Raw genomic sequence first — 54,197 nt, 5'->3', positions numbered from 1 at the left:
AATCCCTAACGTTCTGTGATTCTGTGACTACACTTCAAAGAATACCCATGTAATTTTTGGTGACTACTACCATAATTAGATTTGCAATTCCCACTTACGCTGAGTGGCCTACTCGTGTTGAGCAGTATCTTGCTCAAGTCTGAAGGAGTTAATGGTAGTTTAGGAAGTCTGAAATGCACTGTGGTTTAGTAACACTGTTTGTCCTGCTAGGAGCACTGAAACAATAATTTTGTTTATTTCCAGAAGCATTCAACAGATACCAGAGTGTTTTTCCATAGGATATTAGTCACAGGTCTAGTGGTTGGATATAACACATTGTGGGTTAACTACAGGAGGTAGCTGAGCCTCATGCAGCCACACACTCACTCCCCTTAGAATGAGCAGTGTGAATCCAAACAGAAAAGGGCTTGATGCTGCACAAGCACTGCTCAGCATTAGCCAAAACCAATGTTTAGGTCACAAATCCAAAATGCAGCACCATATGAGTTACTATGAAGAAAATTATCTGTCCTAACCAAAACCAGTACATACTTTCTGTTGTCACAAATTTTAAATATTGTTTTAAATAAATATATATGGTTAAACTGATCCTTCCTGAAAGAACATCTTCTTTTCCTTAGACATAACAGAGAAATCACTAGAAAATTTATTTCATAATATGGGCTAACCAATGGAACATGCTATTAAGGTTAGTTCTTCAAATAAGCTTCAGTAGGAGACTCTGACCATTTGAAGCTTGACTAGCTTCAAATTCCACATATACCATGACTGTTTGGGGAAAAATACAAGAGGAGAAAAAAAAAAATCTATAAAAGATAATATGCAAGAGTCCTTTGGTGCCATTCAAACCTTTCCCATATTTGAAAGCTGCTTTAAAGAAAAAAGTTTCTCATTTTCTGTCCTATGTAACAGCTCTTTCTTGTGATGACAAAGACTTTACTGCTAGCTGTCAACAAAGGCTTCTCCTTTTCCACAACTTCCAAAATCTGTTTCTTTATGAAATATTTGCCCTGCAGCCAGTGTAAACAGGGAGGCTGCTGCTGAGGACTTCACAGAGGACAAGTTGCCTGGGTTCAAAGAGAAATCTGAGAAGGAGGTGATGGAGCAGCCTAACAAGGAGCACTGTGATGCTCTGGTAACAAATACACCACTTGCAGGCAAACTTCTCCTTCCCCTCTCAATTTCACTGCCTATACAGTTCAAGCATGCTCAAGAAACAGAACAGTTTCAAATGGTGTTTAGCAGACTGTTTCAAACCACCACCTTTTCTTGAGCAGCTGGAAATAAATCAACATCTATTATAAGGCTGATTTCAATCTTAATTCTGATGCATTGCTTGTTATCAAGCTACAAAATACTCAAGCACTCCTGGTGTTTAAATTCACTCTGAAGCTCTTATACAAATAAGATTAAAATAGAAATGAGAATCAATAACTAATGATAAAAGCAATAAAAGTGAAAGTACTTACATTAAACTTAATAATGTCATATATCAAGTACCGAGGGACAACCTGTCCATTAACCTTGTCGATGATCATTTCCTTAAAAGAAAAGAGATGACAGTTAGATTTATTTCATGAACACAGAAGAATGTCGACACATTTATACTTAGTGCACGTACCTGTAAGCTTAATACAATCAAACACTGGCCACATCTTTATTATCAAAAAGATTTTACAATAGGTCAACATTATAAAACTACTATTACAGTCTTAAATGTCTCTCGTGAAGCATTCAGTAAGAAGCCGGGAAGCTGTACTAGGGCTCCACATTCTGATCTGCAACGTTTATACATTAGTTTCCCAACAGCTTTCAAAATCACCACCATTCTTGAGTGAATAATGAGTTTTCAGAAACCTCAGTAAGAGTTGCAGTTTTAAGTCAACCAAGCGCTTTTGGAAATCTTGCCTACAATAAGCAGTAGAGGAACAGCGAGGCAGTAAAAACAGGCATTAACATCCATTCTCTATGCTCAGGTTGGATCTTTTCACGTTAACAGTGTCCTGGGCAGCATTGTAAACTGCAATTTGCTTCAATGTCGCACTGTGACTAAGCAGTGGGGGTCCTTCAAATGGAAATATCACAGATATTATCTGCATCACATGAAATTAGGTAACATTCAACATATACTGGTAAACCATCTTGAAAGTATCTTAGCAAGGGGAAACACTTAGTGATCAACGCCCAAACACAAAAGCGTTTCCTGAACTTAACGGTACAAAAAAACTATACACATCCTACATGCTAGAGCTTACATCTGTAACTCAGACATAGTTTATTAGTTTGATAAACTTGGAAATATTGATTTCTCTAAATGCAATCCATCTTCTGCCTGCCCTCCCCCCTCAATTCTTAGCAAATAAGTAGGTTGTATCAGCTAAGGACTTTTGCAGCCAATATCAAGTTAAAATTCCATCTTCACACATAGGATATGAAAACATTTGGAAAATGTGAAGACATTTCACTATTATATGATGAAAACAAAATTGTGAGCTCAAGAATCAATCCAAAAGACAACCTTATATCAACTCTAATTAGGGTTTTTTCAGTTTGCTTCTTGCTACATCAGTGGCATTTTTATGTTTTCCAACATTTTAACTTCTTTTAGAAATTGTAATTTGCAAACCCAAGCAAGATTCTCAATGTAAGACTGATTTTCAGTCTATTCACATACCAAGCTTCTTGAATTGTACCTAGTATTCAACGACATTTGGCTTTGGAAAATAGGCAAGCAGTTATAAACCAGATTTGTTTTAAAGTAAACAAAATATATATATATTATAAAATATATCTATTCATGCATGAATATATATATATATATATTCACACTGCAATGCCTGCTTTGACAATAAATTGTATGAGTAACTGCAAGAAGAGATGGAGTAGGTGCACCTCAGGAGAGAACGAAGGCACGATGTTCCAACGTGGAAGTGTGTAAAGATATAATGAGGGAAGGGGGTGAACCCAGACCTCCCGGCAGGAATCAGGTGGGTGTTTTCCCATTCATAATGAGGAACAAAGTAAAATGGAAACAAAAAAATGCTCCCATATTTCTCTAAAGTTTCAACTGTGTTAGCAGGAGAGAGTAATTTTTAAAATACTTTTAACTGAACATGTATTTAAGGACTCCTTTCCTCAACATGCACACTCATAGCCTCAGCTTTGATGCAAAGCTAGCATTTGTATGCTAAACCCTGAAAACATTTCGGCGCCTGGTATTAGAAGATTTTATGGCTAATTTTCAAAATCTGAATCTCTGGATATTCAGTTTAAGAAGAATTATAGAATAGATTCAATAATGATTTTTAAGCCTTCTCTGGAATGTTCAGTTTTACCATGGAATAAACTTCTTCTCTACTTCAGACACGTATAAACCTTTTAGACTCTATTACTGCTCAAATTAGCTTCTTTCCTCACATCCTCACTTCCTCCTCCTCTACCTCTACTCCTTTATTCACATCCCAGCTAGCAGAACAAATGAACAGTAGTACGATATGCCTTAGAAGTAGGGATGACAAATTCCTGCGCTGCTCAGCTCCATCGTGACAACAACATTCCCTGCTCCATTAGTTACGCCAATACAACTGTCATTAAGGCAAAAGCTGTAAAGTGATCACAGGAACGATTCAGGTTAGAAAGACTCTAACACATCATTATTTAACAGTCTGATTTCAGGATCTTCCTTGAAATTGCGAGAACTGAAAAATACCTCAGGGAAGAGACCTCAAAGGCAAGTTCAGAGACTGGGAGGAAACTGGAGTGTTTGAGAAACTGATCACATTCAGACACACTTGTTCTGATCTGAGTAATAACCTCAAACTGTAAGGCTATATTTAAGTTAATTTTTAGATAACTCAAAATTTAAACCCATACTCACTCCCGTGACATGATAACAGAACACAAGAGCATCCACAAGACGCACCTGCATCCATCCATTTCCATTTGTAGATCCCAGCCCCTATTGTGTGTTTTAAAATCACCACTGCTAGGAAGTATGATCTTTACCACTTGTCCATTAGCTGCTAGTTCAGGTATCAGCTTCACCTGCCGCCTTGCAGAACAAGGTCCAGGGGCCAGCTCCTTCAATCTAATGTGGCAAAACCGTGCTGGTGTCATCTCCTCCCCTCAATCTTCCAGCGCAGCAGAGCAGGGTCTTACAGCGTACCTGGAACAGTCACTGCTCTAAGAGCTTTCAGCTGCACGAGTATCAAAAGAACAAAGCTGGACTGGCAGCTCACAGGCTTTCTCTTTTTTCCTTAAATCTCATATCTAGCAAGCAACTTGGACTTAAAAATAATCCAAAATTTAAACACAAAAGATCTCATTTTACCAGCCACTTGCAGAATGTATTTTTTGCTGAGACAGAGCATGGAATCAGATCTAATCACACATCTCGTTATTGTTCCTTCTCCTCCTGTGCCTCTTCCTTTGTCTGTTCACCTTCAACACAATCCTGCGTTTCTATTTTAGAGTGCCAGCCTTTGCAAACTCAAAACGTTGTACGTTAGGCCATTTCTGAAAGACCTTACAAATAAGTGAGGTCTATACCAATACGAAAACATAAATAAATCTCAATTTCGCTCTTCACTTTTGGAGTCCTTGGGCATCCTGAGTCTTCAGGTGTGAAAAATATGCCATATAAAAGTAAAATATATAGAAAATTGTATTAAAAATGTAAAAAATATTTCAAGCCTAAGAAAGCCTCTGCATTTTCCACTCAGCTGCTCCAAAGCTAAGCAGAATGCCAAGAAAGTTCCTGAAAATAACTAATTAGTTTTCTTGCAAGACAGCCAAAACACTTGAACAAAAATCTCTGCATTCTCTCAGATAGCACTTGGCTTCTAAAGAAATACTTCATATTATGCCAGTCACCTGCAGGTAATATTCAAATGAGCTTTAATGAGCTTTGCAGAAAACTTTCCTCCATGGCAGGAGAACAAGGAGAGCTGAGGAGCTGGAGATGAGCAGGGAGCATTGCAGGAGCTCTCCCATCACCCAGGACGTAGCTGATCACAGTGAAGAGCTGTTTGCAAGGCATTTCAGCCTGAAGTGAACCGTAAACGCATCTGAAATTCTCAGAGACAGCCACATGAAAGGCTTGCATCAGGAGCCTCAAAGCAAGTTAATAGATCACTGAATCCATAGAAACCGCCTTTATGAAAGTTTTATATACACTGCCATTCTAAATAAAGTTAAGGGCAGTTTCCTAATCTTTTGTAGTCCTAACACAAGTAGTTGTTTTGCTGCATGGCACTGATACCACTTTTGCCTTTTCTCTTTGCTCTTCCTTGTTAAGATTACCACAAGGCAATGCAAATTGGGCCACCTCATTCTAAACTTTCATTCTCTGAAAGAGAGAAGCTACTTCAAGGGCAGTGAGTATGAACTCCTTCAACCTATAATTAAAAGATTAACTTCAACAGCCCTTCAGCACTAATTAGCAAAATATGTTAACACAAAAAAGCCAATTTTTAATTCCCATGGATTAAAAGAAAGAAAGAAAGAAATCATGCATATGTACAGAGCAAAGGAACAGTTACGGAAATTATCATTTGGCACCAGTATTAAACAACCATACAATTACAAAGCTAAGCTGCTCTGATGCTTCAAATAATGGGCAAATTTTACTCTCAAACCTGTTGAAAAGAATTTCAATTGAAAAGAAAAATACTTTATCAACAGCTTTTTTTTTTTTTTTTAAACTGATCATACTTAAATAAATTCAGAAATCTGTCCTAGGAAAAGTATCCGTTGAAAGGTTTCAGTTCCATCTCAAGGTACTTCATCCAACCAATACTTGTTCTTCTAATGTCATTTTGCTTTCCACATCATGAAAAAACTGGGGAGGGGAAATCAAAGTAAGACTAATTTTATAAAAGTGAAATAAAGTGAAATACCGAAATGCACCATAATAGTCAAACTTTTACAAAACAACGCATTAATTGAAGTTACAGTTCATGACCTTGGTAACACACAGCTTCACTTAAGAGACTTAAACTATAAAACTGGGAAACTTAACACACCAGATTAGAGCCCCTCTCCCACATATCTCATATATGTACATCCATGTCTTCAAACATTTACACAGTAACCACCCTTACTAAATCATCTGTTCTGAAACACACAAAAGAGCAGCAGTTTCCCTGAAGAACCTGGGATCGCACCACACAGACACTGCAAGCCATCACTTTCTCAAGAGCCTTAGAAAGAACAGGGGAGGAAAAAAAACCAGTACCGAGCTTTTTATTTCAACAGCATGGAGCCTAATGTATGTCATGAAGAATATTGTTATGTATGTCATTAGGAAGCTGCCTGGCTGAAGAGGCTGCTACCAGACATGACAGCCTGTGCAACCACTTCGGAGCTGACAGCACGGCATTTCTTGCACTACGCTCTCAATTTTCCAGTGAAGCAGAGGTGGTGGAAAATATTCCATTATCTGCTCCTCTGTCCCGAGACAGCACATTGTTCTTTGCGATAATTATCCTCACATTTGATCTATCCAGGCCTCACATGTAAATGTATGTTCAGTAAGGCAGATCATTCACAGAGGCGACATTTCAAGAAGGGCACTGACAAGAAAGGCCTGAGAAAGGGAAGTTAACACCACCAGTGTGGTCTCCTGTATCTGAAAGGCGCATTTGGCTGCAGAGAACCAATGTGGAAGATCACCTCAGATATTCAGTACTTCAGCAAGAGTGACAGTAATGTAGGGAGCCTCCAGTGCCACCGCAACATGACAGGAAACTGTGTTCATCTGCATTGACAGGTATTTGGTAAGAACTAACACAGTTATTTTGCTCATCTGAAATAGGAAGGTCAAGAAAGGAGTACTCTGGCTACTGTTCTGAGGAGTTTACCAAAATACTCCAAGCCAGCCTTCAAACAACAAATACAGATGCTTTAGAGCTTGTTTTACAACTAGCTTACAAAGTTCAGTAGCAAGTTTACATCATTTACATTAATATGACAACTCAGAAATGTTTTAGTCTTAAACATATGTAACTAAAGCACTTCTAAATCACAGCCAGTAATTTAGATGAGCTGAAAATAAAGGTGACAGAAGCAGAGACATCAATTCATAAAAATCTATCACGAGATGATGAAAATTTTATCAAATTTTAGAAATATTTACATTAACTACATTAAATTGACTGTGTTAACTGTATCAAAATATGAAGCTGTAACAAGAGGTTCTGCATTTATTTCATTAGCTTCTCTTCAAGTGTTTTCTCATATTCAGAGAATATAATCTCAATACTTCAATTTATTCCAAAGACAAACAGCTCCCCCCAGAGCAGCCATCACTGCTGCCACGTAGATAAGAAATGACCTACGAAGTGCAATTCCCACATTCAGCCAGTGACTGAATCTATATTACTCCTGAAATCTCATGATCCACGGATCCAGGCCTAAAAACTTGCCCTTGCTTCTGAACAAAAGCGAACGGCACTGAAATTATGACAATTATACAGCGTGATCCTTACCCCGTCCAGGAGAGTGTTTGTTAGGTGTGTGCGAAGATCTTTACGGAACGGAAATTCCAGATTAGATACATGAAAAATTGAATTGTCTCTATCAACCATATAGACTTCATTCTTGCCATCGATCAGCATCATGTACCTGCAAAAGCAAGGTTAAGACTTTATATTCAGAGGATATACCCTACTATTTTGATTTGTATTAAATGATAAAAAAGCCATCAAAAAGCATTTTAGAAGGATTGTTTACAGTTAAAAGTTTAAACCTATTGCTTCAGGAAAGCAGGCAATTTTGTTCAATGCAATTATCTCAAAGAAATATTTCAAAAATAAAAGTTCAGAATATATATATATAAAGAATATTGCTGTGTCCAGATAAAACAATGCCTGAAAATCTATTAAAGATAATGGCAGTTTCAGTGCTATAAGAAATACGTGAGGCTAACTCAGTTAGATTCAGCTGAAAGATCTTTAACTGCAGTTTATCTTTTATCAAGTGGGCCAGAACTTTTCCTGGTATAAATCTGCAGAACTCCATTCAAAAGAAACACCTTTCCAGTCTATCTGGTTATCAAACACTGCAGTACTGCAAAGTTCCAGCCAACTGCTGAGCCACTTTCCATTAAAACACTGCCAAATTTAGCCAAGGTACATTTCTCCCATTACACATAAAGAAAAATCACAGAGCTTACTGCACTATCACCAGCAACTTGTCAGCTTGGTTCAGTGGCAGACATTTGCATTTTCTAAAAGTTTCTTTACATTATCACAGTATTTGGGAGCCCAAGTCATTCATTTAGACCTCTCTATGCTAATCCCAACAAGATGTGATTGCACTTAGTAAGACCAGAGAAAAGAACAATGCAGTTATCACAATGTGATCTAATACAGAAAACACCGTGGGTTTAACAGCAGTGCAAAAAATCAGTGCACGAGAGACAAAGAAGACTCAGAAGTCAAAGTGCAGCATCTCAGGCAAACCCGAGTTATGTCAGTTTTACTGATTACCACCTGAGTTGCTGTCCCTGAACTTAGGGCTCACCAGGCCATAACTGCATTGGTGATCTACACCAACGCAGAGCATGACCCTAAGCTGAGTTTGCTTTCCCTGATCCCTCCATCTCACCTTTCACACAGACGTGCTAAACCCACAAGCGTTATTACAGAACTTCTACTGTGAAAAGTCAAAATCACAGAAACCCAAGAAGAGAAGCAAACAGCAGCACCACCAACTGTCAAGGCAGTTCAGTGGTTCCAAACATTCATGACACTGAATGCTCTTGAATAGCCTCTGATGTAAATAGGGAAGGGACACAAATCTTCCCAGAACAACCAACCCATTCGGATTGCAGCAGAGTTTCTTAGACAGCACAGAATAGGGAAACACTTGATTAAAAGATTCTAGGAATTTCACCATCCACAGCAGAGTATTTTGAAAGAAAGCAAGCACGTTTTGTGTGCTCATTCAGCAAAGAACTTTTCACACTTTCGGAAGTCTTTGGATATATGCGGCAGGAAAAAACAGTACTTTTTGTAATTCATCCATTTCTCCTTGGAAAGTCCTAGTTATGAAGAAATAACAAGCCATCAGCAATCTTTTCTGAAATTTGCCCTTGCTCTTACAAGCAATGCCCACCGGATCTCTGCTGTCAAAACGAAGCAGCAGGCACCCCCAGAAAGCCCGCAGGCAAACGGTGCACACAGGCAGCAGTGCCTTTGTCTGCACAGCTCTGACTGCAGGAGCACACCACCGCCCATGCCGCAACAAATACTTCCTTGCAGTATCATGTCCATGATCATAATTCACTATAGATCAGCTCTACTGGCGTTTCTCCGCACACAAGATGAGTACTTCATGATGTTACATATCAGTTAGGGGAAAAAAAAGACACATGAGCAGAAAACGTAGTCGGGGGAGCAGAAAACGTAGTCGGGGGAGTAGATTAAATCAGAGCAACATCAGGAGAGCTGGAAGCTGCACATGAGATGCTTTATGAAAAATAAAATCCAATATACGTTCAGCTAGATAACTTGGCGCCAGTTCCTCAGAAGCAAGAATCATCTACAGACAACATTAATTTTGCAAACCATGTATATTTATTCAAAACTAAAGCTAATTATAAAGAGCATGCTGTGTTTCCCTCAAAAATTAAAGAAGCCATTGGGAGGGGAAGAAGAGGTGTGCAAGCAACAGGAAAAAAATTTTGTGCACTACTTTTAACTTAATAAATAAGCTGAATTGGCCATCTCTGCACTCCCATATTCACTGCTCTTAAGTACGTGCTTTCACTGTAACTCACTTCAATGACAAAACAGCATCCAAAGCTTCAAGAGACCTAACGCTTAAAAAAACCCATACTTGCATCACCATTACAAATGTGGTACAATAAGAGATCTTACAACTGCTTTGGGGAAAAAAAACAAATGAAACCAAACCAAACCAGAACAAAAAACCCTCCACAAAAATCCCACAAAACACAAACAGCTAGAAGCTGTGTTTTCAGCCTAAAAACACCTACAGGTTCAGACAACATACAGAAGATTTCATAAAAATCTATTACCATCAAAACTAAGACTAACACCACCACCACTTTCTCCAGATCTTTCACTCAAAATAAAATCTACGGCAATTCATTGCAGAGGCGGTACCTGGACAGCCCACCGAGCACCAGTGGTGGATTCCTTCTCTTTCAAACCACAGCACTACCATCACATCTCTTCTTCCAGGATCTCCCTTTTTAAAATTCATCACTGTTAGCTGTTCATACCATAAATTCTAAATGACAGGGACAATGCTAAGTCTTACAACTGCATGCAAAAGATCCCCAGGAATCACAATTACAACTTACATCAGGGAGCTACTGAGAGACATCATGTGCTTACTCTGAAGACAAAAATACAGAAATTGGTCTCTGGACAATAAATTACCTTAATGTAAACCCATTTGTCATGAGTCCCATGACAATATATTGCCTAACTTAGAAGCTGAACAAGTTCTCTGCATGAGAAAGACATTACACTGACCCAGATATGTCTGTTTTGAAGAGAGTTTTGTTTGTTCCGTGTTTTTAAGCCAAAAGCCTGAAAACAGCTCCACTACGGGAAAAAAGCCCCAAAGCTCCAAATGTGGTCCAAACAAGAGAATTTGTCAAAATTCTAGTTATTACCAACACAGGAGAAGAAATTTGGTGAAGGACAGACTGACAACCTGAAGTGCTGTGTGAGCAGCTGGTAAATAAAAACGTGCAAGAAGTAAAAGATCGGCAACCGTGTCAAGGTTGTGGTGAAAATGACTTTATTCATTCATGACGGGTTTTGATTGGTTGGTTGGGTTTCTTTGCTTCTTTGCTTATTTAAACCAAAAATTGTAACTTCCTGTGCTTAATGTCAAGCTTTAAGTTTTCTCCAGAAGACACCTGAAGCTTTCTTGGAGAAATCTGGTAGACTGTTGATCAGTGCATTTCTGAGGATTATTTGGATGTGCTCCGATCGTTATATTTTAAGGAGTTAATCAAGGTATTGGCACCATAAGCCTTTACACCAGAATTGAGAAAGCGCCTCTGGGCAACGCCACAGAGGCAAAGAAAGAAGAACGACGATTTCTCAGCCACATTCAATCGGAAAAAAGCAGCATGCAGGAGCTGAACTGCCAGGCGTTGTATTGCGCACTGTGAACACCACTTGCTATTACAGCTGGACATTTATTACTAATTATCTCTATTGTTTGAGCACCCAAAAGCTCCAATTAGTAACCAGGCCCCATTGTATTCCAGTCTGTGCAAGTACACAAGATGACACGGTCCTGGATCAGATGGCTCAATCTGAATTTAAAACAAGACAAGCGAATAAAAGAGCAAGAGAGGAACAGCAATAAGAGCAATAGCAGAACTGCTCAGTCACTTGGTAACTATACACGAAAGCAGAGAACCATGTTTGAAGCTATAAGCATCACTCTCCAAATGGCCAATCCAACCACCACAAACCAGCCAGTTCCCACTGCAACTAAAGCTCTGACAAGCGAGTTAAAAAGGCTCACGGTGTCCACGCAGTCTCAGAAGCAGATCAAATATCTACTCATAGAAACGTTAAAAAACAAAGTTTCATTAGAAGCCACTTTCCGTTCACTTCTGGTCCCGAGGCAAGGCCTGTCATTAATCCTAATTGGACATTAGTATTAACACGGTAATTCAGGGAACAGGGTGAAAATTTCATTAGCAAAGAGTTGCAGCTCTTGGCATGAGACAAGCAGAACTCCAAATCACCTACCAGAGTATTAATAACTTTAAACTTTAAAAAATGTCAACCACTCAATATCATCTTGAAAAGTTTTCTCTTCAGAAATCAATTATTTTTTGCATACCCAAATAAAGGGAATAGTTTCAAAAGCTCATTTGCTTTCAAATACATCCTGTTCATGCAGTCCACATCAGCTGGGTCCATAATATATGCCAGAAGAATGATTTTATTAAACTTCCATTTCCAGTTTAGTTTGTTTTGGTGGTCGTGGTGCGTTTTTGTTTTTTTACACAACTCTGAAGCTGACTCGAGCTGCACTGAAAATGGTAACTTAAAAAGTGAGGTGTCTCAGGTCTTTATGTGGGTGTTTAGTTTTTTTCACCATTAAATTTGAGAGTACATTTCAGGAAAAATGTTATTTAAGGCAGAACAAGGGAAATTATTTGGTCTCCCTCAACCTACAGTCATTCACAAGAACAGAACTGTGTCTCCCAAGCTCCACATCTGACGCCGCACTCACCGGAGCTCCACATCCGATGCCACACTCACCAGAACTCCGCATCCGATGCCGCACTCACCAGAGCTCCACATCCAACGTCGCACTCACCAGAGCTCCACATCCAACGTCGCACTCACCAGAGCTCCACATCCAACGTCGCACTCACCAGAGCTCCACATCCAACGCCGCACTCACCGGAGCACGCAGCCTCTATCCTCTTTCCCATCTTATTAGGGTCCACAAACCAGCTTTGAAGATGCTCCCCTACAGCACACCTCACATCCAGCAGTGCTTGCCAAAACACATTTACAGCGAAACTGAACTCCCAGAAGTTCACAGAAGTTTTGCCACTGACTTCAATTTTCTGATGAGTCTTTGCTATGTTTAATTTATTTCCCTTTAACAAAAACCCAGCAATTATCCTAGCAATAAGGTTACATGTTAATTTTGTACTTCATAAGAGCTCTAAAATCTTAAGTATAATTAAAAAGATATGGCAAGGTTCCTCAAACTTTGAGACCTCATCTTCTAATTTTGAGTTCAACACAAAATTAGTTTTGTGAAAAAAATCTACAAGTAGCAAATGGATTAGAAATATGTTTTTAAAGGAAGCTTAAAAATGCAGCTCCTATAGGAGCTTTCTCTGCCCCGCAGTATTTCTTTAGATAGGCTATATCAAAGAAGATTATTTATTTCAACACAGTATCATCATCGTCACTTTTTTTTCCTCCTTTTTAAATATGCTCGTGTCTGTGTTACCACATTAAAGAATGCAAGACGTAAGAAATTCCATCATCGACTCCAAGCACAAAACACGCAGTGGCTCCACGTTCCCAGGGGAGTTCATTACACAGCCCAGAATTCAGTCCTGTGAAAGCGCTGCCCTCCCACACAAATAAGCATTATCCAACTCAGAATAGCAATTAGCATCACTAATGTGTGCACTGATGCAGAGGCAACAACGAAATCCTGTTGCAGATACCATCTTCAATTTTTCAATTTCCTTTTGAAACTGGCAACACTTCCAAATCATGAGCACATTGTTACTGTGTAGGTCGATCACCTAGGATCAGCCCAAGCCACTGCAGCACTTGGCTTTGGACCCCGCTACTCTCTCCTGGCAAGGCAGCACCAACTGGTGCCCAGATGCATCCAATGCTGCAGAAAGGGCCAGGAGAATGAAAAGTAACGACTGCCCCTATCCTCTGACAGTAGGAGATCATCTGTCTGTGTCACTGAGCCAGTGCAGAGCTATGTAATTGCTTGAAAGAGTCCAGCATAGAGCCATAAAGATGACTGAGGGAGTGGAGCATCTCCCTTATGAGGGATCTGGGTCTCTTTAGCTTGGAGGAGACTGAGGGGTGACGGCATTCACGTTTATAAATTTGTAAAGGGCGAGTGTCAGGAGGAAGGAGCCAGGCTCTTCTCAGTGACAGCCAATGACAGGACAAGGAGCAATGGGTGCAAGCTGGAGCATAGGAGGTTCAACCTGAACATGAGGAAAAAGTTTTTTACTGTGAGGGTGCCAGAGCACTGAACAGGCTGCCCAGAGAGCTTGTGGAGTCTCCTTCTCTGGAGACATTCAAAACCCGTCTGGATGCATTCCTGTGTGACCTGGTCTGGGTGATCCTGCTCTGGCAGGGGGGTTTGGACTGGATGATCTTTTGAGGTCCCTTCCAACTCCTAAGATTCTGTGATTCTGTGATGTCCTGGCCTGAATCCAGACTGTGCTGGATCTGGAGTAACAGTTTCAATGAGACAAGTCTGAAGTTGTCCTGTAGCAGATGGAGCAGTAAATCCTAAAGTCCTGACAAATGGGGAAGGCTCAGCTTGCTTTCTTCTCTTCTACTAATTGCTGCTGGCAATGGTTGCTGCTTCAAACTGTATCTCCTGAAGGTTGACAAGGCCTGGATACAGGAATACTAACACAGGAAGTTATATGAAGACTCACAATATTATTTTTGGTGTGTAAACAAAAGGAAAACCCTGTCTTTTCAATCAGCACACTGACAGCTCTGTCACTAATACCATTTTCAAACTTGTACATGAGTTTTCATTTGCACAAGTACATAGCTCATCAGCCAGCAAGAAACACTGCTACACATAGGAAGCTACAGAATTATGTATCCAACTTGATAATCCAAATTCTGAATCAATTTTTTAAGAAGATGCACAGGCCCTTAGAAGCTCGCCTGCTCTGGATATACCCACACTTTCTATTTCTCTTGCACACTTCTAGGTTAAATTTTGCCATCAACAGTCACTCCAGTATTTTAAACCAAAAAAACCACAACTCCTTAGATTCTGACATTCACTTCCAGCTAACAGCACCCAGCTTCAATATTTCTTATCATGACCTCGCATTTTCTACAACTAGATATCCTTCCAGCTTTATTATTCTGCTCCTCAGTGAATTCAGTGGCTTGTCTCCCTCGCTTACTTGTCAACACACCTGGTTTCTGGTTAAATATAAAATTCATATTCAGGATCTCCATTTGTGGCTTTCTAGATATTTTCTTCCAAAACCATCCACTGCCATTTGCTTTCAATCCATTCTTTACACATCTTACAATTCTAGCAATCTTCATTAACTTCAATCTCTATCATAAATCAAAATTTTGTCAAAGTCCAGAAGCATGAGATCTACCACTACTCCTGTGTCAAAAAAACCCAGTTTTCCCTTTACACTGTATACAAACTCCTATCAAAATGGCTGAACTCAGAAGAGATGCCATTCCTCATCCATACTGAAAACGCTGTTCCTCAGCTCTTCTGATTCCATTAACTACTTCCCTCAATCTATCCAAATCTGTCACTTTAGAAAGAAAGAGTCCATATTATTTATCTATTTTTACTTCTCATTACAATCATTATGTTCTAAATTTAAAGCAAAGACTTTTCGTCAATGACCCAAACTTAATCTTCTACAATTAAGATTTACTTTTTTTTCCCCTCAATATTAAAATACCATGTTACTGGGCTACTGTTTAGTAAGCAGATGTATCTGATGTATCTCTTATTATATTCAGAAGCACCTGGATTTCTCACTGGTCAAAATTCTCCCCCAGTTCTCCAAGCTCAAAGGAGGGCAGAATTCAGCTTCTAAGTTTCACAACCGTAAGGTGTCTTCTTAAGGGTGCAGTGAACAGTTCCCTCGGCTTCAGTGACTGCTGGCTGAACCTTACTGCATCGATGGGGACCACTCCACTTGCACTGGGTGTTAAAGTCTGCTCTCACTGACAGCTCTGATCAGGTCGGGTACCTGCAGCAGACTCAGCAGTAACCCACACGTTTACCACAGCAATTCTGCAGTTTTTGTTTTTTTTAACTAATTCTTTATCCCTCAGCTGTCATGAAAATAAAACATCATCCCTCAGACTGTTTTGCATCTTTCCTAAACAAAGAATACTTTCCCATACTCACTCTACAGCCAAGTTCTCCTAGCACATCTGCTACGCCAATGTCTCATTTCAGAAGAAATCAGAAGGTTCCCAATATCCAGCTGCATGTTCTGCATCACTTGTTGAAGCTGCTGCTGCCCCGACTTGATGCAAGTATGGGAAAAAAAATACCATTTTCTTGTCTTATGGATTACCTCATCTATAACAATGAAAGAGCTATGCCTGATTTTGATATTCATAGAATCATTTAGGTTGGAAAGGCCTTTAAGGTCATCAAGTCCAACTGTAAACCCAGCACTGCCAAGTCCAGCACTAAACCATGTCCCTAATTCCCACACCTACACATCTTTTGAATACCTCCAGGTATTAATGAATTTATATTTATCATATATATTGATTCATTTCTATTCATCAATTCATCCTGCTTATTTGAGACCACAGAACCTCATTTCCACAAAATTCATTACGGTGGTATTCCCCATATATATACACTTAGTGCAGTTACCACTGTAGGATAGCAGATACCCCATAGCTGACACAGGTACTCAGTCTCCATAATCTTTACTACTCTCCAGTTTCCTCCACCATTATCTTACTCAACATCAAATTCTTTTTCTTATTCTTGCCTGCCAGCTCTCTCCTTTAAGCTCTGAATGAAAGTTTCCCTTTTCATTTGCTCCCCTTGACAACCCAAGGTCCAAATAAGATGTTTTTTGTGACTGTTATGAGCCTGAAAATCATAAAAAGTGAGGGAATGAATCTGCAGATGACAACATTTACAGCAGAAATCTTCAGAACATCCTAAATTACAGTAACAAACAACGCGAGTTTTGACATCCACAAGGTATCAAGACAGATGCAGGAAGAGGGCTACACTTCCTCACCTTACAGATTCTACATTAACTCTGTCAGCTGAGAAAGCTAAAACAGCAGCTACACTTCAGAGGTCAGTTGAGAGCACAGAAATGCATCTGCAGTCAAAAACAACACCAAACAAATCATTTGGTCACAAAATTAGCAGGATGGTGCATAACACAGAAATAATGTTGCACCATGGTATGACTTAATGTTATCCCCTCACCTGGGATACTGTGTGCACCAGCACTAACAGGAAAGTCAGGTTTTTAATAAAAGACAATGGTAACACTGTAAAGCATGGGAAAATCCATAAGTGTGGAAATCGGTATCATTTCTCCTAATAAAGTATCAGTTTATAAGTCTTAAAAATAGTTAAATTAAAAATTAAATTAATTAGAATTTAAAATGTTAAAAATAGTTAAAAATAAATTTATTATAAAATAAACTATCATGTTTATAAATATGTAAAGGACGAGTGTCAGGAGGAAGGAGCCAGGCTCTTCTCAGTGACAGCCAATGACAGGACAAGGGGCAATGGGAGCAAGCTGGAGCATAGGAGGTTCAGTCTGACATCAGGAAAAACTTCTTTACTGTGAGGGTGCCAGAGCACTGAACAGGCTGCCCAGAGAGCTTGTGGAGTCTCCTTCTCTGGAGACATTCAAAACCCGCCTGGACGCGTTCCTGTGTGACCTGGTCTGGGTGATCCTGCTCTGGCAGGGGGGTTGGACTGGATGATCTCCAGAGGTCCCTTCCAACTCCTGAGATTCTGTGATAGTTTAGACTAAGTTCAAACTTTAGTTTTTTGTGTTCTATAAAGGATAAAGATGTCTTTAATTAATTTAACAGATGGCAATTCAAAACCAATGTAAAACTGTATTTTCTATCTAAAGATTTCACTTTTCCACTAAACTGCGAAACTGCATCAGAGCTGGTAAAACCAAGACTTCAGCAGAGTTAAGGAAGACTATCCAGTTACAGTGTTGTACTTGATTGCCTTCCAGGGTTTTAATTAAGTTTAGAGTGCTGTGGTGGATTTGTTTATTTCTAAAAGGATATGACACAACTGGTGTAAAACAAAAGAGGAATTGTTAACTAGCTAGAAAAGATGTGACCGAGTAACAGAATCTGTATACTAACAGTTCTATTTTAAATACAAGATTCACTTTGTTTTACCCGTATTTTAATAGTAGAATCACAGAATGGTTCGGGTTGGAAGGGACCTTAAAGCTCATCCAGTCCAACTCCCCCACCATGGGCAGGGACACCTCCCACCAGCCCAGGTTGCCCAAAGCCCCATCCAACCTGGCCTTGAACACTGCCAGGGAGGGGGCATCCACATGATGGCAAGTGTCCAAGCATGTATTAAAGTTCATTTCTCCATTAGAGGGAAGAACACTACTGGAAAACAACAATACAGTATGACGTTTTGATTACTTTTTTTAAAAGCTGTAAGATTAATGAAAGACATTATACCTCAAGCTTGACCAAACCACAGAAATTTCTTATAATTTTTACTATCCCTTATTGCATATATTGAGCTTCAAGCTTGCTTGCACTTGTTTGACTCCATCCATTCTCCACAAATCTTAGTCTGAAAATATCTTGGAGATTTTGAGAGAAATTCATGCCTGAAGCAACAGGCTCAAAGAAAAAAATAAAAATGCAAAGCGGCAGTTCCACAACGGTGTAAGGAAGAAAACCAAATGAATTTAGTGTTAGATGACAAGTAGTTACATTCTTACTTTCCCCAAGCAAGAGAACGTCTGTCATGGAGGCCCATAATGCAGCAGTCAAGAAGAGAGAATCACAGCTTTGAAAACGGAGGTTCCCTTCATGCCAGAACAAGTGCTGGGTCGATTCTGCCTCCATCCCGGGCACAAACCACAGAATAACCAGAACAGCAGATCAGCTCCAAGGGAAAGCACCACCCTAGATATCTCTGTAGTTAAACTTCACAAACTGAACAACTTTCTTCCCTGAATAACCTCAAGCCATTACACTTCACGGCTGTGCCCGTAATCCCCCCAGAGAACCAGCAGCACAGGACACTCTGTTCCACGACCAAAAGTGCTCTGGGAGAAAGGAAAATAAAGAAATAAGCCAGCAATCGCTGGCACTTCTTGCTTGAACATCAGGTCCACACACAGGCACACCATTTATCTTCATCTAATTGGAACATTTTAGTACTACAGTTGAATACTCTAAGATTAGTATTCACAGCACAAGTGACATAATAAGCATTTTAATGCATTAACTATTTATAAATGAAGAGCTTGCTTGGAAGACAATCTGTCCAAATACTCCAATAGTCATATATGAATAACCAGTTAAGTAGTACTTTCCAAAGAGCTCAGAATTGCGACCAGAAAACTTTGTGAGCTGTCAAAAGGCTTCAGAACTGTGAAGCATCAAGCCTGCTTCTTCACAAAATACACCTTCAGGACAGTATCACATCAGCAGCGCTCCTCAACCACTTCAGAAAAGGACCCAAAACCAAACATATTTATTACCCAACACAACTATAAGAGATAATTATTAAGATGTAGAGTGAACTCACATCTCAGCTACTAACACCCCAACTTTATAGTCTCAAAACATGTCATTCCTGTCTCCCCATCCCATCTTCTCTTCCCTTCTTACCTAAACACACAAAATAAAACCATGAATTAGGCATCTGCTTTTTCAGAAACTTAAGTGGAATGCTGTTTAGAGTGCTTACCATCTATTAACTGCTCTTTTCAGTGATCACTAGAAAGGCAGTTTATATATTGTAATCCAGAATCATATATGTGACCTTTATGTACTTTTAAGGAAACTTTACATTATGTTATCATTACACACTTTAAACTGCAGGTTCCTAACAACTGATTAGTACTGCAGTCTATAAAAGCTATTTATAGCTTTTAACCTTGACTGAGGGGAAAAAAGGCTTTATCACAACCGTTTCAGTAACTTTTACAACTTCAATTGCCAGCCAAAATGTGTGCTATCTCCAAGGAAGTATATTATTCAAAATAAAGTCAGTGAAATAAATCCTACTTGGATTCTGGACTCATCCTAAACCTAGCTTCTTCCAGCTGTAGAATTCGTTTAAAGTGGGCAAGCTTGTTTTCTCTTAAAGAACTACTTAAAATAAAGAGGGACTATGCCATGTAAGCAAAAACTGCATTTTGCCTCCAAAGACCTAAAAAAATGTAGCATGCGACAAAACAGTGCAGAGTTAGGAATAGGGAAAACAACAACAGCCACTTTACCCTTTTAACTGAAGTTTTTGCTCCAAGTCTTCTCTTTAAATACCACCCCATTTTGACAGTTCATGGGAATAACAGGAAAACCCTTACAACTACTACTTTGAGATAGTCAATGAAAATAATACCAAATGTCCGAAGCGTAGCTGTTCTGTGCACACGAACGATGTATACTTAGCACACAACAGTCGAGGCTTTGCCTATCGCTTACAGTTGCATAAGCACATGCTTTGTATAAAGCTCATTTAACTTGGAATTGGACCACTTGAGTTAAGCCTGGTTGTTCACAAAACCTGTCACTCCTATTAACAAAAATAAATCCATTTGGTCCCCACAAAATCTGTTTGATGCATGTCCAAACCCCTGAATATTTCTGTCCTATAAAATTTCAGACCACAGAAACGTGACCCAGCCATACAGGAAGGGATACACAGCACTACCAACCAATGGTCCAAATCTGATAAATATTTAAGTCTATTTCTCAAGATAAGTGGGGAGAGAAGTAAGGGAACGGAAAGTGTGGAAGTGTGGCTTAAAAGTGCCCGGATGATTCCTGTGTGAGTTCTTCACCCCATCTTATCATTAGGAGGCAAATGGTCCTTCCTGACCCCAAGATCATAAACATGTATACCCTTAAACATGAATAAATTGACTTATTCACTACTCATCTAGGGTCAGAAAGTACGGTGCCCAGAAAAGAGGTAGTCACACCTTGAGACAAGCTCTTTACTCACGAATGCTTTCCACTGACCAGTAGCCCTAAGCTGTCCTGTTAGCACCATTTCTGAAGCCATCTGTCAAATTTCAACAACTGAGATTTTTGTCCCCCTCCTCTAAATTAGGAAAGAATCCACCAACAATTGTGTAATCCTCCACTTCAGGCATTTTCTACTCCTGGGCATAAACCTCCACATCCATGAGAATCTGGTCATGTCATTTGTACCAACCTGAAAGTTAATCTAAGGCTGCTTTCTCACTCCCAGCAGAGTCTCCTTCAAGTTCAACTCCACATTAATATCTGTGCTCCCAGGAGAAAAGCTTTCCGTTCTCCAGATCTGCTTTCATGACAAGCGGGTTTCTTGTTCCTAATAATGAGTTCTCGAGTGCATAGATTTGTTTTTTAATTGGATTAGCACCAATCTTCTCTGTCCTCCTTCGTTCTCATTATTACACCAACTTTCTCCCTAACCTCTCGCTGTCTCTCAGGGATAACTTTTTCCACAAACCCACTCAACCACCTCTTCTTTCATCCTCTGCAGACAGGCTTCCATTTTAATTCCTTGCCACCTAAATTTGGGTTCATTTCTTTCGCCTCTTAACTTCTAAAACAAACAAAAAAAACCTGTTTCTAAGTTTTCTCCATTTTTTAGAGCAATTCTTTAGCAATGATCACCTTTTCACAAGTTACTCTTGTCACAAATGACTTTTGGATAACTTTTCCTATTAGGAATCTGCAATTTCTCAGTTACGTGTGTAAGCTCCATCTCATAATGTAAAGGATCAAATAGGAGAAAAAAAAGTATTTAGCCAGGCAAATTCAGGAAGAAACCTTTCCCTCACCTTCCTTACATTTTAACAACATGCATGAAAATTATCTTAAAACACAGCCAGCAGACTTCCTTCAATTAATGGTCACAAATACGTTTCTGAAGAGGCTGTGATGGCCAATAATTTTAAAGTTCTTAACAAAAAATAGAAATTTTCTTCAATTTGTACTAAAAATTGAACTAAGTAAACCTGGGGAACTATGTCAAGTTTGATAATACAGTAACTGACATACTTTGGATAAATCAAAAGTATTTGATTAATAAACACAATAAAAAAATTTGGCCACCAATTTTATCATACAGTTAAATGTAGCTTTACTATTTCTATTTTGTATCATGACAGCAACAAAATGAGAATTATTTAGGCAATAGGCCTTTTTTCTAAAATGTAATTTGCTAACCATGAAAAAAATACCGAACTCAGAGATGTTCCTAACTATTTTGTTACAAACACCCTGTAGACAGTTCTCGAAGCCGTTCTCAAAGCAGTTCTCCAAGAGCTGCTTTACATTCTGCATCTACTTGTTCGCATTTAGATATCTGCAAGCCATCAAATTTGCATGAATATTTTTCAAATATAATAGCCTTTGGCAAGAACTACCTGTTCTGCATTTTTTTTAAACAGCTGCCTTACCATAATTGAACAGCCACAGTATTACGATGGTATTTATTTTTCACTACACCTGAATGCGTGCAGATGTGAAAAATAAAAAGGTTCTCATACAAAAGTAGCAAAATAACTTACGCCCCTTAATAGCTTGCATTTAGTTCAGGTCACATTTTACCATTATAAAAACTAGTCCTGTTTGATTGCATTAATTTGAATCATTCCACAGACATTTTAAAGCTTTTCATTATTCTTAATGGTAGCAGCCTTTTTTTCCAAACCTGGTGTCTCATTACTTCACCAACCCTTCTCCTGTCTGAACATTCAGCTCCACTCATTAGAACAAACATCTGCTACAAACAGTATTAATGAGATCCGTACCAAGGGATGCAGCAAGGCGCTACCCACCTGGGTTAATGGCAACCCAGGACAACGTTGCTAATTCAGAGGCACACAGTACGCCCTGAACACACTGTTACAGTTACCTTATACAGAGAGCAACTATTTCAACACACAGCACTGCAAAATTGGATACATTTGTAAAGCTGTACATACCTTGTAGCTACTGTTAATGTACAACGCATATTTCATCTCGACAAAGCCAAAAGGCATTATTTTAGCAGTGGGAAATCTGCCCTTTGGATTTCTGTGCCTTATGAATACATTAGCATTAAAATTATTTTTTAGACACCAGAGGTTTGACAACTGTTCCAATGAATGTACAGGACAGAAACCACACCAAACCAGTCAGAAGAGCTGCAGACTTCGTGAATTATTTTTTTTAATTAAAATCATTTAAAGCAATACGATTTTAGAGGTGTTTGTCCCCAAAACGGAATGAGTTGCGTATAATACCTACACACACACAAATAGCTGGCACAAAGGAAGTATTTTTCCAAAGGCAGTCAATGCTAAGTGAGCTTCAAAGCTCATTTAATTTGAACCTAAACCTGAGATGCAAACGTGCGCATCTTTACATATAGGCATTTATAAACAGGAGGGGAGGAGTATTTGTTCACGCTGCATCTCTCTTTGGAGCAAATGTGCTCCAGAATCACAAAATCATTAAGGCTGGAAGAGACCTCTAAGTTCATCAACTCCAATCATCAACCCAACAGCCCCAAGCCCATTAAACCATGTCCTGAAGTGCCACATCCACGCGCTTCTTGAACACCTCCAGCGATGGGGACTCCACCACCTCCCTGGGCAGCCCCTTCCAGTGCCTGACCACTCTTTCAGTAAAGAATTTTTCTTAATATCCAATCTAAACCTTGCCTGGAGCAACTTGAAGCCATTTCCTCCTGGTAAGGAGGAACAAGGAGGTGTGGTGTGCCTTGCTGATGCTCATGAACAAGGGCTCTGGGAATCAGGCACAGAACAAGCAAGACCACGGTGTAGGCACAAACTCCCCAAATCAGGACAGCCTAAGCAAGGGTAAGGCAAAACATTTTGAACATGGGGGTCCAAGAGAATGGAGGAGGATGAGTTTTGTCCCAAACCAGACTCAGAACCCACACATTTACAAAAGTGTATAAAATGCTACTCCAGTAAATTTCCCCAAAATATTAAATAGAATCACTATTAAATAACTTAGCTAACCAATTCCACATCATTTAGTCAACACAAGATGATAAATAATGCTCTTTCATTTAGGGAAATACTTTATATTTTCTTATGGGCAGAAAAAATATAATACCAAGAAAGCAAGACAGCAAAACAAACAAACCCTACCCACAACACAGCTCTTAAACCAGAAGGGTGAAGGTTCAGGTCCAGTTGAAATCTAGGAGTAGCAAATGCCTTTGGCCAAAAGTCCTCCATGAAGTTACTGACGCTACATGCCAGTTAAGATAATCTACAAACAAAGGTTTCAGCCAGGAAACCTTAGAGAAAATTATTGCTGCAGGAATAAAATGCAGGTATTTAACAACGGTGAAATTTAAGAAGTTTGGTTAAGTCATGCAAATATTGCTATTAAGTGAGGTACCAGTGTTTTATTTAAGTGAGAAAGTATAATATAAAGTTATTAGTTAAGCATCTGCTTTTCTGTAAGTCAAATCAGGTTGATGAAACAGCAGTGCTTTTTTTAAGCAAAGAGAGAGAACAAAACAAAAATAACATATGCAAGACAAATAATATTGTAATAGGCAAACCCTAGACTGCTGCATCTAAACCACACTTCACAGAACAGCTTCAGAGATATCTGATGGCAGGGGTTTCATCTCCAGCTAAAGGAAGCAGGGGATCCATAAATGGATCTCCACTAACTGATGTCTCAATATTAAACTCAAGAAGGTCACGTCTGTCAACACAAGCATCCAGAATAATTAATGAAAATCTGTTTAATTGCATGTGGAGCCCAGATCGTTGGAGAACAACAAAATAATGAGACGCACGTCCAACGTACAAACTGCCATAGTCATTTTTCATTGCTGATCAGGGTAGCTACCGCGCACAGCGTCTAAATGTCCAAATAATAGAGCAGGTTTTCATCTTTAATCTCTTTCACAACATTCCTTCAGCTGAATTTCATTAATGCTGGATCTTTGTAGCACCATTTTCTTTTCTGCAAATACCTATCAGTCTGTGTATCTCCATAATCAACTACAAGTTATCATGTTTTGAGAAAATTTAAAAGAGCTACTTAGTTCTCTCAGTTTTATTCTTCGTCCATTCTCTTTTGTCACCATATCAGAACTCTAAAGACACAGGACAGAATGTCCAAAACACTGGAAATTCCCACAATAAGTGACATGTGCACTTCAATTTCTTTCTCAAAGGGAGTCTTCCAAGTGCACTACAATTTTCTATAAAATTATTCTAATATTCAGAATGTATATATCCTGTACATTTGAGTAAGAAATTAAGAATATTCCCTAAGACTTCTATTTTCCAAATGAGTAACTTACGACTAAGAAAGACATCATATTGAAAATACAAACAAAAAAAGAAATGTGGAAAAATAGCTCACAACCCTATGGAATAGCACTAATTGTAATTGTACAGCATCTTAGTATTTGTTCTAAGACATCCCAATCTGCACTAGCTCATGACCCATGCTTCTGAACAGATCATTCTTCAGTGGCAATGCACACCACAGACACTGCAAATGAAGTAACTTTCTTCTTTAATATCAAACGGCCTTCTGTAAAGAAATTATTTTTAAAACTGAATTATTTTCTGCTATTATTATTTCTTGAAGCAATAGGCTTAAATTATATGAAAACCTTTCCATAAACTGTCTTTAATACATACTGAAATACTAGTGTAAACCAATCCCTAGAACAAAGGCTTCCTGAAGGACTAAGCTGTTAAAAAGGCAAGGATTACCAATATCTGAGCTGCACAGGACATTAATACTTTGTAAACATATTTTCATACTTGTACAAGTCAAGTCCTTGGGGAGTATACCTGGAACGTGGATTAAAAACATAATAAATGCAGTGTTCCCCATCTGTCTCTGCATGGGCAGTTTAAGTTGGCTGAGTTTACTTGTGTAGGCTCAGCAGCTTTTGAATGCACTGCACTGCTCCGAGGATAAGCCTGGGTCTCCCAACACTGGGTTTCTGTAACCTCAAACCTGAGAACTCCTGCATTGCACCACCCAGGACCATGCATACAGCCAGCCAATGGTAATAAACCAAATGTTCCCAAAACAGAATCAGTCCATCATGCTTGGATGCCATACTGAGTGCAAGCTTATTTTGTATTTTCACACCATGATCTGCCCAAAGTAATAAACCCTTGAAGTACAAGTCCACAGAGGAGAGACACCTGAAGGGGTTTTTTTTTACAGGAGACAACCTAGTTCTGGCTTACTTGTGCTGAATCCTGACTGACTCCATGTGGAGACACTTGGTAGTTCTCAAAAGACACCTAATTCCCTGTTTTTTCCAAGCTTTTCATTATCTAGGATACTCCATTCTATTATTACAGATAACAAACCTAACAAAATAAGAACGCAGGAAAAACTTTAGAAAACAGCCTACACTGCTTGTTTATTACGGATCAAAACTTCACTTTGTCGTCTCAGCACATAGAAGGGAGAACACTTTCTATTGCACTGCTAAAACAAAACTCATTTTACCCGTATCTATACAAAAAACCAGTATTTTAACTTCACCAGTTTGAAAAGAAAAACTCTTACCTCCTGTTTCTGAAAGCATACATTTCATCCACACAACTGCTGCCTTCTGACTTGCACACATGTGAACACTGAACTCTTTGGCTAGTCTAAAGCACCATGCACAAACGAGCCTAACGGTCCTCCCCTTACCATGTGTACATTCATTGAAACTGCACTTTCTCTGATCAAGTCAAAGCAGGTTAAAAAAATCTATTCATGTGCTTCGAGTGAATAAAACCTCAATCATTCCACACAGCACATATTACAATTGTTTAGAAACTACAATATGTAAAGAACACCTTTCAGAAATAAAAACCAAGCTATTGAAATGAATGGAATGTGTCACACAATTTAAATTCTTCCTGTTACTGAGACACTGTTGATTATGATGTAAGAAATTACATTAATAATTACCTCAGGATAGCGGCCACAAAAAGGAAGGTTGTGATCTGAATGCTACAAGTAGCACAGGTTAAAACCACCTCCATTAATTCTGGGATTCTTGATTTCAGTTTGGAAACAAGAAACAGTGAAGAAATACAGAAGGTTACACTATCAATCCTCACTCATGAGGATTTCAGAACCTCAGGTAAAGAGCTGTAATTTCATAAATGTTCCAACCTATTAAAAATATTCAGTCCTACAAAATTATTTTGTAGGTTTGGAATTTTACTCAGGAAAAATTTGTTTGCATGAAAAGCCATCACGTCTTCGCGAGAGTACAAGGAAACAGGGCACCTAACATTTGGGGTTTTATTACAATGTGAATAGCAAATACTTTCTACACCTCATCCAAGCTGCTGGGTGCAGAGGCAAGAGACCCTGAATAACATGGCTTTTTCATACCAGACAAAGCAATGAAAAGATACCTGATGACAGCAGATGCATGTGTTCAGACAACTGAGTTTTATGCAGTTGAGGCTGATCTATAACCAGTTAGAATCAGAGAAAAAAGTGTTTTGCCATTCTGTATTTGATGATGTATGGTGTTTCTCCAACTTTGAAATGCTAACACAAGAATACTGGAGAAATTAAATACAAGGATGCATTTCAAACCAGAAATAACAACATTGAAAAGGTTCAACACAATGAATGTAAGAGAACTGGTGAGGGAAGATGAAACTATTGACTTTTTGGCTGACCAGAACTACAAGTTCAAACAAAGGATCACAGTATGAATAAAAAAACTCTATGAAATTTCCAATACAAGTCAGCTTCTGAAGGATCAACTAGAAGTTTTAATTTAGCTTTTATAAACAAATTCTTTAGCTTAACAAACTTACTGTTATCCAAGATTATTCTAAGACTTTGGTGGCAAGCCTTGGCTGACAGACAGGCAAGGGTAATGGAGAAGAACCAAAGTACCTAGATTTAATAGTCAGTCTGCAGAACAGCTGCTGAAAAGAAACTTGGCCACAAACTTCAGCAAACATTGGGTACCAAGATAGCAAAAAAAAAAAAATTGATCTCTGGACTCAGTTTTGTGGTTAGAATATACTTTGTCCTTTGTACAAGCAAATTCACTTTCTTGAGAAAATAAAAACCGTCTACCCAGTTTACTGGGTGTTTCTTTTTCATTTAAAATTAACCTACCGAGTGCCGTCTGCTTTCCAGCTAACTTTGTATGGCTTCTGCTCCAAAAATTTAATATTTTGCTTGTCCATGGAAACAGGCTGTGCTCCAGGGAATCCAGACCTTTAAAAAAAGGAAAAAAAAAAATCATGTTTATTACTGTTCTGCAATAAACAGTCACACAAGGCAATGCATTTTTTATATCAGACTGAAGTTACACCTTGTACCAGACTTGCTGCAAGGTTAACTTTGAGTTAGAACATCTCCTCCAATAAGGTATTTTGAAAGAGGAATCAAATGCCTGTCTGATGATAACAAGGGTATTTGTTTATTACAAAACATTAAACAACATGGAACTTCAAAGTTTTAACTTTGGAGGAAGAGATATCTGAATTCAAAATTACAAGCACCAGAAGAAGTATAAGCATCAGCAAGTCAGAAACCACTGTGAGCAACTCCCTGCATCACCAGCTTTGGAAAGGAGGAGTTCAGAATCTGAGACATTAAAATCAACGTTCTCATTAGCACTGGACACACATCCAAGCTGGCTATAAAAACAACTATTCTAGAAGTGTAATAGCAGTTGTATAAATAAGGCTGCTGCTTGAGCAAGCACTAAATTTTACACAAATACCTGGACTAGGCTACGTCTGGAATTTGCACAGCAACAATTCATCTGAAAACATGTTATCTCAATGGAAAAGCAGTTCTAGAACTTTGGTTTCTGATACCAGAAGTTGATCGTTCAATTTCATTGTTGAATGCAAGATCCTCATTTGTTTCACTGTTGTGTGTTTTTGAGTCTTGCTTCTTTTTTTTTTTAAACAACCCATCCAAAAACAATAACCTTTTTTTATTTTTACATTTTTTCCTTCTGTAAAATGAGAGACGTAACACTTATTTCTAGGCAGTATAAATAAAGAAGTTTTGAATGTTCCCATACCCTTCCCAGCCACAGAACTGCTGACATTTTTGCTGTATTCCTCCTAGCTTTGGTTGTGTCGTCACCTGGGTCACACATTTAACTGTTATTCCTTCCAAGAAAATGGCACCCTAAATTGAAATTTTAAAAAAAGTGTTTAAGCCTTCATGAAAGCAGATCAGAACACGTCAACACAAACAACTTGACCCTCACAAGCAACACTAGCTTAAATATTCCTTAAACATTTATCCCCAAATACCAAGATATATCAGCTGAGATTTGTCAGGAAACTCACCGGTGAGACATATTATCAACTCAGGAACTGAAATAACTTAACTATGGGAGGGGAAAAAAAATTAAAAAATTAAAAATCGAAAAATAAAAAATCAAAGATAAAAAAATAAAAAAATAAAATTTGAAAAACAAAAAATAAAATGAAAATAATAAAATAAGAAACATTGAAAAGGAGGTAAATGGTAAGGGATGGGCACTGTTTAGCTAGTAGTCTCAAGAAAGTTTCCACATCAAGCTACAGCACCAGGCTGACTCATTCTTCATTTGTAACTAAAGTGACTTTGTTTTAAAAGAAAGTACACCAGTATCAAGTATTTAATAGTAAATTGGTTACATATGGAATTTTCAGGGATCAAATTAATCATTCTTAGTACACAAAATATTATACAAGAAAAAGGCAGAGTAAGACATCTGTTTATGGATGAGAATCTGAACCTAAACATTATTGTAAGCCTGAAGCAAATCACCGTACATTGAAGGTCACAAAACTCTTTCTGGCAGAGGCCTTTGTGACACCACTTTTAAGTGTGCCAAAAAGTACGGCCTCAAAATCAGTAAACTGGAAACTAAGGACAAAATTGACCTATGAAGTGTGAAATAATTTCTTTTAATACAGAAATAGTATTGCTAGACCAACAAGTCTGTGCTTTCCTTAATTCATGGCAAGTAAGAGCTGCTCACTAACAGCAGAGATCTAACACATGAGATGAACAGAAGTAGCTTCGTAAACTGTGAGCCACTGAGAAACATCTTTAGACACAAGGGTTTGGGTGTTTCTTTTTCTAAACAAAAACCTCAGCAGACGAAGACATTAAGTCCTACTTTTCTCCCTTAAATCTGAGATGCGTGTTTCCAATTAAATATGTCGATATTATCAGACCTAGATGGTAATTCCAGTACAAGAAGTTCAACTACATGGATGAGCTACCACCTCATGTGTCTCAAACTTAAACACACACCGTACTGAAAACAATGGAAAGAATGAATGCAGCAGCAAACTTAGAGTTCTCAGTAGGAGAAACTTTAAAAAGAAAACATAAACAGCTGGATTGTAACAAAATATTTGTGTAAAAACGTACTTGCTGAATTTCATTCTCAAGCTAAACCAGGTTACTCAAGTGGAGGTGCTACCCTGAATGCCACAGAAAAGCCTCAATAGAGATCAATTTAAAAATTCTGAAAATAAAACTCTAAAATAAGCTGTACATTCCAGAAAAAGTTTGATGCCAAGTGGAATAAAAACACATTCTGCACAACAGAGCACATTAAAGCCATCAGGTCTACAAAGCCACGTAATTAAAGATTTCTACAGAGATCCCAAATGGACCAGACTTATCTCAACAGCATCTCAAAAAAATTCTCAAAGCAGACGAAGAAGATCAAAGCATGAAGATTCACCTGTTGAGCTATAAATCCTGCAAATGAATATACAAGTATTTGCAATCTGTTCTCTAAAATGCCTGAAACTTGCCTTAAGAAATCCAGCTGCATACAACTGATGAAAAGAGCCTTTTTGCTCCCTTCCCTTTCCACACACAGTGCAACTCATCTGTTCTACTCTTGAGCGAGTCTAGGAACTAAGTTGGCAAAAATAATATCATAAATGAGTAATTTTCTGCCAAATTAGTGTCCTGAACTAGCTCACCATCGGATGAATCAGCACTAGTGCCAGCGCAAGGGAAGCAGAAGGAGCACAAGGAGCGCAGGGAAAGCAGGACCACGGTTTTCAGTAGAGTCTGCATTTAGTTCAGATCGGCTCAGAGGCATCACCAAATCACATTCTGAGAACAGCACATCCTAAAGAAATACACTAGTTCATAACCTTCATTACCTTAAGCTCCACTGACTTATGGTATGTCACTTGTTATTTATGTATTATTTATGTGGGCACCAGCAAGGGCAACTGCACCCAGGTGAGTGGGTGAGGGAGGCAGACAGCTAGACATGCTTGGCCACATGATGTCTAAATCTGAGTAAGTGGTTAAGAGTACCAGGAAATAAAGGAAGATGGAAGCACCTTGCTGCTCAGGACAACGGCAGACGTGACAGCAGCACAGCTGCTTAGATTAAAGCAAACGATCTTCCAGAAAAGAAAAAGTCACAAACGTTAAATTGGTGCCTGGCATTTGAAAGTGTCTCTCGCAGATTATCTGCCTCAAGTATGCTCACTAGCTAAGGCACAGCACTATGAAAACAAGGTGAGTCACTTGGGCATCCGTGCTTGGCTAACTCAGCACTCCAGGTTTCACAAGGACATTTCCTTGGATGAGGTGCGAAAACTGAGCCAGATCCATGTACTTTCTGCACCAACCCCCCCGTGAAAACAGGACACTGGAGAACACCGTGTAGAGATGACAGAGCGTTGGCGCAGCAGGAGCACCTCAGGTTCTCAGCGCTGCTACTAAGCCAAGTGTTACAAGAGATCCTAGGTAACTCCATGCACTTAGTAGGTACACTCCACACAACCTGCACACCGTCTGTACTAACAGAGCTCTCCCCGCTTGCCACCATATCCCTCCACCCACCACTTCAGCTGAAGGAGAAGCGGCAACGTGTATCATCTTGTGTTGGTTCAGATCCTAAACACCATCTGGAGGAGTGGGTGAGTGGGAACAGCCCCACACACACCTCCCTGACCCCCTGTGACAGCCATCTTCAGCTCCTCAGGCTTGACCGAGTGCCAGCATGCTCAGAGACTGCCTTCCACAGGACACGAAACACTCCACAACACGTCAGGAAGAGAGAGAATCTGCATCTTCTAAAATAGAGGAAGGTAGAGCCACGGAGTTACCTTGAACAGCTTAGATTTAATACCTAGAAACAGAGGACCCAATCACAAGAACTGCCTCTAGGCATGTACAAGCCAAAAGGATACAACGAAATCACACTGACTGCCACTCAGTAACAACCGTGTTCCACTAATCCTTTGGTTCTGGTGATGGCACAGGCTTCACAGAATTGGGAGAAGCAGGAAATATCACCTCTTTTGATGCCAGCTTTTGTCCTGGCCTGTCTTTTATTTGCTTGGCTTGTTCTCATAGAGCTCAGAAAACATGGAGTAGATGTAAATTCTTATAAGACAAAAGAGCAATCTTCTTCAAAACCAGGTTGAGAGGAGTTAGCGTCTCACTAACAAAGTAGAAGAATATATTGATGAGGAATTGCAGAGTCTGTTTTGTGTATGAGGAGAATCAATTTATTTTCCCTAAATTTCCTATTAGCATATTCTTATTTTTGTTACATCTGTGAATTCAGTAACAGGTATAGAGACTGTGATGGTAGCTTATGAATACAGTGTTATCTTTAATTTTAAGAATGGGCTGGAAAAAATACTGTGCGATTCAGTATTAACAAAGTTCTACACTTCATAAGGAATAAGCAATTATACAAACACACACTGGTAGATCATTAGAGAAAAAGACACAGAGGCAACAAGAGACCAAAAGCCGAGTTAGTATTAGTCTGTCTTGTAAAAGGCAATTATATTGAGATATAGAAACTGAAGTATTAGCCTTCAGACATGTGAAATTAATTCCTCCCTATTAAGCACTAGGATGGCCTCAACTATAGGCTTGGGTTCAATTACAGGCACCAGTGTCTCAGAAAAATGTGAGTCAACACGACAGAATTCAAAAAAATTACAAGAACGGTCAGAAGTATAAAAGGAAATGAGACCCGTACTCAAACACATCAGTTGCTGCTGCAAAATCAGAAAACAATCTTTTTCCCTTATCCATCAAGGTGCCCATGGGCAAAACAGTAAGTGCAGTGGTTAAATTTTGGGGGAAAAAAAGTAGGTTAGGCAGAAAAAGCCAAAGTTACTAATACTTAGAATCAACATACGATGACAGGTAAGTAATAAATATTACCTCACAGATGACCACAAGACACCTGCACTCAAGTTACAAAGAAAATCATTACCAGTACCATCTCTTCCAGACCTTTTGAGATGTAACCATCAATTTAAGAAGCACTATGTGTTACACCCTGTGAGATACACGGCTCACATGGGACTAGAAGAGGTGGCATTCCTTGAACAGCGAAAGATCCGGTTGACCCATGCAAAGTTTGAATGTTCTGGCTCAGAATCGTAACTGTTTGTCCTATTTGCAAAATCAAGTATTTTTTTCCTGAAGTGAGATTCTAAGTGTCAGTTAATAACATTGCTTCGATGCCACAATCAGCATGGGCACTGACAAAGTCAAAACGTGTTTGGATTTCCTGTGTAGCACCTATTTGCTGTTACCTGTCTACTATGCTCAGGGGACGACAAAGGAAACTGCAATGGCATGATGTTCTAACGCTTCCCAGTTTCTGTAGTGTAGAAAAGAAAGGCTGTCAAGACTTTTTGACATCAAAATATGGACGTTTAAGTAAAAGAAGTTGCAGTAAAGTCTCCCACATCCAAGATGAAATTTCTGAAATGGACAGCATGCTAACTTCACTTTGCAGTTGCTTCTGACTCCTCATTATCCTCGTGAGATGCTTGGGAGGCATCTCCTCCTCTATCCTAAACTTTTCTTCTGCCCCCACGAAGACTTGGGTCACAACAGAAACATTTCAGAACACCACTATTGCCACAGACACCTCTGATTTGACACTGTCTACCCCTAAGTGTTCAAAGAAAGAGTAAAATTAGAGAGCTGAAAACATCTGCTGCAGGAAATCAACATAATGCTGAAAATGCAGCCCCTTATAAAGTAAAAGAAGAAAATCTGAGCAAGAAGTATTTACCTGGTAATCATTCCCCCTGTAGACTGCATATTTACAAGGAATCATAAACAGATTGTGTCCATCTCTACTGAATTAAGAAGCAGTCCAATCTGCCAGCCAAGAACCATGGTAAAGCATTGTCCCCGCTCCTCCTCTTCAGGCCAAAGAATGTTCCTCCAGAGCTGCAAAACTGAATTATACGAATATGCATATTAACTGGATGAGTCTTTCTTCATAAATTCTCTAACTCATAATTAACTTTTACTTATTAATATGCTTATTCGTATAATTTAGCTTCCAGCTTTCAAAAAAACCTATGGTGGCAGATTTAAAGAAGCCTGGGAAGCCAGTGTCACGATTCCCGTCACACAGAGCAGGTCAGCTTTATACTCGCTGGAAAGAGGCTGCCATTGGACCTCACCACCAAACCTCAGTTGCAAATGTATCTTCAAGCAAGTACAAAAACAAAACAAAACAAAACAATACAACAGCTCTGAGGCTGCAGCCCAAATAAATTTTTCTAGATACCCATGTTTTACTGCAAGGCTAATGGAGGTAGTGGCCTTATCCCTGGATATATTTTTATTATGGTTTCTTTTTTACAGTGTGGGCAATTTTTTTATTCCAGCTGATACATTATTTGAAAGTTTTCAAAGTTCATCTTGCTGCTTTGGACTCTATTTTGTGTTCTTTCCAGGCTAATCTCTACCACACTCCATCTGTAAACCACATTGAGCAGCTGCAGTAACAACAACAAAAAAGCATTTTTGCAGCATATTTCATATGAGGATTTCCAAAGTGTTTGCAAACAAACACACCTCAACACACAAGTAAAATAATTCAGTATTATGCAAAAAGAACTGAATCTATTTTTGCACTCAGCAACATTCTCCTCTACTTTGTCTGCAAATAAAAAAATGAAAATAAAAAAACCAATTTTAAAAAGTCAGTTCTGTAATAGATGATACAAGTACACTCCTTGTACTTGAGTATTAGTTCTGTACTACAGCAAATACAGTCGCTTATTTAATCAGAATTATGTAGATATATGTGAAAAAACCCCACAATATATGATCAGCCATATTTCTTATCATTCTACAGTTAAAACAGCACTGAACAAAACGATTTCAAAACTGCCTTTGAGTTTTCAAGCTCATATTGCTTTTTACTAATCCAATTCTCAATCCTCCAAAATTTCCAAAAGTAAGAGTATTTACCAAAATGAGCACTGAATTTTAAGAATTCTGAGCTTCATCCACACGTCTACAAGAAGTAAACACTGTCTACACACACTCCCCACAACATCTCACCTCTAAAGACAGAGTGAATAATTTAAAAGTGCTTTACTATCTCAGCTCAAACTTAAAAAAAAAAGCTGTATTACAAAAATCTTAAGTCATTTGTACAAGTGGAATAGTTGAGGTGTTGAATGTTAAAGTTCAAGGTTCATACAGGAAACATAAGAAAGCTTGCAATGAATCTACCAGTTATTCCTTGTTAGAGGCAATCCTACCAGTCCTCATTTGCAAGAGCACTGACACTTGCAGTAACTGATCACTATTAATTTAAGAAATTAAGTTTAGCAATTAGAATATTAAGTTCTTAATCAAAAATACCAGTTTTAGACGTTCTTTTCTCCTCTTGCCAAAGGAAGAGCTTGACGATCCAGGTTCTGACTCTTGGCCTCCTGTTTTCCCATTATCATCATCCTCTTCCTCGTCTTCATCAAAGCACCATTCTGGTAGCTCAGGTGGTGACGGTGCATCATCTTCATCTCCATAGCGACGAAATAACTCCTTCAAATAGTCGCCTTTATAAATACCTGGTGGTCTAGCCTGAGCAAAAGTAGCCACAGCAGCCTCAATACTGTCAAACAAAAATTGAAAATTACTCTGGATGCTAAATTTACATGTTCTGGTCACGTTATGCCTTACCAAATGCAAGATTTATTAGGACTGAGAATTAAAACAAACTCCAAACTGGTAATTGCAAAAACATTCATTATATTTGAAACATCATGCTTAGATCAGCCTGGCAACCGTTGCTCTTGCACAAGACTCTGGATAATAACGTAGGCACTGTAAACGTTCTCAGAAGTCACTGCAGCCTGCACTGCTTTGTCTCCTTATTGCAGCTAATAGTGGTCTGCCGGTCACCTAGGTGAAACTTTAGTTATTGCTATAGAAAAGGAACGGGTGACACGTGAGGAAGTACTTTAAGGACTGAATGAAGACAGAAAAGACCAAAGAAAAAGACGAACAAACGTCATCAAGAAAAATGCAAGTGTAGAAATTCAAATATGGCCACATTTCCCTACCTAAGAATTATCTTTTCTTTCATTAGAGGTTTTGCCATCACACTGGGAAAAAAGCAGCCTAACCTTTTGGAATTAGTTCTCTTTCCAGAAGATTCTCATTAAAAAACTGTAATTCAGAAGTCTTTTACTCAGCAGCTAACACTCAATCTTAAGTGCTTTAATAAACTGCAAACTGAACCACAAAAAAATTAGCAACCAAAACTAAGAGTCATGCACCTTTACCACCTTGAGAGAACTCCAAAATATACAACAGTGAGCACAGCACAAGAGTTTTATTGTTGTGGTTTTCACAGATCCTACGAAAACGTTTAACAGAAAACACTGGACATAATCCTGTCTGCAGTTTATCACGGCTGCACAGACCAACATTTAGAAATCTTGCTAAATAAAAGAGCACAGAAATCGCAAAAAGTACACGCCCCCGTTAAGCTTCTTGACAAGCACACATATTTTAAAGCTGGAACAAAAGCACACATTACTTTCTGTGAAAAGAACTTTTTTCAGGTAAGAAAACAGCCTGCCACTGGAACAAGGAAAATATATGGCTGAAATGGGAAAAAAGAATTTAAATACAAAAGTCTTTTTTTTTGTCTGATCTGTACAGTACAGGAAGAAGCCTGAGAACTCTGAGGCAGTTTTCCCAGAACAGACAGGAACATTTCCTGAGAATCAGTAAGCTTGCTTCTCTCTTCTGATCCTTGGCAAGAGTAGAAAACAAAACATTTTCCAGAGTGAGATTATCAGATGGTCGGTCACCGGATCTCAGAAACGGCAGTTTAAGAATCTGAGTTATTTAGAAGAAGTTTTCTTCCCTGTTCTATTTTCTAAAACTCCTAATTTCTTTCTCACAAGATATTTTTATTTTGGTGTCTTTCTTACATTGTTTCACATCTTCTGTAATCAATGGTATTGAAAGGACAAAACAAACCAAAAGGGATGAGGTCTGAAAGATGCTCAAGTTTGTCCCTGCTGATACTAGAACTCTATACTATACTGCAATAGGTGGCAAGGAAAGCCAAAAGAGGCAGCAGAGATTTCAAGCCCAGAAATCTAGCTGAAAGAAAACATTATGCAAGTTCTAGCAACACAGAAGTCTTTGGGAAAAATGAGTGGTAAAAAAGAGAATCAAGTAAGGTTTCTGATCACCAGCTGAAGAGCTTTTAATCTGGATCTTCTTTCTTTAAACTGACTATAAAATACATCTCAGTATTCACAATACATCAGCAGCACTCCTGTATCATATGCTTAAGGAATGAATATGGATGGATTTTTTCCATCAGGAAAATCTTATTTCCTCATCAGCAAATAACTGCCTTATTTTAAAGGATGATATAGGAAATTGGATTCATCTTGAGACAATGCTTTGTATTAACTACCACCTTGCCGAAATTCATTCTTTTGCTGTAAATGTTTTTCCCTACCAGGCAGTATCTGGGTGTTCTGTTAAAAAAAATCTGACAGAGACGAACAAACTTAATACAATGAACTACCAGAATGAAGCTAAGAAAATAAGACATGGCTGCTAAGTTTTAAGGCTTTTCCCACAGAGATCTGAAAATAAAGAGAGGCTGCATAAAAGCAGGAGGTTCAAATAGATTCAAGTCCATTTCCTCTTCAGAACAAAGGACCAATTCCGAGTCTAATTACTGCATGTTGCTTTTAAACTGTTAGGTTAAAAGCACACAAATTTGCTAGTTCATAGGAACAGGTAGATACTTGTATGTGTCTGCTTCCTATACTCAGCTAAGATTCTGCCAAGATTCAGCCACCCACTACTAATGGTGTTCTCTCTCCATTACTGCAATGTCTTTATTCCAAGTTTACTAGCAGACAACAATGACCTATTTCTCCGCAAACAGCTTGCACATGCAAGCAAAGTATCAAATAACTGCATGTCCACTTATAAGAAAATGCCGCAACGGGAGCAGAATCTTCCTCGCTTAAAGAGCCACACAAGAAATATCTTCAGAATGCTCAAGGGGCTTGTTAAGAAACATGCCTTGCACAGGACCCCGTTAGCACTTCCTAAACACTACCAAGCATGCAAAAGTCATACCCAACAGCACGCTACAGGCAATTTATGTTCTTTTACCCTGATATTATTTGAAAAAGATCACTATTCTGTGAAGGCATCAACATTTTTAAATCACAAAAAAGCAGGTGAGTTGGTACAGAAGCCTGCTGTAGACTTTAGTCAAACAAGCAGCTGGAAACAAGGATGTTCTCTCCCCCTGACTCTTCAGAAGCAAGTATGTCCCTCTGCTGTTGCTCTAGCTAATCTCTTCAGAACTCAAAAACCAAATCTACATGAAAAGATGGAAAAGTAAGAGAAAAAAAAATCTCTCGGGCATCTCTGAACTCTACATTCTTACTCAAAATGTGGGACACATCACAGGGGAAAGACTCAATACAATACATAAATTCCTAAAATCCTCCACACAGCAGGTACAGCTGACTTTTTATCTACTGGGCCTGGAAAGCTGGACTGAAACAAGCTAAGCTACCAGGGGATGATACGAATAACATTAATATAGGTTGGTTGCTCAAGATTAGTAGGCAGTTTTAAAATAAGAAACAGTGAACACATAGGATAGCTGTCAGGACGAGGAGTAAAGATACTGAAAAAGGCTTTAGTCACTCTCCACAAATCCCTAGGAATTAACACTCAAAGTTACCTCCAGTCCAACTTCTCGACCAAGAAGGCACAGATCAGAAATCCAGTTCTATTGAAACCATGCGTGCAATGGACACCTAGACGGGAGAAGAAAAGGGCATAATCATTTGCACGTAGTTTTAATAAACATGCCTTAATTTCACAAGTGTGTTTTTGGATCCATCTACCTTCATTGGTAACAGGAAAGAGTTACCTCCTATCCCACCAAGGCAGCTCAGATCATGTAAGGCACATAAGCCTAAAAAGCAATTTACTACATTCTTTCTGCAAATTATCAGCAACAGGAGTATAGGATACTTCAGTTTGTCCCAAAACAAGGGCACTAACTTAATGCTACCAAAATGTGTCTAATACAGATAAGATTCAAACTTTTCAAATTTTAATGATCAAGCGAATGCCTGTCAGAAGACAAAACAATCAAATTAAATAACTGTGCTTTTAGTGGATTCAACAAGCATTACATTCATTTCACACCATCAGGGATAAAAATCATACCCAGAATACTCTACCTCAAACTTGAAAGCAGTGCCAACAGACCACAAGTCTATTCTAAATTTGCTAGTACCATGCTCAGACCAGACTTATTAATTTTGGAAAAAAACTAGCAACCTTCTCCAATAAAACAGTATAATAACCTTGAATTAATTATCTTTTCTGTGTAAGCAAAAAAAGATTTAGGTTCTCTCCAGCCTCTATTTTACTGAATTCAGACTCCAGTGAAAAAAGGGGAAGAGTCAAATGCGTTGGTATTTTTTTCCCTCTCAAGGCAAGAGCACCATCTAGTGATGCACAAACCCGGCTGAAAACCTGTGCTACTAAAATTGTGAAGGATTCAGGCAAGATGTTGCCTCTTGCCCATACTGCATTTTAAATTATAACTATCAGAGTAGTAAAGTTTCCAATAACGCCAAATGCAACTATACTCACTATTAACATATTTTTCAGTTATGGCCATGAAGCAAGTCACTTATTGACTTCTTGATTTCTCTACCACAGTTAGTAAAGCAAGTTTAGCAACAAGCCCCTTGATGCTTATTCAGACAAAACGTGAAGATCTATCTTTTTTTTCTATGCCCCTTCCTACACTGCAATTTATTGTGAGGTTTTTTTTATTGGAGATCCAAAAAAACGCCTACAGAGAGTAAGCTGACAAAACCCAGAAATTTTATATGGGTAAACGGGAATATGTATCAACTGTATCAGGGTTGGGTTCTGTGCCCACCACACCAAGCTTCTTAATAAAACGAGGCAAAAACTACTACAAATTTCTTAGATTCATCCACTCTAACCACCTAATAATATTAAAAGCTGTGTAATTTGCATCAAATTAAATTACTTTTGCCTTCCTCATAGAACTTGTTCCCAGTAATCATTTCTCCTTTGTTTTCTGCTTAAGTAAGATTTTTTGCATTTTGTTTCTCTAAGGTTGGCAGGCATACTCCAGTCCCTCCAGTTGCAAAAATAACGTTTCCATCCTACATTGTTCTGGCTGAATAGAAAATTCTGTTCACTTACTCATTCCCAGTTTGGTCTCTTTTCATATCTAATCTTGACACCGGGAATGAAATTGCACACAACCGCTCTCAATAAGTCCTGCAGCTGTTACTGCTGCCAAGAAGGTTAAGTCAATTTTATACACAACAAAGATAAGAACTGCATTCACTTTTGATAAAAACATCCTCCCCACCAGTCCCTCTGATGGTCTGTCAGAGGAAACACGCATCCAGAACCAGAAACAACTTTTCAGTAATACATGGAAGGGAAATGGAAAATCCCAACATTCCTCTTTTACTGTGAAAGCCTATACCACAGGTTATTGAAATGCTTCGTCACACATTCTTGTCTTCTTCACTCCTTCTAATTGACTTTTTTTCCATAGAGGTGAAGCAATCTCAATAATGGAAGAACATTCCAAAATCTAAGTCAGAAATTTGCGATGACACCAAAAATGACATTTTAGAAGTTGAAATACCAGTTAAATGGGTCTGCTATTTTTAGGATACCAACATGCTATCTATGCTCCCTAGAAATTGCTGACCATAACAATATTTCAAGTTCTGAAATATTGTTGGAGGACCAAGTGGAGGAACTGTGAAAGGAGAGTGAAAAACGAGGAACGGCTAAAGAAGAGTAGGATCAGTCATCAACAATATTTCAGAACTTGAAATACTGTTGATGACTGAGCCCACTCGCTCTCATTAACAGTTCCTCATTTTTCATCACATACTTGCATTACAGTTTAAAGAAAGCATAGGTCTCAAATTAAAACTGCACTCTCTGAAAAAAAAATAAGAAGGCAATGAAAAGTATGTGGAAAAGTGTGTGTCCAAATTAAATCTTATTTTACTCTGGGTAAAATAAAAAAAATCCTGAAGAACATTCAAGTATTCACTGTGAGACAGTGCACTACAGAAGAAAAACTTAGCCTAATATCTACTACCAGTTTTCAGCAATTAATCAGCTACTTTGTGAGATTTGCTAAAGAATCTCTGATCATTCAGTTATTGAACAGGACTTCAAATAAGCCAGACCATCAAAGGCCAAAACAATTCCTAGGCAATACATAGCCTGCATTTGTATCAGCAGAAGTTACAAAAACACAACACAAGTATCATATATTTACAGACAGTTCTTAAGCCTGTATATTTTTCTGCATTAAGTCAATAGCTGTAATCAAACTGATGGATGCAGAAACATTCTAGTGTGTGTAAAGGACAGAAGCATATTAGTTTCTGTAGTAAATGCAACCAAATCTATATATGCATAAACACTGTACTGAAGAAATTCCTTTGTTTACACTTTGAAGAATAAGAGACTGCAGACGTGAGTAAATATGAAATAAATTAACAGTAAAAACTAACAATGGCTAGAAGAAGACATACCTATAAGCTCTGAGGGATTCTTATCACTGAAGTGCTCACATACACGGATAAATGTTTCTGTATTCTCAGGTGTAGGGCACTCACCATGCCTGAAAAACACAGGAATGCACAGATTAGGAGACAGCCGGGGGAAAGGGAAGAGAAAATAAAGATTAATTACTTCAGTGGGATCTTTCAAATTAAAAGCTAAATATTTTAAAAGTGCAGACAACTTACCCTTTACACTGGAGCTTTATATATTTAATCCCCTCTTTCTCTATATCATTCCTATCATAGAATCTAGTAGTGTTGGTCAAGTCTACCAGCAAACCCATTTTAACCTAAAAAAAAACCAAACAAAACAGAAAAAATAAAAAGAAAGTAAACTTATATAGACGGTTCAAGTAGCAGTGCGTAAGTACTAAATGGCTAGTAACATCCAAATTAAAAGCAATGGTAGGCTACAGTTGCAAGTTTAAAAACTCATAAATACTGCATTTGTTTATAAAATTTATATTTTACCACAATCACAGTCATCTGTGTTTCTTTGTGAATCAGCACCATCATTCATTCAAACACTTCCACTTGTTCCCACTAACATTTCGAAATAAGAAAGATCTGCCAACAGCAGGAAAGTATCTGGTACAGAATTATTTTAACATGTTAAAAGACAAAATAAGGTAGAATCGGGTGCTCTTATGCTTTAAGTAGAACAATATTAAAGATTGGCATAGTGGAAGTACCATAAGAAAAATTAACTACTGAGACATTTATGAGTGTACTCTCAGAAAAGAACCAACTCATTTTAATTTACCCAGCCATTAGAGTGCAAGACAAACACAGACATTTGCAAGTTTGAAACAGAAAATCTCTTAAATTCTCAGACACATTTAATTCAAAGCTAAAATGGGAAACAGCTTGAAATCTCCAAAGATGCTGTCAGTAATTCGGGTGGCAGTGTCAACCACTCAGATACTGGGATGTACCTGAATCCAGGACGTCTTGACCACTCTACCCTAATGGGTCCCCTTGTGCATGAACTTACTTTTTTAGTGTTTGGTTTTTATAGCTGTAAAATGGGTTTTCTTAAGCAGCTTTGTGGAAGTTACTCTTTTTAAAAAGCAAGATGGAAAGCAGAAATTCCACTGGGTGGCATCCAACATAGAGACCATCAGCAAAGTGTATCCCACTGACCATTGGTCCAAACAAAACTTCCACCAGCCATCAGCCTCCCAGCATTACTGCGCAAAAATCAACTCACTAACACCTCTGTACTGAAAGTATTTCTGCTTTCCTGCCTTGTAAGTGCAAGTAATTGCTTTTGGTCACAATGCTGAATGTCATGCTTTCAATTAGGATCCTCACCATGAAAGCAGATGCCTTTGTGAAAGGAATTTTAAGAGTGGTAGTTTAGCAAAATCCTTGTTCCACAGCTTTCTCTTTTTTAAAGATACAGCAACAGCACACTTAAAAATACCTGAACACTGAAGCATGTTACACATGCAAAACCACGAAAGAACACTGCATCTTCAATATATTTAAAACTCAGCACATGCTCATAAACAGGATTTTCATCAGGCTTTATTTACCTTAACACCAACAAATGGGCAATAACTTAGCAGTGCAGTTGGAAGGATTACAAATCAAAACACTGCTTCCAAACTATTCAGAAAAGAACAGTTCCAATTACAACTGGAACGCAGCTCACAAACAGCTGCTTCACATGGGTATGTTGTTCAGTGGATCCCAAAGGCAGATTTCCATTTATCTACAGAGGTAGCTGTCCATGGTATTAAAAGGTTTGATTATATACTTTTAGAATACTTTTCCTACTTTCCTAATACTTTTATACTTTCATAGTATTTTACGTATCCGATACTAAAAAGCATCATAACGTTATGACAGGAGCATTAAGCAGTTGTAGCGTAAAATCCAAATCGGTTATGAACTTCTTGTTTACTTCAAACTTCACACATTGCATTCTGAATTCTTTATTTACTTATTACTGAGTTTTGCAGGAATATAAGCTGCTTCAGTAGGGGTCCACCTGAAAACAGCTACATCACCTGAAACTTCAAACATGTAGTGCCAACCAAGCTGCTAAACATATAGACTGACAGCACACCAGCCAGTGCCTCATTATGTCGGAAGAATACAAAGGGCAATTAATTCAATTATTATTTTCCTCCCTCTCCATTCTTAACAGCATTTTGCATATATGTCAAAGGGAATATCTCAGAAAAATGTAAGAATCTCTCCTTGTGTTCTGCAGCCTATCAAGAGTGTGGTTAGAGCTGGGAAAAAGTCTGAACGAGAAGCGGGTGTGTTTCCACCAAAGAGCTCCAGCCTAGTCCCTGAACTACCCTCCCTTTTGCCCAGCTTCCACATAGCTCAGCTTGACAACCTGTTCTTTACGAGCAATATGGGGTTAGGTGCAACACTAACAAGGTGTCCTCAGCTAAGGGGGGGAAAAGGTATTTTCAAAGATTAAGACTTAATGAAAACATCATTTTAAAGCAAAGATTTTTGCATTCAGTTCCAGTCTAGTAAGAAAGAAGGCATTTCAAAATGTGAACTGCTCTTGAACAAAATGTTGTATCATCTGACAGTCTAGAGAAAGGGGAAAAGAATAGTGAGGAAAACAACCTTAAATAAAGCATGAAGACAGATTAAAAGGTAGCACTGTTTAATGTATTGAATTATTAAAGGAGAGCTATAAGCAGAAATGCAAGTGATTTGCAGGACGTAGTTTACATCCTCCCATACAAAAGTAGGAGAGATACATTCCATTTTACTGTTTAAAACTCAAAGCCAATTGCCAACCCCACTGTTCTCTAATACCAGCAGCATCAAATGTTCCCACCAGAAGCTTCCAAACTTCCCAGACTCCTGCTACAATGAAGAATCATCACTGAGAGGATTCATGAAAGCACAAAAATCAGTTTTATTACAAAGCTTTTAAACTTAAAGAATACTTGCATGCTTTTCCCTCAGCTCTTAGAAATCGCTCTTTTGAACATACTCACAGATTTCAGTTTCCTGACAGACAGGAAGATGTAGAAGCCAGGAGAACACTACAATGTACTTCAGACTTAAGAGTCTGAAGCACAGCATTTGGGATGTTGCATTGAATTTGAACAGAAGAATGAAATAAAGCAAAACATCCGCTAGAAAGGAAATTCTGAACTACAGGCCTCTAGGACTTCTGGCCTGCTATTTCTTTGCAATTATTACAAATCATTTCAATCATGTACAAGTGAAGATCTTGTGAAGTGACACTGTTGCTCATACATTTCATGGAGCAGTAACCAAACAGGCTATACAGGATATAATTTAGCCAAAACTATAAAAGCATGTATGGCATACAGAGCGTATAAGCCCTGAAAGAAGTTTCCTTGCTTTACAGAAAGCATCAGCATTTGCTCTCTCAGTTCATGGGATTAACTGCACATAACACACTGCCATTTAGAGAGTGCAAGGAAAGAGAATATATAAATATCATATTTTTTAATTTAATATATTTTTAAGTGGGAAGATTATGTAGCACATCAAAGTATAAAATTACAGTGTTCCAAAAATCCATGCAAAAAACCACTGGTACCACAGGAATCAGAACATCTCAGTCACTAACGCAAGGTTATATCATGCTTGTCCTGACCAACCACAACTCACACCTACAGAACAGACTCTCATGCTCAACACACAGGTGCTCTGCTCTGCAGCCCTGCCATCACACCAGCCAGCACAGCCATCCTCGCAGTCATGCTCTCATGAGTTTGCTCTAGAAAATTCTTAAAGGAAGCTGACTTTTGAAAGATCATCTAAGCTAAAATAGATAGCCACCCATTGAGGAAAAAAAAAGTCTTTCCAGGCAATGTTTTGCATGAATCACAGCTTTCAGTCCACCACGCCCATTGCATGGCACCGCTTTGGAAGAAAGAGTTCTTTCAAATTGCTGAGCAACTTCTCACTAAAATATATTTATTTCTTACAAGTATTGTTGCAACACTACAATCTTGGACATCACATTGAAACACAACTGAAACTAGTTATTTTTCTTCCTTCTAATTGTAAAAAATGACTGGATAGAAGGAAAAAAAGCTTACTGATAGCTTGAAATTCTCATTTTCTACATACAGTGATACCAAGATCTTCATACCACCTCCATTCTGCTCATAGTTATTTTGGCCAGGCTCTCCATGTCCTCCTACGGTTATAAAAGCCCTCCTCCTCACTTTCTCACATTCCAGCTATCTCCAACTATTAATGCCGTATGCCTGCGCTCTTCTGCTGCTGTGCAATTAAACGGGCTCAGTTACATTCCCCTTGTATGACCCCAGAAGTTTCTCATTAAACATTGGAATGTAAAACATTGGAATGTAAAACATCATCCCCAGGAGGGACGGAGCATACTACAATACACTGAATTCTCTCCAGTCCCAGGATTTTTTCTCTTGCAATTCTTATTTGAGGAAAAATAGCTTAACTCATTGTTTGACATTACCTGTGAAAACAATCATGTGGCTGAAAACTGATAAGGAGTTTTCTGAATAGGAATACTGTAACTGGAGCACACTAATTGCCCAAACGTTCCCTTGAGTTAACTAATGTCCTAGCTCTTCTTAACAGAAATAAAACTATCTTTTATGAAGCACAAACAGTACTAACTTATCTACTCAAGAGAGATTTTAAAAAATTATTCAAACTGTCTCTAATTATTTGTCCTGCGATTTTTTAATAAGACATTAAGATACTACGTCAATATTGGCAATCAGAAATAAAACTGGGTTGCCATCCCTTATCAAATCAGTGTCTAACATTCAACCAGCTTCATGAGAAAAACGAATCACACAGGAAGTCTGTGAGAGAAAGTTGCTCCCAGACAGATGTTGTCTTAAATGCTTAGTCAGTACCTTCAAAAATCTGTAATAGCAGCTATATCTAACTATTACCAAAATCCAGGTGTAAAAGTTTCTGCAGAAGTCTCTTATTTGGGAGCTAATTTACTTGGACTTAAGTAATGAGCAGGTTACAGAAGTGACTCATTCTGCCAAGTATTAGCAGTAAAACACAATGCAGTGACACAATGAGAACCACGCTCTGTGAGCCACTTGTGTCTTGAGAAAATCCACTTTTCAAGGTTTCCTCAATTGCACACTCATCTCATTGCCAGCGTGTTGGCAAACTGCTGTCCCACAGATACAGCACTCCAGTAACCACCACGTATCTTGGCAAATAAAAAGTCGTATGTTTTCAAATAGCAAACATTTAAGCAACAATACCAGGGTTCAAGACAATATAATAGATCTTATGAGAACAGGGAGTTTGAGAGAAATTATATGTTAACCAAAAATAATAAAATGTAAGCGAGGATCCTAATGCTAGTAATTGTGCTATCAGTTTCTAATCATCTAATGTCAATCAAGACATTACAAATTTGCAGTATTGCAATAGAAGTGATTGATGCGCCTTGCGGAAAGGCCATGAAGGCTCATCATGATTTCTTATTTGGCTACAAATCACTGAAACAAATAGCCAGAAATTCTGAGTCAGTCTCCGAAGTTCTCTAGAACTTCAAAATATATGCAGAATTTTAAATTACTTTAAAGCACGACTAAGATTGGTTTTGGAAAATTCCTAGGTATGTCCAATAAAGCCAGTCAGAGTCAGAAACAACATAATACATAAAAGAACTCAAGCAGAATTTAGAATTCAAACAAGAAAAATCCCATCAGTTCAAGCAACTGGGAACGGACACATACGCTTCACTGACAGCACGTTCTGATCACATTAGCCCATGGGTATTTTATTGCTGCTACACAGAGTAGCTCACCAACTACTTCATACCTAAGCCTAAATAAAGTTTCTGTATTTTAGTCACTTGATTTCTGATGTTTAAGCTTAAGTTCAGAATTAATGTCACTTAGATCAACAGGAAAAAAAAAAAAAACAAAAAACAAACCAAAAACCAAGCCAGAGGAAAAAAATGTCACTAGCATGATTAGTCTTATCAAACAGTCAAAAAAAAATGGATGCTAACCTCCTATTTAACAAAGAGATTAAAAACAATTAGGTTTTAGGCCTTTCTTCCCCTGGGAGGTTCAAAATCCCATCTCCGACATCTCCAGATGCACTGAACTGAGCACAACCCTTCACAGTCCTACAGGAAAGGCTGGCGAGGTCCCATTCCCCACCTTTATTGTCAAAGCTGTGTTACGGTGCAGAGCATCCAAGTTGAAGTAAGCAGACAGAAATGGGCAAAACAGAGATGAAGAAATAAGCCAGAAGCACAACTCTATAACCCAGTGGTAAAGGCATCCACCCATCTTCCTGAGTCCCAATCTATGCTTTAAATTGTTTTTCCTATTTATATTTTTCCACAAGTTACTAGATAAAATCCATAAACTGTTTTATTCCATACTTGGGTATGACCTGTCAGATATAATAAAGCACTTTATGCTTCAAAAGAAGAAAATGATGCATCAAAACTACAGTGTTCTAAGAATTTCTCCTTTCACTTCTAAACGCTTTCACTCCTAATAAGCAAAATTGCAACTTAACGTATCCATACGCAAGAGTCATTTGCAAAACTGCAAACTCAGACTATCTGAATTTTGACAATGACATCTCTCCAAGATGCAACAGTAATAACAGAGAAGAGTGAGATTCTTGTTCCTAACCCAGTGAATGAGCTGGAGGATTTTGCCCAATTCTTGCCTATAAAAAAGTACTTTTGGAAATTCAGGAGTTGCAGAGAAAACCTGAAAATGTAAACAACAAAAAAATTCTGTACAGATCTCCCAGAGAAAGCCATCAACCGCTGTTTTTCTTAAATCTGAAAAGCAACATTTGAATAAACATAAATAATGAAAGTAACGTTTCAATGACTAGAAAAATTTAACTTTACCTTCAGACTTTTTAAGTAGTTGGATAACATACTTGGGTGAAAACGATTTTCTTCAGCAACCTGTTCATCGTATCTTGGTCCTAACATTGTCTTCAAAGGTAAAAACTTCCCTATAAAAGACAATCAAATTTTGCAGTATTTTATGTATACTCATGTATATGCACGCTTACAGCATAGCAATTTCAAAGCAACATGCTGAGCAGATTTAGAGGTTCACCTTCAATGAAAAATAATCGCAGGAAAAGTATCAACCATTGAACTGGAATATTTTTAAGTTCTCAGAATTCACAAATAAGTTTAGAAGTTTAAAGAAAATACAGATCAGCTCACCTAAAACAAAGTAATACAACATTTTTAGCTAGCCTTTAGTGCGATTTAAGCTGCAGAGCTACAGCACACAACAGAATAAATTAGAAGTTGAAAATATGAAAATAGCATTTTAAATGACATTTTGTTACCCAAGCATGTAAATACCAGCTCTGATGACCTGCAAACATAAAAATGGTAAAGATCACTGGGGGGGAGAGAAAAAAAAAAAAGGCATTTGGACCAGAACATCCATGCATACAGATCCTTCTAACGTGCTCCTTAAGCCTTGTTGGAAGAGTTCTGTGACTGCATTCAACTGTCCCTCCAAAGTACACCACTTACGTGTGGCTCAGACACCAGGGAAGTCACAAAACTGCAACAAAAACTTGACCGATCACTACTTACCGGACTACATAGAATCACAAAGGTTTGGGTTGGAAGAGACCTTAAAGCTCATCCAGTCCAACCCCTGCCATGGGCAGGGACACCTCCCACCAGCCCAGGTTGCCCAAAGCCCCGTCCAACCTGGCCTTGAACACTGCCAGGGAGGGGGCATCCACAGCTTCCCTGGGCAACCTGTGCCAGTGTCTCACCACCCTCACAGTCAAGAATTTCTTTCTAATATCTAATTTAAATCTACTCTCTTCCAGTTTAAAACCATTACCCCTTGTTCTATCGTTACTTGTCCTTGTAAAAAGTCTCTCCCCAGCTTTCCTACACTACATCTACTCCCTAGAAACCCAAATTCTTTTTTAAATACTGATTTTAGTTTTCATCCATCACGTTCACCACAGATTATCTGGAACAATACCAGGAGAGATCTCTAGCTCATTCTTTCTGAAGCCCAGCAATGGGCTCATGGATATGCCTGTCTCCATGTGCAACAGGAGCAGGGATCTGAGCAGCCTGCACTGACCCCACAGCTCTTCCTGCGCTTCCCAACAGGCAGGACTTTAGAGCCCAGGTCCCTGCCACCATGCCAGCCTGGGAAGCAGCAGCTCCTGCGCACACCTGGGATCCTGCACTGCCACTACTGCTGGAAAAAGAACACAAACTGTTGTAAGAAAGAGACCTGGCTTACCTGCCCAGCCACACCAAGGCTAAGAGTACAGGCAAGGAGGAAAACTGGGAGAACCTTGGCATTTCTAAATATCTATGGAAATATTTACATGAATTATAACCCAAGACTGATCAAATAACACCACTCCCCAAAAAAAAACCCTCACCAAACAAACCCAAATTACCATCCCAGAACTTTTCCTCTTTTTTTTTAAATATAATTGTTTCCATGCTGTTAAAAACACAACCCTTCTAAAACCAAAGCAAACACAGCTATATAATGCAGCTTCTGTACGGCACAGAAGAGAAGCAGAAACATTTTTTTTTAATTACAGGAAGAACTCCAAATTGGAGCACCAGACATAAAGCTTCCAGGAAAAAAAAGTGCTGCTAGATTCTGGTGATGTCCAATTGTATTTCTAAAAGGCTCCTAATAGCCATTAACCTATGTATTTCCTAGAGAGGAAACAAAAAAAGGCAGTTCATTTGCTACGTGATTCTTTTTTCAGTAACTTTTAAAAAGCTTTTCTTATTTAGAAACACAAATACCCATGTATTTTGAACTAAGGAAAAATATAACACCTTTCTATACTTTTCTGTAAAGCATCTGATGCATCTGTTCAGCTGTGTAATGTAGAGCAACAGCCCCCATCCACTAGGCTTTATGCAGTATTTAAATGTGCAGTTTCAGATCCTCAAGCGAACTGGCACACCCAGCAATAATCCCAAAAAATTCTTCTCAATTGCTCAAGAAAATACTGCTCTCTCATCAAGACAGAACATTTACTCATAGTAAGAAAAACAAAATGATCTTGTTTTCAGCAAAACAAAATCCCATGGAATGAAAAGACACTAAAATGCCCATTGTATTCAGCTAGAAAACATCTTATATAGTATCAAATAAGCATTTAACTTCTAGGAAAGAGACATTATAACCCACGGAAGACAGCCAGCCATGGAAACTGAGAAGCTTTATGTAACTCGTTAGCTCAGGTTTGATGTTAATCAGCAACATGAGAAGCACCTTGACTGTTACACTTGTCTAAGACCATCCCAAACTTGACAGCTAAAAGGGAAGTTATTCAGTCATATAGTCAACATACACATTAAACTGTAATAAATTCATAGTCACTTCCACTTTTTTGACTGTTAGAAGAACTCCTAACTTCACTTCACTTCCCTTTGCTTTTTCATTCCTCCTTGCTGGTCATAGCTGTTGGCCTGGCTACCTCCCGTCCACTGCCTCACCTCTTGATCTATCTACTTTAATTTTCTTGCTTCTTTGTGCTCCTTGTCACCTTCAACACTACCATTCAGCCTCTCTCACTCACTATTAATTCTTCCACATTAACTTAAGTTCAAATTTGTCAAATAGCTTTGGAAAGTGGATATTAAAAACCATCTTCCAAATCAGCTACCTGCAAGAGAGATAGTATTTCCTTAGGTTGAAAAAATAGGTAAAAATTCTAAACATAAGAGCCCAGTATGTCAGAGCATAGACTTCAAGTGGATAAATCTAAGAAAAATCAAAGTTAACAGTGTAAGACATCACATTTCCTAGATATATACGATCTAATTTTGGCACATTTTTTTATTTTACAATTTGAATTCTAGAGCATAGCAGTGAAAAAGCTACCCTTAATTTAATCTAATTTTCTGTGACATGAAGCTATCGACTGAATATATGACAGTAGCCCCTAATTATGTAAGACCATGGTATGCTTGGATTGAGCATTGATTAGGAATACTGGACTGTGTAAAGCGACCAAGGTAAAGAAAGGAAAATTTGAATAAAATAGAATAGTAAAATCCATCATTAAAAAAAGAAAACCAAATATCACCCTAAGAAGTAAGTCTTCTGTCTCAAGAACAACTATGCTGGGTCAAAGTATCCATTTCACCTAGTACCTCATCATCAAAACAGGCCACTAACAGATCCCTAGGAAAGAGCAAAAAACAATGGCAATGAAAATCCCACATCAGATTATCCTCCACAACTACAACAGGCTATAGCTCAGCAATTTCCTGAACCAGAGGCATTACTCTTCTATTTAAGGTGCTGTATCTAGAAGCATATGCAACATGGATGTTTTTTTAATAATATCTCACCGTTCTGCATGCTGTGTGTATGTCTAGAACAAGATTCATTAACATGAACCACCAGAGGGACACTGAAAGATGCTGCTGAGACACTTCTCATATCTCTTCTTCAATACCTTGGTAGCACTTTCTACAGCAAAACCAAAACAGACTGGGTTTGCAGTGGTTATAAAAGCAGGAACCTTCAGACAGGGCAATGCCAAGGCAGAAAGGCTGAAGCAATGTGTTCAGAGCTACGAGTTCAGAGAAAGCTCTTTCCATCACGTATGTGACTGAGGTGCTACCACAATGCAGTAAATGTGAAAATGAGCCATTCTGAAGAACTGCTGTACATAAAACCAGGAAGTGGCAGAAAAAACACCAATATTCAAAGAATTAAACTGGAAAATAAAGGGAGACATAGCTCAATTCACCTCGTTCAGAATGAAAGGTCCTGTTAACCTGAATGAACCCAGTCTCACCAACAGAAGAGCTCCCAGTCTCATTAGTACTTGTGTTTGAGGTCACCTAGAAATTCTAGATGCCACAGCCGTAAGACAAGAAAGTCATGACCAAACATTTGATGGATATTAGTCCACAGAAGCCAGACAATCCTTGCTCAGCAACATTACTCCTATTACTCTATCAGATGGGAATACACTCATGCACAGATGCTTAAAAATTTGATTGAAATGCTAATTAAAACTAGAATATAACACAACTGGGAGACAGTACTAACATCAATAAACTCCCTCTCAATAAAACTGTTTGATGTCTTCGAACGTAAATGAGACGAGGAGAGAAGACTGATGGTGTACGATGACTTTTGGTAAGTTCTACACACGAGAAAACTAAAAATCGGGTGAACTAATAAAAGAACACGTTATGATAAAGCAGCCAAAGAAATGAACCAAACAATTCCTTCTTTTGTGCAGTTTCTTCTTGTGCATGATCACACCGAATGGAAAAGAATTACCTTGCAGTTACTGAATAAACAAACACACAAGCAGTGATGGCACAGCAGATGACATGCTGATGACCTGCATTCTTGCTTACTCTATGTTGCTATTTTTGAGAAGCCATGGCTTAAAACACAGACAAACACACAAAAGCAACAACTTCTAGAGATCAGGAACTTGCTGAGAAGAAAAACAAAGAATAAAGAGTCATTAGTCTATTTTTGTTGTGGCCAAAGCCTAACAACTTAGGCTATCAAATCTCTTACTAGATACAAAGCAATACACTTGTCAGCAATCAGGAAAAAGAGATAATGGAGATGAGCAATAGGACAATGCTCTTATTTAACTGAGTCAAGTTCACAGAAATACAAGGAACTTGAGGGAAACCAACCCACAAAATGAAAAGCTGAAATTAAATTCTGATAAATAACAAATAATACACATTGATGGGAAGATTAAGCCTACTGAGGTGTCTCACCAGGTTCTAAATAAACCTGTAAAGTCATCAGTGTCTTCAGTTTCACAACCAACTGCTGTCAAAAAAACCCGTAACACGATGATGTGGAAATGTGGGATAGAAAACGCAGGAGTTGTAACTATTAAGCAAATCATGGCACAGTGCCATCTAGAATAGCACGCTGAGTAGCAAGTGCTGCATTTCGAAAAAATACCTTTAGATTATCACAGACAGGAAGACGAAAGGAGTGAAAACTAGAAAATAATGAGGGGAACAAGAAAAAACCCTGGCAGTTGGAATTGCTTACCTTATAAAGGAAAGAAGAACTCAAGAAAACTGAAAAGAGCTAAGTTTGTTCATGTCATACCAGGCAGCAGGGGAAACATTTCATCTGAAGTCAGTATGGTAGTTAATTCACAATCAAAAAAATGTGCATTTACATCATACATAGTTCACCACCACCAGACGCCAGCAAGACTGGATTCCGAGCAAGAATCGACCCAGACAGTATGTGATGGATGAGAACACCCAAGATGACTGCAACCACTGACAAAACCCGAAATGCACATGAAACTTTGGAGTGCAGCACTTCAACTCATCTTCCAGCTAAACAGCTTAGGAACATGCCAGGTCACTGCCCGTTGGCCCGGTAACCGATCAACACAAACACCAGAGCCTTTAGGAAAAAAAGTAAGTACAAGGAAGAGGCTGCAGAGGGGACTGGGCAGGGCTGAAGTACACTTCAGTACTGCAGCTTCTGCACGTCCCGCTGCCACCTCTCTCATCAGCCGTGACGGACGGGAAAAGTTTTAGTCCTAAACTTAACCAGTGCGAAACGAGAAGCCAGGATTAGCGCTCCCATGGGCAGGAGGAGGGCTCTGCCCTGGCAACGGAGCCGGGGTGAATCTCTTTCACGGTTTGCCCCAGTCAAAAGGAGGTCGAGCCCCCAAGCTGAAGGCAAAGCCCCGCTACGGGCTGGGCGTTAGGGAAAACAGCCGTCCTGAGGGAAGTCAGCTCCAGGACGAACACTGGACGAGGGACTCGGCCGCCCGGCGCCCCCGCACCAGCACA

At 38.6% G+C, this 54,197-nt stretch overlaps 1 protein-coding gene across 1 annotated transcript; it reads right to left on the bottom strand.

Annotated features, from left to right (window-relative positions):
- Positions 1-1,469: 1,469 nt before the first annotated feature.
- RNGTT (RNA guanylyltransferase and 5'-phosphatase) lies at positions 1,470-48,367 on the bottom strand (the record flags this gene model as incomplete). The annotated part of the gene is made up of 9 exons (XM_010187610.1): positions 48,264-48,367; positions 41,594-41,697; positions 41,378-41,466; positions 38,497-38,572; positions 35,121-35,370; positions 28,519-28,628; positions 27,597-27,698; positions 7,488-7,623; positions 1,470-1,541 (listed from the first exon to the last, which is right to left on the bottom strand). Coding segments are annotated over exons 1-9 (1,026 nt in total), but the record flags the coding sequence as incomplete, so codon positions are not given.
- Positions 48,368-54,197: the final 5,830 nt, after the last annotated feature.

The sequence above is a fragment of the Mesitornis unicolor genome, unplaced genomic scaffold (genome assembly GCF_000695765.1).
Source record: "Mesitornis unicolor isolate BGI_N332 unplaced genomic scaffold, ASM69576v1 scaffold47276, whole genome shotgun sequence".
Classification (NCBI taxonomy): Eukaryota; Metazoa; Chordata; class Aves; order Mesitornithiformes; family Mesitornithidae; genus Mesitornis; species Mesitornis unicolor.
The sequence above is the reverse complement of the archived record's forward strand: the minus strand, read 5'-3'. Positions and strand labels throughout refer to the sequence as shown.